This window comes from Carettochelys insculpta, chromosome 22, assembly GCF_033958435.1.
Source record: "Carettochelys insculpta isolate YL-2023 chromosome 22, ASM3395843v1, whole genome shotgun sequence".
In the NCBI taxonomy this organism is placed as follows: domain Eukaryota; kingdom Metazoa; phylum Chordata; order Testudines; family Carettochelyidae; genus Carettochelys; species Carettochelys insculpta.
The window spans coordinates 9,888,053-9,949,000 of NC_134158.1; the positions used below are offsets into that span (position 1 = coordinate 9,888,053).

General features: G+C 60.4%; 2 protein-coding genes across 4 annotated transcripts; one reads left to right on the top strand and one right to left on the bottom strand.

Annotated features, from left to right (window-relative positions):
• Positions 1–27,451: 27,451 nt before the first annotated feature.
• Positions 27,452–50,073, bottom strand: VARS2 (valyl-tRNA synthetase 2, mitochondrial). 3 transcript variants are annotated; one of them, XM_075016775.1, is made up of 30 exons: positions 50,050–50,073; positions 49,007–49,316; positions 47,774–47,855; positions 44,736–44,836; positions 44,188–44,309; positions 44,038–44,104; positions 43,196–43,293; positions 42,902–42,983; positions 42,412–42,531; positions 41,885–41,996; positions 41,346–41,434; positions 40,712–40,802; positions 40,453–40,580; positions 40,263–40,366; positions 40,018–40,099; positions 39,588–39,664; positions 38,938–39,025; positions 38,660–38,765; positions 37,423–37,493; positions 37,203–37,328; positions 36,360–36,464; positions 36,033–36,101; positions 35,871–35,949; positions 35,326–35,453; positions 34,890–35,042; positions 31,761–31,970; positions 30,814–30,925; positions 30,128–30,309; positions 29,178–29,327; positions 27,452–28,053 (listed from the first exon to the last, which is right to left on the bottom strand). In XM_075016775.1, exons 2-30 carry the CDS (start codon positions 49,244–49,246, stop codon positions 27,949–27,951), a joined length of 3,279 nt encoding a protein of 1,092 aa, XP_074872876.1. In that variant the 5' UTR covers positions 49,247–49,316; positions 50,050–50,073; the 3' UTR covers positions 27,452–27,948. The 3 variants fall into 3 exon arrangements, 2 of the variants coding, with proteins under 2 accessions (XP_074872876.1, XP_074872877.1); XM_075016776.1 differs by lacking the exon at positions 50,050–50,073 and adding an exon at positions 50,002–50,009; XR_012648503.1 differs by lacking the exon at positions 50,050–50,073 and having other exon boundaries at positions 31,757–31,970; positions 49,007–49,482.
• Positions 50,074–50,217: 144 nt separating this feature from the next.
• GTF2H4 (general transcription factor IIH subunit 4) lies at positions 50,218–60,490 on the top strand. The gene is made up of 14 exons (XM_075016787.1): positions 50,218–50,263; positions 51,894–52,027; positions 52,493–52,597; positions 53,429–53,560; positions 54,397–54,493; positions 54,949–55,037; positions 55,178–55,289; positions 55,374–55,442; positions 56,701–56,784; positions 57,834–57,966; positions 58,696–58,826; positions 59,075–59,122; positions 59,519–59,597; positions 59,696–60,490. The coding sequence occupies exons 2-14, from the start codon at positions 51,897–51,899 to the stop codon at positions 59,866–59,868; spliced, it is 1,383 nt and encodes a 460-aa protein (XP_074872888.1). The 5' UTR covers positions 50,218–50,263; positions 51,894–51,896; the 3' UTR covers positions 59,869–60,490.
• Positions 60,491–60,948: the final 458 nt, after the last annotated feature.

Consider the following 60,948-nt stretch of genomic DNA (forward strand, 5'->3'; position numbering starts at 1 on the left):
CAGGAAACGTAGGAATTTAGCTGGTGGGATCTGGTGTGCGCTCCGGGGAAAGGGCTGGGGGTGGCTAGCAGGCGAGTTATTGCATCCCCTGGCGTTTCGAAAGGCCCTAAAAAGAACTGAGCAGATTGACTTTCCCTGAAAGCTGGGCTCTTAACTTTTAGATTTGAAAGTCTTGGCTGTTAAGCCCACAGGCGGGTAGGTCAGAGAGGTACTGCCCCGAATGGACAAAAGACAAAACCGATGGAAGGGGGATAATTATCTTCATGGTACAGATAAAATCATAGACCGCTGGAACTAGAAGGAACCTCGAGAAGCTGCAAGTTCTGTCCCCCTGCCCTCACCACCGTCTAGACCATCCCTGACAGGTGTCCATTTAACCTGATCTTCAATAACTCTGGGGATGGAGTTTCCACAACCTCCCCAGGCAATTTATTCCAGCGTTTGACCACTCAGACAGTTAGGAACTTTTTCCTAATGTCCAACCTGAACCTCCCTGGCAAGAATTTAAGCCCATTGTTCCTTGTCCCATTCTCAGAGGCCCCGGAAAACCATTTTTTCTCTCTCCTCCTTGTAATGTTCTTCTAGGTACTTGAAAGCTGTGGTCATAAGGAAAGTGAGACAAAGTTCAGACGGAGGCTTTCACCATGAGACCTTGTTTTTATCTTAGTGCTTCGGGTCTCCTAGGTAGGAAACAGAGCAGAGACTAGGGAGCCAGGACTCCTGGGTTCTACGTTGCTCTATGCCTCAGTTTCCCCCTTTCTAAATGCTCAAATCAAAAACCCTATATAGCCTAAAGTCTCATTACTGGAGCAGATTTGCCTGCTGGTGGAAGTCAGCCAAACTTGAATCGAATCAGGGGGCCAGATCCCCTGCTGGCGTGATTTGTCCATAGCTAACAGGAGATATACTTGAATTGAAGTCAGCCAGGCCTGGACCCCAGTGGGCATAAATCGATATGAGTGGACAATCTGGCTCTCTCTTACAGTAAAAAGTTCAGATTACAAGCTACAGACATTCATACACAGATGCCTGAGGTCCATCCATCACATCCAAAGGCAGGACTTGGTCCCAAACGTGGAGCTTTGGAACAGAGCAGGACAAGAACCACGTGTCGTTCAAATCCAGAGAAGAAAGTGGGGACGACCAGGCCGCACTCCCAGAAAACCCTCCTCCAGCATCGGCCTTCAAGCTCTGCCATGGAACCCGCCAGGAAAACACCAAAGAGGAAGATCTCGGACAATGTGGAGATCTCCTGAGCCTGAAGGACCACCATGGGGGTCCTCCTGGGGTCAACTAGAAGTTTTGTCCCGAGACAGAGTGAAGCAGAGGAGACTTGTGGACAACCTACGCTCCGCGCGGAGTACAAGGATTTCAATCAAGTCAGTCAACGAGTCCTTACCTGTCACGAGCTGAGACAAAACCACGAAACCCAAGAAAAGCCACAAAGGAGCCCTGAGCCCCATCCCTGCAGGACCCATCGTGATGCCGTCGAAAGCGCACTCGATGGCATGGGGGGCAAACCCATGCTTTTTAAAGCCTTTCGGAGGCCCTTATAGACGTCATTAAGGTGATGCTTTCCAGTGGTATGTAATCAGAACACGCCTTTTGGCTGTTTTGCTTTGGTGTTACAATGCTCCTTCCCCTAATACCGTAATGTGTACCTAAGAGGCAGGGCTAGAAGTAGGAATGAGTGTTATTAACATCCCCAGGCCTCTGGGGTGAGGCAGAAAAAAATCCTTATCAGGGACAGGGCGAGGCAGTAGGTAGGATAAGGCTGAAGAGAAGCGGAATAATTTTTTTATTGCCCTACTGGAGTGGCAGAGACCGGGCGTAGCGGGCTGGCTTACAAAAAAGCCAGTGAGATGAATCAGCAGTGTTTGACTATGTGTTTTAGTTAGATACGCAGGGCACGGATAGGAGGACAGTTTGATTCTGTGGTGAAACAGAGAGATGATGGATAGACAAACAGCAAAGTGAAGGCATGCGTGGCTTGGATAACAACCAGGCATGTATTTTTACGTCACCTGCTGCTATTTCTGGGCTGCTTTGAATGATCTGACCTTTATAAATTGCTTCCTTCTGCAACAATTATTCACCAGATAGGTGATTAGTTTTTGGAGAGGTGGACTCTCTTGGCTCTGGACAGCTGCAGACCCAAACCTATTTGGCTCCTGCAAATGTTTTGTGGGCTTTGGTGAATGCAGTGTGGCAGAGGTGGGGGATTGGAATGAACGGCTCCCAGAGTCTAGGAATAGTTTTCCAGGTGACTTGCACAGCTCAGCTAGCTGGTCGTTGGAAATCAAGGGGCCAGATTACAGGACAGGATGCTAATTCGAAACAATCTGGACAAGCTGGAGAGGTAGTCTGAGCCCAAGAGCATGAAGTTCAATAAGGACAACTGCAAAATCTTTCTCTTGGGAAGAAACAGTCGGTTTCACGCATACAGAATGGGAAGGGACCCTCTAGGAAGTAGTCCTGCAGAAAGGGATCTAGCGGTCAAAGTTGACCACAAGCTAAGCAGGAGCCAACAGTGTGAGGCTCTTGCGAAAAAGGCAGACATGATCCTGGGAGGTGTGGACAGGAGTGACGAGACCAAGCCAGAAGTTGTCCTTCTGCACTACTCAGAACCAGTTAGGCCTCAGCTGGAGGCTTGTGTCCAGTGCTGGGCACCACATTTCAAGGAAGCCGTGGAGAAGCTGGAGAAGGTCCAGAGAAGAGCAACAAGGACGCTGAAAGGTCTAGAGAATGTCAGCGATGAGGGACGACTGAAAGAACTGGGCTTGTTTAGCTCAGAAAAGAGAAGACTGAGGGGGGATGTGATAGTGGTTTTCAAGTACCTCAAAGAGGGTTTCAAGGTGGAGGGAGAGAATTTGTTCTCCTGGGCCTCTGAGGACAGGACAAGGAGCAATGGGCTGAAACTGCAGCCAGGGACGTTTAGGTTGGACATTTAGAAAAAGTTCCCAACTGTCCAGGTGGAATTAATTTCCTGGGGAGATTGTGGAATCTCCATCGCTGGAGCTATTTCAGAGCAGGTTAGACAGATACCTATCGGGGTGGTCCAGATGGTGCTTGGTCCTGCTGAGCGGGCAGGGGACTGGATTTGATGACCTCCTGAGGTCCCTTCCAGTTCTAGTGTTCTCTGATTCTGTGATTTCCAAAGGCAGGGAGGCACCTGCTTTGTTGGGGATCGAAATGAGTTTGAAAACGTGCCTTAAATCCAGCCAGGCCGACAGCCACCGGGGCCCCGGGGGAAAGGTGGAAGACGAGCTCAGCTCACAGGGATTCGAGGCCAGATTTTCAAACGTGTTTTGAGCCCTAACTATGCAGAGGGATGCCTCGTAGGAAAGGGCGGGGCCAATATTAGAAGGGGTGGGGCTTGGATCAGAAGCGGGGGGCCTAGGGCAATCAACCTTGGGGTTCCCCTCACACTCCTTCAAAGCCTCGTGTGGAACAGGTGCCACAGCATTTCGATGGGGCCGGTAACCTGGCTGCTGCTGCTGCTGTTTCAGCAGAGGCTGGAGCTGCCGGCCTCTCTGAAATATCGTACGCAGGCCCAGCTCCCCACACATCAGCCAGGCTCGCTCAGATCTCTCAGTTGGGCGTGAAATCTGAAACTGCCCGGGGATTAAACTGAAACTGACGAGAGAGCCCCCGGGGTTCATTCTCTGGCGCTGCTCCGCATTACGTCTGTGTAACTCCATTATCTCCCTGTCCAGCAAGCCACACAGACTCACACGATGGTCACCTCAGCTCGTTGGGTCAGATCCTCAGCAGCAGCGTTTGCCGCCAGCTGAGCGCTGGGGCCCAGGAGAGAGGCAGGTGCGGCTTGGTTGACAAGCAGAGCTCCCCCTCAGCCGGCAGCGTGCGTTTCTATGGGTGGTGCGCTCCACATGGGGATCCGTGCACGCCGTAAAATTTATTCCACACAGATGGGAAGAAATTAGTGGGACTCCTGCTGAGCGGGGGTGAATGAGCAGCATAGACCAATGCTCTTTTCCGCCCACTGCAGAGCTGGATCTGATTGGCTGGGTCTGGGCATTGTCCAGTCTGAATGAAATGCTGGAAACCTTAAAAAGGAGGCTATGAGAACGAATCAATTTTTAATTGTTCTCATTGTAATCCTGGAAGTGATTTAGCTCAGGAAATGCCAGTGAGGTAAAGGTCACTGGACTATAAATAAAAATATGCCTTGAACGACAGGGATTAAGCTTCTCCCTCCGTCAGATTAATTTGTTTTTCGTTGGTTTAGTTTAAGGCTTTCTTCGTTTTTGCATCACTGGCTGCTTTTCCCTTTGTGTTTGATTAATGGGTAATTCCACGCTGCTGTACCTGGGCACCCACAAGGAATTAAAAGGATCGCTTTTCACTGAAAGCCAGACTCCGAACTTTAGATTTAAGAGTCTCCCCGGTCAAACCCACAGCCAAACAAGTAGGAATGCCACGGCAAGCCCCAGCACTCCTTTTTGCCAGACTAAGTCAGCCCGGGAAGAGTTCTGTGGTTTTTGCATTGGCCTTATAAATCAGAGGTTGTGAATTCTAGACTTGGTCGGGCTTCAGGGAAATGTCATCAGAACAGCTTTCAAGTGCCTCGGAACACATTAGATAAACAGCTACCAGAGATTAAGCAAGGGAGAATAGTCTGGGCTGGGGACCAGACCGGATGATCTCTTGAGACCCCTATGAGCCTATTGGGAATAGCTCTGGGGCTGGAGCCTTTTAAAGCCAGGGTTGCAATTTCAGTCCCTGAGGGGGTTCTGTCAAAGTTCTGGGGTAGGTTAAGCTTGGGAAAAAAAAAAAAAAAGAAACCTGTCGGAGATGGGGGTGGTCCTGCCGGACTCAGTGACTTCTTGAGATCCATTCCAGTTCTACGACATGAACCTAGGGTTAAAATCTATGGCAGGGTGTGTAAAGGGGCCTTCCCCAGGGTGTGGGGGTGTGAAATGTCATAAGAGACGGCTGCAGCACGATCAGCTGCCGGGTCTCAGGGTCATCCGCCCCATTAAAAGGGGTGAAATCTGTTATTGGTATGTTTGACGGCGGCCATGCTTGGCCATAACTTCGAAACAGCCATGCTAACGGCCCGACGGAAGAATGCTGATGGTTATCGGCTCAGCTGCTTTCAAGCTGCGCGGGGTCCGTTCGAAAGCGCTACTTCCCAAGCACCGTGGCTGGCAGCGCAGTACTGCTAAGGAGGTGCTGAAAATTCGTTTCTGCGCCTCCTTAGTACTCTTCGATTTGCCTAGCAAGCGTGGCCATTTTGAAGTTTCCTCTGTGTGGTCACACTTCTATTCAAACCGTGAAAGAGGAAGACCTCGGACAACCTGCCGAAGACCTACTGAGCTGGAAGGACGACCACTGGGGTCAGCTAGAAGTTTGTCCGGAAAAACTCCCCTCTTGACGTTCACGACCCCACATTAACCGCCAGTAATGGGTGATTTCCACCCTCATCAGCTCTGGCCCTCCTCTTTACTGAGACCTCCTCTTTAAATCCTCCTCTGAAACTCTCTCACGCGTGCATCTGATGCAGCGGGTCTTTGACCACAAAAGCTGATGCTCCAAAATCTCTGTCTCTAAGGTGCCCCAGGGCTTCTCGTTGTCCGGAGAGAGCGTCAAATGAAACCGACTTGCAGCTGGCCTGTGCCCCACTTGGAAGAGAAGGATTTAAGTCAAGTGAGTCATTCACCTTTATACACTGATTCATCAAATTTTGGCATTCCACAGGCTTATTTTCTCACAGCCATCGAAAGGGTTTTTTGTGGTTTTTTTTTTATGAACTTCACCGAAACGTCCGTTATTTTGGGGGACATTATACAGGCTGGGGGGAGGGAAGGCCCGGCGACCTGCCAAGATGAAAAATGGGCCCCAACATGAACACTTTGCTCACCCCTGGCACAGAGCAATCACCACAAATTACTGCTTGCACATGCGTGTGACTCAAACCAATTCGCAGCTAGCTCTTTCAGCTGCATAGCAACAGGCTAAACAAACGGGCCTGGCACTGGCCGGCGTGGGCTGGACGTGGTGTGTGTGTGTGTGTGTGTGTGTGTGTGTGTGTGTGTGTGTGTGTGTGTGTGTGTGTGTGTGTGTGTGAGAGAGAGCTGAACAAGCCATGACCCCGGCTGCTGCAAATTTAAGCAGGAGAGTAACAAACGGAGGGAAAAGAAACCAAAACCCAGCCAGCTCCTTATCCTAGACCCATCGCTCCCCATTCCTTCTGTCTCAGGGGGAATCAGCTCCTGGCTTCTTGGCCTTGGTCGTGGACAGGGCAGCCCTGTCCCGTTTTCCCATCAGAGGGGGGGAAATCAAACCACATGCCTCAAACTGCCCCCAGACAAATGAGATGGGAGTCTCTCTGGATTTATACTCTCCCCATAAGCTGAGCATTCGGGCAGCGGTCGATTCGGGGGCCGCCCAGCTGATGGGCAGAGCGCCCATGGCCAGCAGCGTGTCTCTCTGCTGGTGGTGCACGTCCCAGAGGCCTCGGTGCATGGAAGAAAATTTATTCCACGCACGCAGAGGGGACCTGCTCGCTGCCCTGACTCGGCTGACAGCAGCAGGATCACTCTGGTTTTGGGTCAGGCTCTGGAAGATGAGAAACCAGCACTGACTCTTTAGCCCAAGGGTCGGCAACCTTTCCAAGGCAGAGGGCCGAGTGCTGGTGTTAGCCTGGAGGGGGCAGGGGGTGGGATTACCTGGTCTTTTGTTAACACACAGGCAGCCTGGCTTGGGGCAAATCTAGGGCAGGAGGGGTGGGGTGGAGCCCAGTATACTGTGACCTGCACAGACCCACAGCGAGAGACAGTCCCTGCCCCGGCTGAGATCAGGGCCCCGTCGGGCCGGGCGCTGCACAGCACACCCCTCCAGAAGCAGATCTTGCTGTCCATAGAGGCAGAACCATTCCTAGCTCACAGCCTTCTCTGCCAAACAAGCCTCTTAGCAGAAACCTGCTACTCTAGTTTAATGTACGTCAATACCTCTCCCCCAGTTGCTCATGCACGCAAGAGAAGTGTTCGTTCAGCTCACGTGTTAGGAATAGAAGAGTGGTCCCAGTGGGGTTACGCAGGTGACCCAGCACATTTTGGGATGGGCCAGGCTCCCCCTCCGCCCCCGCCCCCCCTGACTTTCGTCCGCTTTATCTGGGGTGTGGTTTCCCCACCGCCGGACACTGATCCGAAGCTGAATACACCAGCCTGTGTGTGCCTTGTGTGCTGAGCAGTTCCACCACCTCACCGGCGCGCTGGGTTGGACATTTGATCCCGGCTGCGTGTCTCTCGCAACGAGGCTGCCCTTCACAACCACCTGCCGCAAAGCCACTGGTGTCCCGTAGGCTGGGTCTGATGGGCCCCTTTTTCCATGAGTGGAACGTGCTCCGCAGGGGCTCCCCACAGCACCGCGGATGCATCAAGTCCCCCGGACTCTCCTGCGAGGAAGCGGGTCTTTGCCCATGGAAGCTCGTGCTCCAGAATTCTTGGTTAGGCTCTAAGGTGCCCCGGGACTTCTCGCTGCTTCTGTGGATGCAGACTAATATTTCTACATGGAGACGCTCTGCGAGTTTTGTCAACAAACCCCCAGTTTTGCCGACAATGCCCCCAGTGTAGACGTGACCATAGAGTTCTTGGTCCTCCTGGCGCCAGAGAGGACCAGACTACCCTGCTGATAATCAACTCACCCGTGTAATCCTTCATGTGCAGATAAATTCCTTTTCTCGCGGTTTACAAACACCCAGTTCAGGACGAACCCTGGCAGCTGCCCTGCGAGGTAGGCAAGGCCCATATCTTTTTCACACTTCGTAACCAACGTAAGTGCATGCTTGACGTTAGCCAATAATTGTTTCGCCACAGAACTGGGCAGAGAACGTCAATGTCCTGGCTGCCAGCCTGGTGGCTCTAATACACAAGAGGCTCATGCTCGACAGGTTTAACTTTCTCCCACACACTTGTCTTACATTCCTGTAATTCCTCCAGTTGCTGGCCCGGTAACGATCTCAGTGCTTGAGAAGAGAACAAGGCTGAGATTGTCATAGATGGCCTCAGGGCTTCCGACACACAGTCCCTGGTCATTTTCATTACTCAGACCTGAATATGAGTGTCTGAGCTTTCCAGCACATAGAGGCACAAAACTTCATGCGAAGTGAATACTTGGGTGGCCATACAAAAGAGATTCAGGAGCTGCCTGGCTGCTTAGCCTAGCGCCCACAGCTGGCGGAGTGTGTTTCAATTGGTGCACCTCCAAGCCTGTTTCGGTGCACGGAATAAAATTTATTTCACACATGGGTGGAAAAAGAGGAGGGAACATAGCCCAGGGTGTCTAGAAACATCATCCATTCACTTTTAATCGCTCAGCCTTAATTACCAATCTCTAGCCAATAGACAATTTGACACACAAATGGCTAATATAGAAACCCTAACTTCGAAGGCGGTTGGATGCGCAGCCATTAATTTCAATCCCTAATCTCTACTCCTAGGCTACGTCTACACAGGGGAGTTTTGTAGACAAAGCTCGCGGAGCGTCTACACACAAAATGTGTTTTGTCAATGGAAACTGTCAGCAAAAAAGGCGGGTAGACGCTCTGGGGGCCCTTTTATCGAAAGCGGAGCAAAAGATGGATCCGCTTTGATGTGTAGACGCAATCGGTCGACAGAAGTTTTGTCGGAACATCTCTTCGGACAGTAACGTCTGTAGTCAGACGCTTCTAGTGTAGACTTAGCCAATGGGTTTGACTCTCATCTGGAGATTCAGCCCCTGTCACACCCCGCCCTGCATCTCCTGGTCCTCTCTGGCGCCGGGAGGACCAAGAACTCTATGGCTACATCGACAAAACTGCAGGTTTTGTCGACAAAACTCACTGAGCAGCTACACACAAAATGCATTTTGGCAACTGTCAACAAAAAGCTGTGTAGACGCTCCGGGGGGCCCCTCCTGTCTACAGAGCAGATCAGAAGATGGATCTGCTTTTACGTGTGGATGCGATTTGTCGACAGAAAGTTTGTCGGGACATCTGGAGACAGATGCTTCTAGTGTAGCTGAGGGCGACTCTAGACAACTGATGCCCATAATTTGAATTCTTGATCTCTAAGGAACTGGGCCTCACCTCCACTAATTTCCCTCTTTAAATATCGTTTGAGTGTATAACGCGTTCACGTCAGTTCCTTGTGCCCAAGGGATCTGGCCCCGTAATCCCATTCCTTTTATTCACTCGCCCCTGTTTCCAAGCTGTGAGGAATCTAGACACATGAGACTATTGTTTTAATCCCTAATTTGTAATCCCTAAGCACGTGTGGTCCATTTTACTTTTGAACGCTCAGGGATTTGGATGCATAATGCCCCTTCTTTCTACACCCCAGTCTGGGAGCTCCGACCCACGAGGGTTTTAGACAATAAACTGACTGGTCGGAATGGGTGGCGCGTCTCTTTAAATAGGCTGACCCCCCAGAACTGAAGAAATGAGGCTGTTTGGGAAGTGGGCAAGGATCTCTGAGTAAATTTCTCCTGCGCAGGGGCTGTGGGGGTTTCACACCTTCTCCGACACTGCTTCCTTTCCACCATCCTCTGCTGCGTCTCCACTTCCCTCACGAGCTCTCTAGTTCTATGCCCGAGTCCGTCACCCTGGGTCTGTTGTGCGTGAAGTAGGTGCCTGGCTGGGTGCATCTCCTTAGCGGGCATCCCGGGATCTGAAAGGAGAAGAGCAGAGCCAGTCGGGTAATGGGGCCAGGCTGGGGAAGTGAATGGAATCAGGGCTGGATTCTGGTCTCGGCGATCCTGGTGTGAATCCAGAGTGACTCCACTAATGTTAATGAAATCAGGGCTGGAGTCTGATCTCGGTGATCCTGGTGTAAATCCAGAGTGACTCCACCAATGGGCTGATTTCATGGGGTAAATCAGGAATGATTTCTGGAGTCGGAGCAAATTCTGATCTCAGTAAATCCAGTGTGAACACAGAGGGACTGCAACGAGATGAGAGTATTTACACTGGTGTAACCAAGATCACCATTCCAACCCTGGTCTAGAAACCAGTGATTAAGGGGCATAATCCAGCCCTTACGCCAGCTGTGACACACTCAACTGTAATAGCACCATTGGAGTCAGGGAATTTTGGTGTAACCGAGATAAGATTCCAGCTCAGAGTCCACTGGGTGTCCTGTGAACTTACCCCAGTCTAATGTACATCAGAAGCCAACCTTGACTCCACAGAGTCACTCCGGAGTCACTCCGCTCAGAATCCAGCCCCTGCTCCATTGCCATCCGTGAAGTCACTCTGGATTCGTACAGGTTTACTGAGATCAGAATCCAGTCCTGTCTCCATAGACAATACTGGAGTCACTCTGGATTCACACCGGAGTCACTCAGATTGGAATCTTGGCTGCCCAGGAGTCCCAGTCTAGAGGACAGTCCCCCAGTGGGATTAGCACCCAGGTTAAACATTGCAGCAGTGCGTAGAAATCCCTGCCCCGCTCGCGCCTGACTTGCGCTCGGTGCTATACAAACATCCAGTTTTTGCCCCCAAAGTCATTACAGTAGAGTTCTCCTCCCCCACGCCCCCGTTGCTGCTCGGATACTCACAATGCCCAGGAGACAGAGCAGCACCAGCAGGACAAAGGCAGCCACTAAGCAGATGAGGACGATGGCCCAGGCCGGCAGGCCGCTGGCAGCTGGGGCTGGGGGAACAGAGAGAGAAAGGGCCAGTTCTGAAGAGCAGGGCCAGGGAGCCTTTGCTCTGTCCTCACTGCTCAGCAAGAGGAAAAGGAAGAGGCTGATAAGCTGAGAGTCACGCGGCAACTCACCCGTTCCAGGATAACAGTCCACTACTGCTGCCTGCTCACAGAGGGGCTCCGTTAGCCCCAGCGGCCACGCGGGCCAAGGTTCCACCCCTGCCCGTGATGGGGGCCGGTGGGAGGTGTTGCCAGTTAAAAAGCCAGGACTCATCCATTCTAGGACTGCAGTAGCTTGTGCAGCCAATCCTATTTCTGGACCATTCTCCAAGGATGCTGGAGCATTTCCGCGTAGAGATTCTCCAGCGGCTGGGCCGCGGTTTTGAGGTGTAATTTAAAACCTACCTACCCACTGAAGAGCCGGCTTCTCCCTCTGTTACTCCAGTGCCCACCCAGAGGAACGCTACAGACCTCAGCGGGGTCACGCTGCCGATACTCCGGATACACAGCGGAGCCCCCAAGCTCAGAATCCGGCCCTGACTCCCTGGACGGCAGTCGAGGCGCTGAGCATTTATAGCTGAGTCACGGAAATCAGCATCCAGCCCTGACCGGGCTTCCCCGTAAGAGGAGCAACTCGGTGGCCACCCAGAAGAGATTCAAACACCACCCAGCTGATTAGCAGAGTGCCTCCCTGACTCCGTGGAGCTCTGGCCCAGTCCTACCAGCTAGGGTCTGGCCCATTCCCACCAGCGGGGATCAGGCCCCATTGACTCAATGGAACTATGACCCATTCATACCAGTGGGGATCTAAGCTCATTGACTCAATGGAACTATGACCCATTCCCACCAGCGGGGATCAGGCCCCATTGACTCAATGGAACTATGACCCATTCATACCAGCGGGGATCTAAGCTCATTGACTCAATGGAACTATGACCCATTCATACCAGCGGGGATCTAAGCTCATTGACTCAATGGAACTATGACCCATTCCCGCCAGCTGGGATCAGGCCCCATTGACTCAATGCAGCTGTGGTCCATTCACACCAGCCACTTGGTGAAACTATTTTCGCACACCGCTCCACATGGCCGTCATGGCCATTGCCTCCAGCAGCTCTGGGAGATCTGAGAGGACCTGGGGCCTGTGGGTGAGACCACCAGAGCCACGTGCAAGCAATGGGCTGGGGCCCCGCACCTTAGATAGCGGCGCAGCAGAGAAAGGCTGTGCTCTGTCTCTGTCCTGTCACTGCCTTGGGCACCACACGCCCCGTGGTCACGCCACGGCCACCTACCGGAGCTGGGGGGAGCCCCCATGGGGGCTGTGGCTGTGCTGCTGGCCGGGGGCCTGGGAGCCAAGGGGGTCCAGGAAGTGACTGCAGACACAGTGGTGTGCCAAGTGGTGACAAGCAAGACAGTCAAAGTGGAGTTGGGAGGGGACGTGATGGCTCCAGTCGTGGCTCCCGGCAGGGAGGAGGTGGCGGCTCCGGTCTTGGTGCCCGGCGGGGGGGACGTGGTGGCTCCGGTCTTGGCACCCGGCGGAGGGAACGTGGTGGCTCCGGTCGTGGCACCCGGCAGAGGAGAGGAGGCGGCTCCGGTCGTGGCACCCGGCGGGGGGGAGGTGGCGGCTCCGGTCTTGGCGCCCGGCGGGGGGGAGGAGGCGGCTCCGGTAGTGGCACCCAGCGGGGGGGAGGAGGCGGCTCCGGTCTTGGCGCCCGGCGGAGGGAACGTGGCGGCTCCGGTCTTGGCGCCCGGCGGAGGGAATGTGGCGGCTCCGGTCGTGGCTTCTGGCAGGGAAGAGGTGGCGGCTCTGGTCGTGGCTCCCGGCAGGGAGGAGGTGGCGGCTCCGGTCATGGCGCCTGGCGGAGGGGACGTGATGGCTCCGGTCGTGGCACACGGCGGAGGGGATGTGACGGCTCCGGTCGTGGCGCCCAGCGGGGAGGAGGTGGCGGCTCCGGTCGTGGCGCCCAGCGGGGAGGAGGTGGCGGCTCCGGTCGTGGCGCCCGGCGGGGAGGAGGTGGCGGCTCCGGTCGTGGCGCCCGGCGGGGAGGAGGTGGCGGCTCCGGTCGTGGCACATGGCGGGAGGGATGTGGCGGCTTCGGTCGTGGCACACGGCGGGGGGGAGATGGCGGCTCTGGTCGTGGCGCCCGGCGGAGGGGACGTGATGGCTCCAGTCGTGGCACACGGCGGGGGGGACGTGGCGGCTCCGGTCGTGGCGCCCGGCGGGGGGGAGGAGGCGGCTCCGGTCGTGGCGCCCGGCGGGGGGGAGGAGGCGGCTCTGGTCGTGGCGATTTCAGCAGCAGACGTAACTCCCTGGAGACCTTTGTGGGCCTGTGCTAGTCAGGGAGGTTAACAAGAGCAGCTGCTATAAAATCTGCCCCCTTCTAGTTCTCCTCCCACGGGCCCCCGCCTGCTCCTTCCCCTCCCGGCTCAGTGCCTGCCGGCCCCACTGGGCTCTGCTTTGCCCCTTGGAGCCGGGGGTCCCTTGCAGGGACACTGAAATGCGCCCAGGGCTGGGGAGGAGCTGCGTGCGCAGCTCGGGGCTTTGCCACTCCCCGAGTACATGGGAGAAACCACCGGGTGGTGGTGGGGGGGGCTTCAGTGATTGGAGGTGCAGCCTCTCTGTTTCTGCCCGGAAAGAGGCTTAACAGGGCTCTGCTGGGGCTTTGGGGGTGAGCCCTGCCGGGGCCAGCGCCCCCTACTGGTGCACTGGGGGATTGGGGTCAGGGCATTGGGACAGGAGAAGACAGCGCCCCCTAGGGAGCCCCCCCAACACCCCTCCTCGCCGCACAGCGCCCCCTACTGGTGCACTGGAGGATGGGGGGGGTTGCGAGGCGGGAGTTCTCTTCCCAGCCTCGGATAAACAGGGCTCGCCAGTACCTGCCCCCCTCCCCAGCCCTGTAGGCCCATCGTACACACCCTGGCAGCCCAGGGCCCCGGCCTTGGTGGAGATGGTTCCCGAGGCCTCCTGCCAGCTCCCCGCCCCGAAACCGCATCCTGCCGCAGGAGGCCAATTCCAGCCATAAATCCCTGGCAGGTGAATCACGTGCAGGGCGGGGAGCGCTGGGATGGCCCCTACCACGCTCCGGCCCTGGCCGTCACGCAGCCCCACGAGCTGGTGGGGTGTGAGCCACCGCCTGGTTTGCCGCTTCCCTGGAATAAGGGCCCGGCTGGGTGAGGCTGGAGAGCGCTTATCAGTAAGGCGCTGCTAGGACAGAGGCGAGAGGCGGTTGCTTTCCAGCGCTGGGTGGGGGGGGCTGATGGCGAATCAGGGCACCCCGCTGCGCCCCTGGGTGGAAAATCAAGTTGCGCTCGTATTTCCCAAGCAGCGTCGTGGAAGTTCCAGCGCTGCACAGACAGTGAGAGACAGTCCCTGCCCCAGCTGAGATCAGGGCCCCGTCGCGCCGGGCGCTGCACAGACACACAGCGAGAGACGGTCCCTGCCCCGGCTGAGATCAGGGCCCCGTCGGGCTGGGCGCTGCACAGACACACAGCGAGAGACAGTCCCTGCCCCGGCTGAGATCAGGGCCCCGTCGGGCCGGGTGCTGCACAGACACACAGCGAGAGACAGTCCCTGCCCCGGCTGAGATCAGGGCCCCGTCGCGCCGGGCGCTGCACAGACAGCGAGAGACAGTCCCTGGCCCGGCTGAGATCAGGGCCCCGTCGGGCCGGGCGCCGCACAGACACACAGCGAGAGACAGTCCCTGCCCCGGCTGAGATCAGGACCAAGTGAATTAATATTAACCCCATTTCACAGGCGGGGATGCACACGCCCAAGGGTGAAGCCTCTTGCCCGGTAAGTGCTACCTGCTCACACACAGGTCCCCAGGGCCATTCCTGCATCCTTAGCTCTACCCCCAGGGGGTTGCTGCCTCTCTGGGGGCCAGGAATTTACCCCCACGAGTCTAACACCAAGCCCACTGACCCCCTTCCCTGTGGCTTCATTTCCACCCCATCCCATCTCCCCACGGAGGAGTGACCGCATGGAAAACACCTGCCCTATTTCCTACAGACCCTACCCAAACAAGCCACCCCGCAGAGCAGTTGTCTAGGGCTTCCCTGTACAACCCTCTCTCCCCCTCGCTTGCCAGGCGGGACGGGTGAGCCGTCCGGCTTTCGAGCGGGCAGCTATGAAGAGCCAGAGCTCAGGCGCTCTGCAGGCTCAGGCAGCTGGGCCGGGGGGGCGACGCTCCAGGTTTTCTCCCCCTCCATAACCGGCGGCGTCTGTGTCCGACACGAAAGCTGACGGCTCCGGGAGAGCGGCCGGGAAAGGCTGTGGCAGAGTGGCGCGAAAGCCCCCGCTTACCTGGGAGCCCCAGCGCTAGAAGCAGCACCGAGAGCGTGGCTCGGCACAGGCGCATGGGGGCCATAGCTGGATTGGCAGCTCCTCCAGCGGGGCACGGCTAGGCTGCTGGCTGGGCTGTGCCAGCCTGCCGGGCCCGGCGAGCGATGCTGGGTTATTACAGGGTGAAGCGAGGCAGGAGCATGCTGGACCAACGCCCTCGGACCAGGGTTATTCTTGTCGCCGACTGGGTGGGGGGAGCACCCTGGGACACGGCCTGTCCCGGTGCTCAGGGTGGGTTAGGAAGGAGCTACCGGGGTGGTGGTGGAACGAGGCGGGAGGTGGTGGAGGGGATTACGGGAGAACGTAAGAGCCCACACAGGCTCTGCTCATCTGCCCGGGTGTTGCTCTGCCAAGGTAGCCTCGTGGTTAGAGCAGGGAAGGTGGGACTTGGGCGTCCTGGGGTCTTGTCCTTTCACCAGGAGTGGGGCCTAGTGGTTAGAGCAGGGAAGGTGGGACTCGGGCGTCCTGGGGTCTCGTCCTTTCACCAGGAGTGGGGCCTAGTGGTTAGAGCGGGGGGGGCAAGATTCCTCGGTTCTCCCCCCCCCACCACCCCGGCAGGTCTGGGAGGGGAGTGAGGTGTACTGGTTAGAGCAGGGGGGAGCTGGGCAGGATGCCTGGGTTCTTTCCCAGCTGGGAGAGGAGCAGAGGGGCCCAGTGGTTAGATCAGGGGAGGTGTGGTAGGGTTCCTGGGTTCTCCCCCACCCAGCTCTGGGACGAGAGTGAGGTGTGCTGGTTAAAGCAGGTCTGGGCTCAGTGCACCATGGTGCCCTGGTGGGGGCTGTGCGCTAGAGGGAGCTCAGTTGTGGGGGGGGGGGGGGTCCCCTGGGAAATCAGTGCCGCCTTCTGCCCTGTCACCCCCCCCCCCCCCCCGGCCACACACACACACGTGGTCCCTGAACAGTTAAAGGCTGCTGGCTCCAGGCAGACGCCCTCACTGCTTTAATGACAGGCCAGGAAACCGCTGGCAGGAACTTGCGCCGGGGCCCAGGTGCTTTTTATAATCCTTTGGGATGGCCCTGAACTGGGGTGAGATCTGGCGGCGTCGGGTGCGTTCCGAAAAAGGCGAATGCGGCTGCTTCTGGGGGGTGTGAGAGAGGCTTTAAAACCAGGGCCCTGGGAGGGCCTGGCCCCTGGCCCCAGCTTTCCTCGCCCCCAGGCCGTGGGGTTTAAGCTCTGCCGGGAACCCAGCCAGGGACGGAGGAGTGCCTGTGTGAATCCTACTGCAGGCCCAGCACTGAGCCCAGGCGCTCAGCTGGCCTCACTCGCACCTGCTCTAACCACTAGCTTCCACTCCCCTTCCAGAGCCAGGGAGAATATCGGGCAGGCCTGGCTCCCACCCTGCCTTGCTCTACCCACCAGTCCCCACTCCCCTTCCAGAGCAAAGGGCAGAACCCAGGGGTCCTGACTCCCAGCCCCCACCCCCACTGCCAGGAAGAGAACCCAGCTGTGCCCGTGCCCAGCCCCTCTCCTCTCACCCAGTCCCACCGAGCCTTGTTGTTGGTGTCTCCAGCAAGGCACTGGAAACCCTGGATCCGCTGCTGCGGGGGGCGGGGGGGTCTCAGCCAGTCCCCTTCAGCCCTCACCTGGGCAGGGGAGCTTGGGGCGGCCAGGGGGCTCCCTGTGGGCAGACGACTGACCCTGGTTTCTAACTCCTTCAGCTTGGCAGCCTGGGGCCACCTCTGCTAGAAGCTTTCAGAGACAGAAGCCAGGCGCTTGGAGAGACGGTTTGTATTACGCAAGCAGCAGCCAGCTCCCGGCAGGGTTGTTCTCTAGGGGAGCTGGTCCGGAAAGCTCTGACAAGGAGCAGGTTCGGCTCAAACGTATGACAAAACTGCTCTTCAACCCGCCCGCTGCGGAATTGCGGCTGCTTCTGGGGTGGGACGGCTGCGGAACACAGCGATTTGGCTTCAGGGCGCCGCAGGCGGGAGCTGCCCTCTGGTGGCACAACACAGCAGGGAGGGGGTTGTGCGCTCAGGCAGAGGCTGGATGCAGGACTGGGTCCAAGGGGGGGGCCGTTGTTCTGATCCAGGGGAGGACGGACCCATCGGTCAGCTCCCAGCCGCAGGGGATGAATCGAACCTGGCAGCAGCGGAAGAGGGGACCACGGTACCACCTGGAGTCAGCACTTGTGGTTAGAGGGAGCCATCCCATAGGGGCTCCTCCCTCCAGCTCCTGCCAGCCGGCTGTGCTGCGGTCTTCCCCGGAACAGTGCCCCCGGGAACGCATTCGCTACGCTATTGAAGAGGGAGGGGCTAGCTGAGGAGCTCCCTTCTACACCCATATGGCCACGTCCGAGTCTGAGCCGGCGGACGCCCTTCACGGGAAGAGACTGGCCCCTGGCTCCGCAAAGGGGGCAGCACCGAGGGTAACGACCTTCACGTAGCAGACGACCTGGGAGAGACACAGGGATGTCAGCGTGGTACGGCCTGGCTAACAAAGACAGCAGCTCACAGCCGGCCCAGGGCTGGGGGGAGAACCCAGGAGTCCTGGCTCCCAACCCCTCTGCTCTAACCGCTAAACCCCACTCCCCTCCCAGACCGAAGGGGAGAACCCAGGAGTCCTGGCTCCCAGCCCCTCTGCTCTAAGCCCTAGACCCCACTCCCCTCCCAGAGCTGGGGACAGATCCCAGGAGTCCTGGGCCGGCTGCACGTCGGAGAGCTGGGAACAAACCCTAGCCGGGGGTAAGGGATGGGGTTCCCGAGGGCCGGCTGGCTCCTGCAGTACGGAGCGCCCCAGCAGGGGCCTTACCATGACAATCCCGGTGAGCAGGCCCGCAGCGAGGAAGAGGCAGAGTGCGGCGAGGCACCCCACGGAGCGGGGCGGCCGGGGGCTCCGGGACGCTGCGGAAGGAGGGCGCAGAATGGGTGAAAGGTTCTTCCCCGGCGCAGGGGGAGAGCAGAGACCCCAAGGCTCTGGCCACAGGCTGGGCTGCCCCCCATCTCCTGCATGACCTGTCTACCAGGACAGGCCGCCCTGCTGATTGGCAGAGGCTGCCCAGCCGGCAGCCTGTGCTGACGCACGTAACTCGCACAGCTCTGAGGCAGGGGAGATTGCCTTCCCTCCCTCCCCCCAGGGCAGCCGGTTCGTGGGCTTTGCAGCTCCTTACCCGGGCTGGTGCACTCTCCAGGGGCGCTGGCATCTCCTGGGGCATCGTGGTGCTCGCCAGGGGTGGCCGCCGGCGTGTCGTCTCCAGGGACATCTTCCTCACCATTGCCAACGGCAGCAGCAGTGGTCTCTCCGGGGGTATCGGTGGTATCTCCAGGGCAGTCTGTGGCAGCAGGGATGTCTCCAAGGACTGTTGCATCTCCAGGGCTGTCCAGCATGGCAGTGACGATGGTCTCTCCAGGTCGATCTGAGGCAGTGTCTCCAGGAGCTGTAGCATCGTCACTGGGGGCTGTAGCATCTCTAGCGACTGTTGTGTCCCCAGGAATGGTGGTGACACCACCACCACCTGGAGCGTCTCCAGGGACTATGGTATCTCCAGGGGTGACAGTGGAGGTGTCTCCAGGGACTATGGTATCTCCAGGCATAGTGGTAGTGCTGGTGTCTCCAGACACTACAGTATCTTCAGGGGTGACAGCGGAGGCGTCTCCAGGCACTCTGGTATCTCCAGGGGTGACAGTGGAGGTGTCTCCAGGGACTATGGTATCTCCAGGGGTGACAGTGGAGCTGTCTCCAGGGACTATGGTATCTCCAGGCATAGTGGTAGTGCTGGTGTCTCCAGACACTACGGTATCTTCAGGGGTGACAGCGGAGGCATCTCCAGGCACTCTGGTATCTCCAGGGGTGACAGTGGTGGTGTCTCCAGGGACTACAGTGTCTCTGGGGGTGGGCGTAGTGGTGGTGTCTCCAGGGACTGTAGCACCTTCAGGAGTTGCGGTGGTAGTGAAGGCGTCTGCGGGGGCAGTCCTGGTGGTGGCATTTTGAAAACAAGTGGTGTCTCTAGAGCCTGCTGCATCTCCTGTGTCGACAGTGGTGGCGTCATCTCCAAGGACTGTGGTGCCAGCAGTGGCGGTGTCTTTGGGGACTGCCATGTCTCCAGGAGCGGTGGTGGTATCTACAGGAGTTGCAGTGTCTCCAGGGTGGGTGGTGTCTCCAGGGCCAGCGGGGGTGGTGCTGGTGTCTCCAGAGATTGTAGCATCTCCGGGGTCAGCGGCTGTGATTCTGATGTCTCCAAGGACGGTAGCATCTCCAGGGGCAGTGGTGGCGGTGCCTGCAGAGGCGGGGGAACCTGTGTCTCCACGGGCAGCCGTATCAGTGTCTCCATGGACCTGGGTGTAAGTATCAATGTCTTCGGGCACAGTCGTATCGCTGGGGGTGACAGCAATGTCTCCCGAGCCCTTAGTGGCGTCTCTGGGGGCATTCACCTCATCTCCAGGGTCAAGTGCGATTGTGTTGGCGTCTCCTCCAGGAACGGTGGTATGTCCTTCAGGGGCGGCAGTGCCAGCAGTGTCTCCGGAGATGGTGACGACAGCTGTGGTGTCTCCAGTGGCGGTGGTATCGCCGGGATCTGTGGTGTCTCCAAGGGTGGCAGTGTTGGTGTAGACTACAGGGCCACTGGGGGTAGTTCTGGTGTCTGCAGAGGTTGTAGCATCTTCAGGTGCTCTGGTGTCTCCAGGCGCAACAGGAGTGGGGGTTGTATCTCCAGGGATTGTGGACTCTCCAAAGGGAGCAGGAGTGGCGGTTGTATCTCCAGGGATTGTAGCGTGTCGGGGGTCAGCAGGAGTCATGGTGGCTTCTCCAGGGACTGTAGCATCTTCAAGGACTGTGATATCTCCAGGGGCAGCAAAAGTGGTGGTGGTATTTCCAGGGACTGTAGCATCTCCAGGTGTGGCAGTGTTTCCAGGGGCTGCGGGAGTGGTGGTTGTATCTCCAGGTATCGTAGCATCTTCAAGGGCTCTGGTTTCCCCAGGTACAGCAGGAGGGGTGGTTGTATCTTCAGGGACTGTGTTGTCTCCAGTGGCGGCCGTGGTCTTGTTGTCTCCAGGGGTAGTGGTGGTGGTGGTCCCAGTGTCTCCACCGACTGCAGCGTCCCCAGGGGCAGCGGTGGGCTCTCGAAGGCTGGCGGTTGTGGTGGTATCTCCAGGGGCAGCTGTGGAGGTGCTGGTGCCTCCAGAGGTAGCAATACCGGTGTCTCCGAGGGTAGAGATGGTGACATCTCCGGGGGCGTGGGTGTAGGAACCAGTGTCTTCAGGGTCTTGGGTTGTCTCTCTGACAACCGTGAGGCTCATTGGAGCGTCCCCAGCTGCTGGGGCAGTGTCCTGGCCTGGGGTCTCTGTACCCCCAGAAAGAGGGGTGCTACCAAGAGCCACAGCAGAAGTGGAGGGTTCCCGATGGGTGCCGGGCCACCCCAGAGGGCTGGTCTGTCTGTGAGCCGTTGGCTCGGCCGGGGTGTTGCTGCTCCAGGAGAGGTCGGCCAGGGCAGGGGTGGCTGCCAGGCTGAGGACGTTGCTCCCATTCCTCTCTCCAGGGGCAGGGGTGGCCCCGGGGGGAGAAGAGACGGCATCTCCAGGAGCTGCAGCGTGGGTGAGGACGCCAGTGGCGGTGTTCCTCGCTGCATCACCACCGTCTCCAAGGTCAACGTCTGCGGAGCTGACGTCTCCAGGGATGGTGAGATCGTCGTCATCTCCAGGGGCGAAGGCTGTGTCTCCAAGAGGCGTGGGGGCGTCTCTAAGGGTGAGGGCTGTGTCTCCAGGGGCGAAGGCTGTGTCTCCAGGGGCAGTGGGGGCGTCTCTAAGGGTGAGGGCTGTGTCTCCAGGAACAGCAATGATGTATCCAGGGGCAACAGGGGGATCTCTAGCAGTGATGGTGGCGTCTCCAGAAGCAACAGTGGCATCTCCAGGGGCAATGGTGTCATCTCCAAGGGTGAGAGCAGCGTCTCCGGGGACGAGGGTGACGTCTCCGGGGACGAGGGTGATGTCTCCGGGGATAACTGTGGTGTCTTTTTGGATGGAGATGGAACCATTTTCTCCAAGGACAAGGTGGACGTTTCTGTCGGTCCGGGCGCTGGTCTTGTCACCAGGGGCAACCATGGCATCTCCAGCAGGGATGCTGAAGTCTTCAGCAGTGACGGTGGCATCTTCAGGGGGGGCGGTTCTTTGTCCAGAGGTGACAGATGGGTCTCTGGGAGCAGTGGCAGTTTTCTCAAGGGTGACAGAGTCATCTCCAGGGGTGATGCCTCTTTCCCCAAGAGTGATGGTGACATCCCAAGGGGTGACGGCTGAGTCTCCAGTGGCAATGGCCGTGTCTCCAGGGGTGGTTACAGCATCTCCAGGGGTGACGGCTGTGTCTCCGGGGGCAACGGCCATGTCTCCAGGGGTGGTTACGGCATCTCCAGGGGTGACGGCTGTGTCTCCGGGGGCAACGGCCGTGTCTCCGGGGGTGGTTATGGCATCTCCAGGGATGACGGCTGTGTCTCCGGGGGCAACGGCCGTGTCTCCAGGGGTGGTTACGGCATCTCCAGGGATGACGGCTGTGTCTCCGGGGGCAACGGCCGTGTCTCCAGGGACACCCGTGAAGTCTCCATTGATGGGGCTGATGTCATCATCTCCGGGGATGGGGCTGATGCTTTCATCAGTGCGAACACCGTCTTCATTTCCGAGGGCAACGGCAGCATCTCCATCACCGAGGACAGGGCTGATCTCGCCGTCCCCAAGGACCGAGCCAGCGTCTCCAGGGGCGGGGCTGATGCGTCCCTCTGTGCTGGCGCTGTCCTCATCCCTGGAGGTGACGGAGAGAGCCGAACTGGAAGCATCATTGTCTTCGGGCAGGAGCAGGGCAGCCTCGGCCTCTCCGGGGCTACAGGTACCAGGTCTGACTGTGCCAGCCCCCAGGCCTGGGGGGTCTCCAAGGGCCGCCGTCCCATCAGCCGGGGCATCGTCCCCAAAGCGCATTGCCACCTTCGCTCCGTGAGACAGGCTGCCTCGCCCAGCACGGACGTATCCCTCCAGTCCAGCCGCCGTCTCCATTGTCAGGGCCTCACGCAGCAGCGCCGGGGCTGCAACGGGACAACACACAAATCCAGAAGCCAGGTGACCTTCAATTTTTCCCTCCCCACCCCCGGGGAGGAATAAATTTTGTTCTGCGCACCGACAGCTGTGTGGGAGTGCACCATTCACAAGCAGCAGATGCTGCCCGCTTTGTCTCAGCGGTCGTGGCTAAAAGACTCAGGCTGCCGCAAAGGAAATCCAAAAAGCAGCCATTGCATGCTGGCGCGGAGACCTCTTGAGCTAGGCCACCGTGGGAAAAACAGCCAGAAACACCCGGGAAAGCTTCCCAATCCGTTCACGTCAGAGATCACCAACCCTTGCACATAACAGCGTTGAACGGGCAGCAAACGGCTCACGTGTTAGGAGAAGGGTATGGCCTTTGGGAAATGTAGGTAACGTTCGGTGCATGTCTTTATTTTTAGCTATCTACTTATCTCTCCATCCATCCATCACCTCCTACCCATTTCTATCTGTCCATCCTCACCCACCTTATCTATCCCCACCTGACTGCTCGCTCACTCTACCCATCCGTCCATCCATCACCCCTACCCCGTATCTATCCTCACCCACCTTATCTGTCTGTCCCCACCTGACTGCTCACTCACCCTGTCTGTCCATCCATCCATCACCCCTACCCCGTATCTATCCTCACCCACCTTATCTGTCTGTCCCCACCTGACTGCTCACTCACCCTGTCTGTCCATCCAGCCATCCATTGTCCCCTACCCCTGTATCTATCTATCTACCCCCACCTGACTGCTCACTCACCCTGTCTGTCCATCCATCCATCGCCCCTACCCCGTATCTATTTATCCCCACCTGACTGCTCACTCACCCTGTCTGTCCATCCAGCCATCCATCGTCCCCTACCCCTGTATCTATCTACCCCCACCTGACTGCTCACTCACCCTGTCTGTCCATCCATCCATCCATTGCCCCCTACCCCTGTATCTATCTACCCCCACCTGACTGCTCACTCACCCTGTCTGTCCATCCAGCCATCCATTGTCCCCTACCCCTGTATCTATCTATCTACCCCCCACCTGACTGCTCACTCACCCTGTCTGTCCATCCATCCATCCATCGCCCCACCCCTGTATCTATCTATCTACCCCCACCTGACTGCTCACTCACCCTGTCTGTCCATCCATCGCCCCCTACCCCTGTATCTATCTACCCCCACCTGACTGCTCACTCACCCTGTCTGTCCATCCAGCCATCCATTGTCCCCTACCCCTGTATCTATCTATCTACCCCCACCTGACTGCTCACTCACCCTGTCTGTCCATCCATCGCCCCACCCCTGTATCTATCTATCCTCACCCACCTTATCTATCTACCCCCACCTGACTGCTCGCTCCCTGTCTTTTCATGCATTACCACCTACCTGCTGTATCTATCTACCCATCCATACATCCATCCCTGCCCACCCCTTCTATCTCTCCATCCCCACCCACCTTATCTATCTATCCCCATTTAGCTGTTTGCTCGCTCTATCAGTCCATTGCCCCCTACCCCTGTATCTATCCCTCCCCATCCACCTCCTCTATCTATCCCCACCCACCCTACTTCTATCTATCCATCCCCATCCACCCCATGTCTGTCTGTCTATCTATTCCCATCCACCCCCTTTATCTATCCATCCCCATCCACCCTATCTACCTAGCTAATTGTCCGGGCACTTCCGTACTATTTCAAGCTGAAAGAGGCGTAACAGCGTGTCTCGCCCTGTCGCACTCCGCGGCAGAACTAGGACGATTCCAAACACGCAGCTTATTCTCACTGGGGCTGCACACGCAGAGACCCTGTTATGGGGCAGAACTTTTCCCTTTTCTGGCACTCGCCCGTCCTGCTACTTGAAATAACTGAAATGCGGCGTAAATCGCCTGTTCACCGCACTTGTCTTGCTGGGCTTTTATTTACTTTTCCCTGCTCCTGCTCTTAGATTTCCTTCTGCCGGACTGAGCCCGACCAACCTCGTCCTGTGCTCCGGCTTGGAGGTACCGACTAGATAAATAATAGGAGCTCCCTGCTTCAATCCTGGCATGAAACAGCGTGAGCCAGCTACCCTGCTCATCTTGTCCTGCATTCAGTCCTCCATCTTCGCAGCACTGACGGCTTGAAGTTAGGAGGAGCGGTGGAAACATTTCCTTCCAAAAAGTGTTCCTTGTCTAAAGATTGCACCTTTTCAAACCTAACGGGGCCTGCAACGTCATTAACATGGCTCATTTGTCACTAGCTGGGGCTGGCTGGACATAGAGAGGGTGGTGGGGATAGACACAGACACGGGGTGGATGGGGATAGATAGATATGGGGGGGTGGGGGGGACAGACAGAGAGACAGACAGGGTGGATGGGGACAGACAGACAGACAGAGGGGGGTGGTGGGGACAGACAGACAGATGGGGTGTATGGGGATAGATAGATAACTAGACAGACAGAGGGGGTGGGTGGGGACAGAGACAGACAGACGGGGGGGTGGGGACAGACAGACAGACAGGTGGTGATAGATAGATGGAGGGGTGGGAGGAGATAGAGAGAGAGGGTGGGAAGAGAAAACCGATAGCTAGGAGGGGTGATGGGGCTAGATAGATAGCTGGAGGGTGGTGGGGCTGGGTGGCTAGAGAGAGGGGGTGGTAAGAGAAAGGAAGCGAGGATCTAGGTGGAATGAAAGGCTGGGGACCAGACAGACAGACGTCTATTAAGATCTGAGGGGAGAGACAGACAGACAGACCAGCGTATACTACCAGGGACAGACAACCGGAGACAGTACATTCAGCTCCAGGAGGATCAGAGAAACCAAACCGTATTTGGCTGCAGGCCGATCACCCAGACAGACCAAAACCTGGGGCCAGGCCAGACGGCTGGACAGCGCCTCGGGGTACACAGACGAAGGGACAGAGTGACAGGTAACACGAAGCTCTGGCGGTCACTACCTTGCATTGGCCTCCGGCCGGCGGCCCAGCGGAGCCGGATGTAGGACACGCTCCGAGCTGTGACCCTGGCAGCCAGTCGATTGTGCCTGCCTCGTTACTATTTTAAATCAAACTGGCTCGTCAGGGGGACGTTGAACCAATTATCGCCAGATCCTCGGTTTTTGGCCCAATGGCCCTGTCAAGGACGGAAAAAAAAACCAACCCTCTCCTTTTTGGAGCCAATGAGAGCGGGATGGGCCAGTCCAGCTGGCAGCCTGGGCGGGGGCTGTCGGTCCCTGGCAAGGGGTAAGGTTGGGGTGCGGAGCCGGGACTCCTGGGTTCTAGTCCCAGCTGCGGGAGAGGAGTGGGGACTAGTGGTTAGAGCAGAGACAGCTGGGAGCCAGGACTCCTGGGTTCTTTTCCTGGCTCTGGGAGGGCAGTGAGGTCTGTTGGGTTAGAGGAGGGGGCCTAGGAGCCGGGACTCCTGGGTTCCACCCCCACCCTGCCATGGGGTGTGGTTAGAAGAGGAGGGGGGTGGTGGTGTAAGGGCTGGCCGGGTGGGAGTCTGAGCCCTGTAAATGATCCTGGTAGGAAGCGATTTTCGTTCCAGATCAGTATCGATTCCTGGAGCTGCTCCAGAACAGACGCCCGGGTCAATTTCACCAGTCTGCTGCTCAGCGTTACAAACGCCACCAGGAGCAACCTCACTTCCCGCAGTATTGGCAGACGCTGGCCAGGCCTCATGGCGCTCAGATCTCCCGCTCGAAACCAGGACAGCACCGACGCAGCGAGAGACAGTCCCTGCCCCGGCTGAGATCAGGGCCCCGTCGCGCCGGGCGCTGCACAGACACACAGCGAGAGACAGTCCCTGCCCCAGCTGAGATCAGGGCCCCGTCGGGCCGGGCGCTGCACAGACACACAGCGAGAGACAGTCCCTGCCCCGGCTGAGATCAGGGCCCGTCGCGCCGGGCTCTGCACAGACACACAGCGAGAGACAGTCCCTGCCCCGGCTGAGATCAGGGCCCGTCGCGCCGGGCTCTGCACAGACACACAGCGAGAGACAGTCCCTGCCCCGGCTGAGATCAGGGCCCTGTCGGGCCAGAACGTTGGACATACTAGATCAAATCAAAAGGTCCATCCAGCCGCGTGTCCTGTCTTTTGGCCGGCCAATGCCAGGTGCCCCAGAGGGAATAAACAGAACCGGCAATCACCGAGTAATCCTTCCCGTTGCTTATTCCCAGGTTGCGACAAACAGAGGCGAGGGACACCATTCCTTACCCAGCCTGGCTAATGTCCATTGAAGGACCGTGAATTTATCTGGCTTTCTTCTCACCTGTTATCGTACTGGTCCTTCGCAGCCTCCTGTGGCAGGGAGTTCCACAGGTTAATGGTGTATTGTATGTAAAAAAAATCCCCCCTTTGGTTTCTTTTGAATCTTCTGCCTATTCGTGACCCTGGGTGACCCCTAGTTCTTGTGTTAGGGAAAGGGGTAAATAACTTTTCTTTCCTCATTCCCCCCACCATGATTTTCCAGACCTCTATTCTGCGCCCGCTCACTCTCCTCTTTTGAGATGAATGGTCCCTGTGTGACTCAGCTCTCCTCAGAGGGCGGCCGCTCCCTGACCCCGCATGTCCCCTTTCCGATTGTAAAGCATCTTTTCTGAGATGAGGCCCCCGCATCCGCCCGCAGGGTTCAAGACGGGGGCACAGCACGGGCTTATACGCAGCAATAAAGCCACGGCCTTGCCTAGTAATTCATACCTGTAAGCTAAGGCAGAAGAACTATGCATCAACGCACCCCTGGCCTACAAGAGAGGAGTTTAGCTCTATATATTGGAGCAGAGCCCGGCAGTATAAATTACGAACAGCTCAGGTGGTTCTGCAAGACGGGTGGGTGCAGAGAGATGCTCGGTCGCCGACTCTGGTGCATTGGCCTCTTTCTGCTCCAGGTCTCCCCTTTGAAACCGGACATGCGAAACAGCAATTGGACAGATTCTGGGCCTCAGCCTGGGGCGAGAACCTGCCCCTCCTTGCTCTTTGTAGCGGTCTCTGGCCAGTCACTTAACAGACACGTGCGGTGAGGAATTTTCTCCCTTCCTCTTCTGTCCCATGTACCTGATCTGTCAGGTTTCATGGCAATTTTGTTTGTTTCTATCTCTGTGGTTTATAATCGTCACGCAGCATTTCCAGTCCAGCACGAGCGCCAGATGAAGCGGGTCCTTGCCCATGAAAGCTGACGCTGTAAGTCTCTCGGGTGCCACAGTAGGCGTTTCTGAAGATTTGAAGAAGCGGCTCTGCCCCCATGAAAGCTCGTCACCGAATAAATTATTTGGTTAGTCTTTGAAGTGCTACACGTCTGCTGGTTGTTTCTTCAAGACAGACGAACAGTGCAGTGGAAACTCCTCAGTGGTCTCTATCGCCAATAGTCAGGCCTCAATGGACGTCGTTTCACACGTCGACCATTAAAACTTTGAGGAATGAGACGTAAAAATGTCTTCCCCCCCCCCCACACACACATGCACACACAGACAGAAGCAGCTCAGAAATCCCAGATCAATGTAGTTCCTGCACACTTTTAATGGGAGACTTAACCCACTCTTCCCAGAAGCCCGAGGGGCCCCGCCCCATGGCTCTGAACGCCAGCGCCGACGGAGAGGGACACGTGCTACGTCCGGCCTCTGGGGCGCAGTTGGTTGGAGAAACGGAAGCGAATTCTGGGGTGGAGGCACCTGGAGATGGGATCCCAGGGGGCATTCGAGCTGGACTGGCCCCCTAGGGGTAAGCAAACCCCTGTGCTTAGTGCAAACAAGGGCTCTGATAGACACCCAGCGTTAGAAAGCGGCTGGTTTGTGGGTGACCCTGCTGGCCGCAGGAAAACCACGTCTACTTCCTCCCTGGCCGTCACACGCCCGCCGGTGGCTGGTTCCTGGCAGGCCCTTGGCATTTTGGAGATCTTCAGCCCTGGAGCCCGGCCTGTGGCCCTGCTCGCCTGGGTCCCTTCCACTTCCAAACAGCGCCGGAGGCTCCGGGTGAAAGCACTTCGCCAGAGGCGGTTCATTCTTCAGCAGCGGCTGGAGGCGTTCCCAGCCGGGCTCCCACGTGGCCGAGGCTCTGCAGGGCCTGAGCCAGGTGCGCCAGCTCCGTCCGGATAGCGGAAATCTGTGCAGGGCAGAGGGGGTGTCGCAGGTGATCAGCTTGGCCACGTCCTCCATCACCGGGAGCACCCCCCTTTCAAACTCTGATAACCCACCTGCAAATGCTCCCATCAGTCTACAGCGCCCCCGTGTCCTGCACCGGCCAATTCACCCGGCACGGGGACCCAGCTATAGCCCCCATATCCCCCCCCGCCGCCAATTCACCCGGCACAGGGACCCAGCTACAGCCCCCATATCCCCCCCCACCCGCCAATTCGCCCGGCACGGGGACATCAGCTACAGCCCCCATATCCCCCCCCACCCGCCAATTCGCCCAGCACGGGGACATCAGCTACAGCCCCCATACCCCCCCCCACCCGCCAATTCACCCGGCACGGGGACCCAGCTACAGCCCCCATATCCCCCCCACCCGCCAATTCACCCGGTACAGGGACCCAGCTACAGCCCCCATATCCCCCCCGCCCCGGCACAGGGACCCAGTTACAGCCCCCATATCCCCCCCACCAGCCAATTCGCCCATCATTTGTATGCAGACACATCTCCAAATTTTCTGTCTCTCTCAAGTCGAACCCCCAAGGTGAAAATTGGGATCACACCTGCCCCTCTAGTGCTGGAATGGAAAATATGCGCGCGCGCGCGCGCACACACACACACACACACGATGCCAAAGTGTCTGCCCAAGAAATGTGGAAAAATGGATTTTCTCCCCCTTTTCCAGGCTGCAAGTCGAATTTGCCCATTTCTCACTTCCTAAAAAACCTCTTAAGTCCGTGGGTGTTTTTTTGGAAATCCGGGTGGTTGAAGTGGAGTTAAAAAAAAATCATGGGAAATATTTTAAAACAATTTTTTTTTTCCCCCCAGAAATAGAAGAGCGGTTGTTGGAAACTTGGCCGAAAAACAGAGAGAAGGGAGCTGCTGATTAACCAATGGGAAAGCCAAACTTTGGGGAAAAGCGGTTTGCCTGAAAAGAATTTCTCCCCGGCGCCCGAAAGAGTCAGGAAATAATAAAATCATCATCAAAAGTGAAAAATGTGAAGATGGAAAAGGCCATTTACGCTCCCACCGAGAAACAAACACCACAACCAGCTCGAATCATGGGACCCCCACCACCTCCAGCCTTCACCTCACCTTCTGCTTGTCCTCTGCCTGGGCTCTTGGGGACACCTTCTCCTGATACCCGGACACCTGGGTCCGCGCCAGGAGTTCCGCGATCTGCCCCTCCAGCTTCTTTTTATGGGCCGCCAGCCTGGGAAGCTCCACCTCGGGGTCCACCAGCCCCTGGGATTGGTAAGAAAGCAGGAGGTGTAGGCTCGGGCCAACGTTAAACGTGCGCATTTGTGTCGCCCTCTAGTGGTGACACCGGGTACCACGGCCCACTACGGGCACAGCATGGAGGCGCTCGTGAAAGGTGTGACCATGTCGCCCTCTAGTGGTGACACTGGGTACCACGGCCCCCTATGGGCACAGCATGGAAGTGCTCGTGAAAGGTGTGACCATGTCGCCCTCTAGTGGTGACACCGGGTACCACGGCCCACTACGGGCACAGCATGGAGGCGCTCGTGAATGGGTTGACCATGTCGCCCTCTAGTGGTGACACTGGGTACCACGGCCCCCTATGGGCACAGCATGGAGGTGCTCGTGAATGGGTTGACCATGTCGCCCTCTAGTGGTGACACTGGGTACCACGGCCCCCTATGGGCACAGCATGGAAGTGCTCGTGAAAGGTGTGACCATGTCGCCCTCTAGTGGTGACACCGGGTATCACGGCCCCCTATGGGCACAGCATGGAGGCGCTCGTGAAAGGGGTGACCACGTCGCCCTCTAGAGGGGCCCGTGGGGATTGCAGCCCGCTGCTGGCATGGTTTGCCACGTGGAGGGGGGCGCCCTTTAGATGAGGGGCTCGAGGGAGGGTTTTCGGGCCCCAGGTTCAAGCCCAGGGCGTGCCCCCTTGTGGCAACGCAGCCACGGTTCTGTCTGTAAATCGCCATTTCCCCAGCGGACGCGAGCCAGCCTCGCGCCCAGGGCTTCTTTAAGCCTCTGGACAACGGGAACCGGCTCCAAGTTGTCCCGGCTCTTACCTGCAGGTCCATGTAGACCTCCGTGTGGGCGTTCACGGTCCCCCGCACCCAGCCCACGGGGAGCTCCGCCCCCTTGGAGGAGGGGAGGAGCTCCAGGGAGCCGGCCAGCGACAGGGTTTGCAAAGGCTCCCGGAAGGTCTCGTACGCCCTGCGGGGAGCTGGCTCTGAGCACGCCAAGTAGACTGCAAAGGGGGAGAGAGAGGGGCCATCAGCCAATGGGGTGAGGGAACCCTCCCAGGGCACGCTGGGAATTGTAGTCCTGATGGGCTCTGTCCCTGTTTGGTCCCTCCAACGCGGCAGGGACGGCCAATGGCCTAAGATTGCTCTCCCAGGGCATGCTGGGAAATTGCAGGCTCCCCTGCTGGCGGGGAGGGAAGGTGTATCCAACCCATTTGGGGGCAACCACAAGGTAAGGCCAATGGAATTAGAACTCCCCCTCCCAGAGCATTCTGGGACTTGTAGTCCCACCCAGGCCACACCCATCACCTTGGTGATGGAACCCGGTCGGCAGCCAATGAGGTGAGGCTGCTTTCCCACTGCATGCTGGGTACCGCGGTCCTTGACGGGCTGCCCATCCGTCACATCCAGTAGGGGCAAGGCCATGTAATGCTACCCAGCATTCCCCGGGGCAAGCTCAGCCCGGAGGCCGGGGCCCCCATGGCCACGGAGCCCCCCCCTCAGCTCACCGGGTGGCCGGGCTCGCGTCAGCCGGTAGGTCGTCCTCATGGCACGCACCGCCCGCACGGCTTCCTGCGCCTGCACGAAGTCGGCCTCCAGGGCAGGGCAGCGCCAATGGCTCTGCGGGGAAGAGACGTGAACCCGTCACCCCCACCCAGCCGTCGGCAGCACGACCGAGAGCTGCTCCTCTGGGGTGAGCTGAGCCCAGCCCTGGCTGCTTCCGAGCAACCACAAACCCACCCCGCCCCCGGCCTCCAGAGCGCTCTCTCCTACCCAGGCGTTTGGGTCAACCCTACAATAACAAACGAACAGCGGCTCCTCCTCCTTGCATTTACCGGGCCTGGCAACCTTACAGCACCCACCGATACCAGCAGGGGGTTAGGAGCAACCCTGCAAAAACAAGCCCAATGCCCCCCAACCGCTTTGTGCCTCTCGCTAGCGAAACCGAGGGCGGGTTGTCAAACTTACAGTAGCCACTGCCCCAATTCCCGGCTCGGCTGCTCGCAAAGACCAAGGGTTTAACACCAACATCACAAGGACAAACCACTAACCCCAGCTGAGATCAGGGCCCCGTCGGGCCGGGTGCTGCTCAGACACACAGCGAGAGACAGTCCCTGCCCCGGCTGAGATCAGGGCCCCGTCGGGCCGGGCGCTGCACAGACACACAGCGAGAGACAGTCCCTGCCCCGGCTGAGATCAGGGCCCCGTCGGGCCGGGTGCTGCTCAGACACACAGCGAGAGACAGTCCCTGCCCCAGCTGAGATCAGGGCCCCGTCGGGCCGGGCGCTGCACAGACACACAGCGAGAGAGAGGCCCAGGAAGATTCAGTGACTTGCCCATGACCACAAGGGCAGGCAGTAGCAGAGCAGAGAATCCACCGCAGGCTCTCTGTATCCCAGGCCATCCCGCTCTCCCTGAGCCACCCCTTCCCACTCAGTGCCCAGAGCTCACCCACCAGCTGCCCGGCGCTGGGATAGGTGGCCACGCAGATGCTGGGAGGGGAGCCTGCCTCTGGCTTGGGAAGCCGCTGCCACAGCTCCTCCGTCAGGAAGGGCATGAAGGGCGAGAGGAGGCGCAGGCCCAGGTCGGCGCAGCTCAGCAGCGTCTGGCAGGTCTGCAGGATCCGGGACTCGTCCCCGCTCTGCAACACGGGCTTCACCGACTCCTGCGCAGGGAGGGAGAGGCCACATGCCGGGGTGTGCATGAGAGAGCCGCACAGACACCCAGCTCAGGCGGTGGGCAGGGTTCCCTCTATCGTTTATCACCCCTGTGCGGAATAAATTTTGTCCTATACACCGAGGGATGCGCACCACCCGCCAGCTGCGGGGGCTCAGCTCAGCAGCGGGGCACAACCTGCATCTCTCCTGGGCAGCTGCCCCGGTGCTCAGCTTACCCAACTCACAAGATCTGGCGGAGGGGTGGCTGGGTTGCGTTGGGTTAGGTTAGACAGACCGGGCTCGGTGGAGGTGGATGGGCAGGCTGGGTGGGAGGGGTAAGAGGGATGGACTGGTTCCATGGGCTGTGGGTATGTTGGACAGGCAGAGGGGTCAACGAGTGGTTGGATACTGGGTGGTTGGCTACAACGGGTTGGGTGGATATAGTGAGTTTGAGCGGTGGCTGGGTGGATGTGATGGGTTGGGCTGGGCTGGAAGGAGGGTTGCGATGCACCCAATGGGTTGGAAGGATAGTTATGATGGGTTGGAAGGAGGATTACGATGGGTACGATGGGTTGGAAGGAGGGTTACGGAGGGTTGGATGGGTACGATGGGTTGGAAGGAGGGTTGGATGGATACGATGGGTTGGAAGGAGGGTTACGGAGGGTTGGATGGGTACGATGGGTTGGAAGGAGGGTTACGATGGGTACGATGGGTTGGAAGGAGGGTTACGGAGGGTTGGATGGGTACGATGGGTTGGAAGGAGGGTTGGATGGGTACGATGGGTTGGAAGGAGGATTACGATGGGTACGATGGGTTGGAAGGAGGGTTGGATGGGTACGATGGGTTGGAAGGAGGGTTACGGAGGGTTGGATGGGTACGATGGGTTGGAAGGAGGGTTACGATGGGTACGATGGGTTGGAAGGAGGGTTACGATGGGTACGATGGGTTGGAAGGAGGGTTGGATGGGTACGATGGGTTGGAAGGAGGGTTACGATGGGTTGAAAGGAGGGTTACGGAGGGTTGGATGGGTACGATGGGTTGGAAGGAGGGTTACGATGGGTACGATGGGTTGGAAGGAAGGTTGGATGGGTACGATGGGTTGGAAGGAGGGTTACGATGGGTACGATGGGTTGGAAGGAGGGTTACGATGGGTACGATGGGTTGGAAGGAGGGTTACGGAGGGTTGGATGGGTACGATGGGTTGGAAGGAGGGTTGGATGGGTACGATGGGTTGGAAGGAGGATTACGATGGGTACGATGGGTTGGAAGGAGGGTTGGATGGGTACGATGGGTTGGAAGGAGGGTTGGATGGGTACGATGGGTTGGAAGGAGGGTTACGATGGGTACGATGGGTTGAAAGGAGGGTTGGATGGGTACGATGGGTTGAAAGGAGGGTTACGATGGGTACGATGGGTTGGAAGGAGGGTTGGATGGGTACGATGGGTTGGAAGGAGGGTTACGATGGGTTGAAAGGAGGGTTGGATGGGTACGATGGGTTGAAAGGAGGATTACGATGGGTACGATGGGTTGGAAGGAGGGTTGGATGGGTACGATGGCTTGGAAGGAGGGTTACGATGGCTACGATGGGTTGGAAGGAGGGTTACGGAGGGTTGGATGGGTACGATGGGTTGGAAGGAGGGTTGGATGGGTACGATGGGTTGGAAGGAGGGTTACGATGGGTACGATGGGTTGGAAGGAGGGTTACGGAGGGTTGGATGGGTACGATGGGTTGGAAGGAGGGTTGGATGGGTACGATGGGTTGGAAGGAGGGTTATGATGGGTACGATGGGTTGGAAGGAGGGTTATGATGGGTACGATGGGTTGGAAGGAGGGTTACGGAGGGTTGGATGGGTATGATGGGTTGGAAGGAGGGTTGGATGGGTACGATGGGTTGGAAGGAGGGTTACGATGGGTACGATGGGTTGGAAGGAGGGTTACGATGGCTACGATGGGTTGGAAGGAGGGTTACGATGGGTACGATGGGTTGGAAGGAGGGTTACGGAGGGTTGGATGGGTACGATGGGTTGGAAGGAGGGTTACGATGGGTACGATGGGTTGGAAGGAGGGTTACGGAGGGTTGGATGGGTACGATGGGTTGGAAGGAGGGTTACGATGGGTACGATGGGTTGGAAGGAGGGTTACGATGGGTTGGAAGGAGGGTTACGATGGGTTGGATGGGTACGATGGGTTGGAAGGAGGGTTGGATGGGTACGATGGGTTGGAAGGAGGGTTACGGAGGGTTGGATGGGTACGATGGGTTGGAAGGAGGGTTGGATGGGTACGATGGGTTAGAAGGAGGGTTACGGAGGGTTGGAAGGAGGGTTGGATGGGTACGATGGGTTGGAAGGAGGGTTGGATGGGTACCATGGGTTGGAAGGAGGGTTACGATGGGTACGATGGGTTGGAAGGAGGGTTGGATGGGTACCATGGGTTGGAAGGAGGGTTACGGAGGGTTGGATGGGTACGATGGGTTGGAAGGAGGGTTACGGAGGGTTGGAAGGAGGGTTACGATGGGTTGGAAGGAGGGTTGGATACAATGGATTGGGCTGGGTTAGATGGAAAGGTGATTTTGATGGGTTGGGCTGGGCTGGCCCAGGGTTGGATACGACGGCTTAGCCGGGCGGTTGAATAGCTGGACAAGTAGGGTTAGGCTGCGTTGGACGGATGGATGCGTTGGCTATGGTAGGAAGTCGTCTGGATGGCAGGTCGGGCAGGAAGGTTGAACGGAGAGAGGGAAGGCTCTCCTAGATTGGCCCAGAACACTGGGGCATCTCGTTGGTTTCCCAACTTCTCTCACCCCCAGCTCCACCCGTACTCCTCAGTCCTGGTCTACTGCTTCTTCAAATATCTCGAGGACAGGCCGAGAGTCGGGAAGACTCCGCACCAGGCCGCCCCCGCCCCCAGGACAGCGGAGACCGGCTACCCACCAAGTAGACGTCGCAGAAGTTGTGCAGCCAGAAGTGGTGGATGGCGGCCGTGGCCAAATGCAGCTCGTACTCCCCGAACCGCTGGCCGCAGTCGGCCGCGGTGTGGTAGAGACGGCTGAGGATCCACCGGTCTGTGGGGAAGCTGGGGCAGACCTGGGGGAGGGGAACACAAGAGAGAAGTCTGACTCCAGCCCTAGGGACAGACATCTCTGGGGCTTGGGCACCACACGGACCTAGTATGTCCCCACCTGGTCAGGCACCGCTTCCCCCGTCCCCCCTGCCAGACACATCCAGGTCCACCCGTTAGCCCGTGTGTCCAGCAGGAGGAGACACTGGCACCCAGCGCCCCGTCCTCCCCTGCAGTCCCACCGCGCCCAGCAGAGGGAGCCGGTGACGCTCAGAACTCCTCCCAACCGCGAACTCGCCGTCTCGTTACCTCCTCTGAGGTCCGGGGGGCAAACCGCTCCCCCAGGGCCCCCAGGGTGAACCGGACGGCATTCCACACCTTGTTGCAGAAGTGCCGGGCGCTCAGGACCGCGGCCACGTCCAGGCTGATGTCGTCCCCTGGGGGCAACGCAGAGAAGTGGGAAATGGCCCCGATCCCAGCCCCTGAGCCAGCTCGGTCCCTGCCTGGGGCCGGACCAGAGCCAGCGCCCCCTAGAGGGGAAGGTCCCTTCCACATGCCCCTCCCCCGGAGCCAGCCAATCCCTGCCCAGATCAGAGCCGGCGCCCCCTAGAGGGGAAGGTCCCTTCCACACACCCCCCGGAGCCAGCCAATCCCTGCCTGGACCGGAGCCGGCGCCCCCTAGAGGGGAAGGTCCCTTCCACACACCCCGCCCCCGGGAGCCAGCCAATCCCTGCCCAGATCAGAGCCGGCGCCCCCTAGAGGGGAAGGTCCCTTCCACACACCCCCTGGAGCCAGCCAATCCCTGCCCGGATAAAAGCCGGCGCCCCCTGGAGGGGAACGGCCGCTGCCCTCACCTTGGACGCGATGGGAGCACAGCGCGAACCTCAGGGCGTCGGTGCCGCACTCGGGGATCCCCCGGGGGAACTCCCGCCTCTGGAACAGAAGGGGGGTGAGGCTGCAGGGGCAGGAGCTCGGGGGAGAGGGGCGGGAGGACGGGGGGGAAGGGAAAGACCCACCTGTCCCTCGGCAGCGATGGCCACCTCGTGAGGATCCAGGTTCCCGGCTCCCAGCCGCCCCTGCAGCTCCTGAAACCGGTGGGAAGTGTGAGGGGGAGGAGCGTGTTTGGGTAGGGTCTGTGGTGGGGGCAGGCCAGGCTGTTACTGTAGGGTCTCTGGGGGCCAGGGAGGCAGTGCAAGGCGCTGTACGTCCGTGCTGGGCCTCCCCGGCGCTGGGAGGCAGAGTCCCGTTGGTTACTGAAGGTGGGGAGAGATGCGGGGGCTTGTCTCTCTCGCCGAGGCCCGTCTGTTGTCGTAAGGGCACCCAGGCAGGGAGGGAGGCGGTACCTGCAGGGTGGCCCCACGGATGACATCCAGGGGGTCCACCACGTTCCCCAGCGATTTACTCATCTTGCGGCTGTGGGCGTCGCGCACCAGGGAGTGCAGGAAAACCTGGGAGGGGAAAGGACATCAGGCTGCCCCTCGCTGCCCACCGGTTATAGAATCGCAGAACCCCAGGGCTGGAAGGGACCTCAGGAGGTTACCGAGTCCAGCCCACAGCAGGATCAACCCCGACTAAATCATCCCAGCCAGGACCTTGTCAAGCCAGGACTTAAAAACCTCCAGGGATGGGGAACCCACCACCTCTCTAGGCAACACATCCCAGCGCTTCACCACCCGCCTGGGGAAAGAGTTTTTCCTAATATCCAACCGACACCTCCAACTCTGTGACTTCAGCCCATTGCTCCTTGTTCTGCCGTCCGCCACCACTGAGAACAGCCTCTCTAGAGCCCCCCTGCAGGAAGTTGAAGGCTGCTATTAAATCCCCCCTCAGTCTTCTCTCCTGCAAGCTAAATAACCCCAAATCCTTCAGCCTCTCCTCACGGGTCGTGTGCTCCAGCCCCTGAATCGTTTTCGTTGCCCTTCGCTGAACCTGCTCCAGCACATCCACATCCTGATTATACTGGGGGGGCCCAGAACTGAACCCAATATTCCAGATGTGGCCTCTGTCAGCGTCCTGCTCTCCTGACCCACGGCCCGCCCATGATTCCAGCCCTTGGTTCCCCCAGCTCTGCTGGTGCCCCTCACTTCTGACCCACAGCCCCTGCTAGCCCAGCCCTGGGCTCCTGCAACCCAGCTGGTGCTCTGCACACCCAACCCACCGCTCCGGGCTCCCCCGCCCTCACACACCTGGGAGAAGGGCAGCTCTCCGGTCAGCTGTTTTCCCAGCATCACCATCCGAGCCACCCAGAAGAAAAGCAGGTCGCTGCCCGTCTCCAAGAGGCTGTTGGGATAAAATTCCCGGAGATCTCCAGCCTGCAGGCGGGGGAAGGAAGGAGTGAATCCCACGGGAGCACAGCCCATCTACCCTGGTAACCCACCTCATCCCATTGCTCTATCGGTCACTCACCTCATGGGGCCATCCCAGTGCAGCGAAGGGGAAGAGAGCGGATGAGAACCACGTATCTAGCACATCGGCGTCTGGAGATGCAAACAGGGTATCAGCTGACAGATGGCCTGGTAAGTGCCTCAGCTGAGGCAGCATGCTGGGAGCCCTACAATAACCAGGGACTTCTACGTGGTATTGGGGTCTCGTCTGTCTTCTTTAGGGGAAGGCCCTGCCTCAGTTTCCCCAGGTCCAAAATAAGTTGGGGTCACTACAGGAGACAATCTGAAGCACCTCCAAAATTACAGGATGTTCCTCCCCCCATACCAGAATGGAAACCCCACCTGCCCCAAAGGCCTTCTCTGGAGCAAGCCAAACATTCTGGAGAACTGCCTATGCAAATGGGTGAAATAGTGTGTATCCCACTGCTCACACCAAAAGTCCATACAAATTTTAGAATGGCCAGACCAAAGGTCCATCTAGCCCAGTGTCCTATCTTCCGACAGGCTGATGCCTTATGCCCCAGAGGGAGTGAACAGAACAAGGAATCATCAAGTGATGATTGGATATTAGGCTGGAGATTGTAAGGTCGTATATTGGGAAAATCTATTTCCCCAGGTGGGTGGTGAAGCACTGGAATGTGTTACCTAGAAAGGTGGTGGAATCTCCATCCCCAGAGGTTTTCAAGTCCCAGCTTGACATAGCCCTGGCTGGGATGATTTAGTTGGGGCTGATCCTGCTTTAGGCAGGGGGCTGGACTAGATGACCTCCTGAGCTCCCTTCCAGCCCTAGGACTCCATGAAGCGATCCCTCCCGTCATCCATCTCCAGCCCCTGACAGACAGAGCCAGGGACACCATCCCTGCCTGTCCTGGCTAACAGCCGTTGACGGACCGAACCTCCATCAATTTATCTAGCTCTTTTCTGAACCTTGCTCAAGTTCTGCCCTTCACAACCTCCTCCGGCCAGGAGTTCCCCCGGTTAACTTCCTTTTGGTGACCCCGAGTCCTTATGCCACGGGAACCAGTCGATAACTTTTCCTTCTTTATTCTCTCCGCATCCGTCGTGACTTTATAGACCTCCGTGCAGCCAGTCCAAACCCTCACCGCATTTGGGTGCCCTTCTCTGCGCTTTTTCCGGCCGAGGTTCCGAAGCAGACAGGCGTGCAAAGCGAGTGCCGGGCAGGTGGGGCGAACTCAGTGGCTTTTACACTTACGGCTCTACCGCCCCGTGACTGTCATCCGGAAGTCACTTCTTTGTACCTCTCGTGAGCTCCACTTCCTCAGCCGGTTTCCTCAAGATCTCGGAGGCTTTCCTGCGCGCTTCCGCCTCCGTCCTGCCTGCTACCCACAATGCATCACTCCCGCCCTGTGAAGAGAGAGGGCACTAAGTTAGCTCGGGCCCCCTGCTGGGCGTGGCCGGGAACGCCCCTCAACAGCCGGCGCTCCAAGGAGCGCCCCCTGCTGGACCAATCTGGGGCTGGACCAGCCGGGAGTGCCCAGGCACGGCCAATGACACGTAAGACAAGCGCGTCTCTCACCCGGCTTAAGTCAGATGACCCAGAGGCCGTGACCCGATAGGCTGGAATCTGATGGCCCCACCACAGCTGTCGGGATATGCACCAATCACTGCAACGAAGCCAAGGAAATCGTTTTAATGCCCGTTGCTCAGCTGGCCGCAAGGGAGCCGCTCCATTGAGCGAAAGAGCCAGCTGGTTGTTGTAGGGTAGCTCGCAAACAAGACCGAGGGAGATCGTTGCTCCAGAAGGTGGGGGGGCGGGGGGGCGGGGCAGAGCCTGGGAGTCAGGACTCCTGGGTTCCCTCCCTGCTCTGGGAGAGAAGTGAGCTTTCGGGTTACAGCAGAGCTGGGAGCCAGGACATCTGGATTAGGGGCTGCAGAAACAATTGCTGCGGCCTCGGACTACGGCTGGCCGCTCGGACGAATTTCCCTTAATTAGCCGGAGGACAAACCGATAGGCACGCACAGAGCCGTGTGCCGACCGTTGCCGTTTGTTTACGTTGGGCTCTGCTGACATTTTTGCAGACTGAGCAATAAAAACCTACAGCTGTATTTTGGCGATCCTGGCCCAGCTGCCTCCCTCAGAACCCCCATCACCCCGAGCCCCCTTCTGCAGCCTCTCCGGAGGGGGAAGAGGGTCTAATGGTTAGAGTATGGCAGAACTCCCCTCACCTGACGTTGGACAGCCACGTCCTCCAGTTCTTCTCGTGAAATTTCGGGGTGAGTTTCAGACGCCCTAACTCTACAGCCTGAGAGGCGAGACAGAGACAGATGAGCTAACCTGGCTGGCCCAGCCGCACCTCTGAGAGGACAGACAAACCAGGCAGCGCGACTCCCCGCAGAATGAGGGACATTCTCAGAAGCAAACTCCTGTATCCCACTGCTGACACCAACCATAATACAGACAGATTCCCTGAAGTCCCATCTGGAGCTCAATTTTCCCTTACAGCCTATGCCTCAGGGGTCTGTGCTGTCCCATACGGAGGGCCCCTCCATGGCTTCAAGCAGGGTCATGCAAACTAGTGGTTAGAGCAGGGGAGGGCTGGGGGTTGGGAGCGTGGAGTGGTAGGCACGCAAGCATGGCTGCTACGCGACCACCCACCTCCAGCGCTCTCTGGGCCATTTCCTCACATCGCAGAAACCACTGGCTCTTCAGCAGGTTCTCAACCACGTCCCCGGAGCGACTGGGGGAGGGGGAAAAAGAAACACAATCGTTTGTAATATCCCGCAAATTCCAACCGGCTCCCTCCAGCACTGCGCCCCCTAGCGCCGCACCGGGGCCAGCCCTGGCAGTGAGGGGAGAGGACTCCTGATGGAGCCCCCTCTACCGACAGCACCGTGCTTTACCTGCAGAGCGGCAATGGCATGGCGTGGTCCTTCACGCCCCGGTACAGGCCTCTCTCCTTCAAGGCCGACACCACTTTCTCTCGAGCCACGAAGCGATTCTGGCCCTAGACAGGAACAGAGCAGTAGGCGTAAAACAGAGGCGGGCCGCAAGCTGCGCAAGCGGAGCGGGTGAAGGGAGGGGTGCGATTACCTGGAGCCAGTCTCCACACTCAGCAGTCATGACCCCGTCCTCCCCGATCACAGAGACCAGGGGCAGCCCGTGCTGCTTGCCCAGCTCGTAGTCGGCGTGGCTGTGTGCCGGCGTCACCTTCACGGCTCCTGCAGGGGGCGCAGGGGAGCGGAGAGAACGTCTGAGACTCGGATCCCACCGCTGCCACCAACGGCTCCAGCGCCAACATAGCCAGTGCTCAACTCGGAGACCTCACAGGGCTGAGGGGCCTGGTGCTTACCTGTGCCCATGTCTCGCACCACCAGGGGGTCCGTGATGACGGGTAGGAGGCGCCCAGTGAACGGGTGGCGGAGCCGCTTGCCGTGCAGGGGCTGCCAAAAGAGAGAGAGAGAGAATCAAAGCCTTGGTCCATTGTGTCCTGACTCTTCCCATGATCTCCCGTTGAACATCACACTGACCCTGCCTGCCATCTCCTAGGGGAGGAGGCTCCTGTATCTCCCCAAAAGAGACCACCCCCTCTCCATGGCAACAACTCCGCCTTCTCCTCCAAAAGGCCTGTCTCAGCCCCCAAAACGGCAGTCTCCGTGACGATGGGCTTCATCCCCACGGAGATGACTCCCTCTTCCTCCCCTGCAGACCACGCCCCCTTCTCCATAGTGATGCCCCGCCCCCTTCTCGTCCCAGAGAGACCTTGTCCTGGCTCTCAGGAGATGCCAGTCTGTCTCCACGGAGATGACTTTTCAGCTCCCTGCCCCATGGGAACCAATCTCTGTTGCCGCGGAGAAGACCCCCCCCCCCAAACCCCACCCCCTTCTCCAAGAAGACAACCTAGTCTACCCTGCATCCATGGAGATGACCTCTCACTGTGTGACACCCTGCCCCCTCCCCGCCAGAGTCACCCCTCCCCCCCTTACCATGAACCGTGGGTCATCGGGGTGGACGGCCACAGCCACGTCCCCCAGCATCGTCTCAGGGCGGGTGGTGGCCACGGAGAGCTCCTCGTCTTCCCCGACACAGAAGCATGGGAAGAAGGAGGGTGACGTTATGGGGCTGGAAAAGCTCAGCCACCTCTGGGGTGGGATAGCTGGGGAACAGCCGCATAGTAACACGGCACAGGGACTGCACTCCCAGTGCAGAAATGCAGCTGCCTCTGGGGGGAGCAACCGGGGATCAGCCGCGCAGTAACATGCCACAAGTACTGGACACCCAGCCCTGAAATGCAGCCACCTCTGGGGTGGAGACAGCCACTGGGAACCAGCCACACAGCGATATAGCACAGGAATCACTCATCCAGCCCTGAAATGCAGCCACCTCTGGGGCGGAGCAGCTGGGAAACAGCCACACAACAACACCGCATAGGGACTGTGCACCCAGCCCTGAAATGCAGCCACCTCTGGGGTGTGGCACCTGAGGGAGAGCTGCTATCCTCACCCTGCCAAGCTTGGGAACTCACCCTCCTGTCTGTCCACTTTGTAGACAAAGGTGAACAGCAGTCCAAAAGCCACCGGCACTGGGCAGCCGGGCACACGGAGAACAGTCCGACCCTGGAGCTGCTGGGTTTCCACCTACCAGGGAAAGGTTCCCTCATGGGATCCAGGAAGGGGATATATCAGACCTCTCCCGCCGAACTATCGCCCTCCAAGATTTCACCAGAGCTCTGCGCTGATACACAATCAGCTTCCACGTTCCCGCCCGCCTCTGGAAAACTGATCCCTGGCAGTCCCCACGTTTGCAGCGCTCTAGATCAGGCTTCACGCTAATTTTAGGCCTCCAGGGCGGAATAAATTTTGTGGTTGGCACCGAGGTGTGTGCGGATGGGCACCACCCGGGGATGCACAGGCTGCTGTTTGTGGGCGCTCCGCCAATCAGCTGGAGGCACCCGAATCGCTCCTGGACAGCCGCCCAAGCGCTCAGGTACGGGGAACTCTGGCTGTCACCCACCCGCTCCTCCCGGCGTTGTTCCCCCGGCCTCCCGCTCACCTCCATGTCAGAGATGGCAGAGCGCAGGGCGCATGACCAGTTCACCAGGCGCTGCGCACGGTACACCAGGCCGTCCTCGTGCAGTCGCACAAAGGCCTCCGTCACAGCCGCTGAGAAACCCTGTGGCGGGGAACGGCGTTGGGAACGGCAGGTCCCAGGACCAACCAGGGAGACCTTGGACCTCTCCCTGAGCTGGGGAGGGAACCCAGGAGTCCTGACACCCCCCCAGCCACGCCCCTGCTCTAACCACGAGACCCCTCCCCCCTCCCAGAGCTGGGGAGAGAACCCAAGAGCCCTGACCCCCACAGCCACTCCCCTGCTCTAACCACTAGACCCCTCGCCCCTCCCAGAGCCAGGAGAGAACCCAGGCATCCTGCCTCCCATCCCCACCCCCCTGCTCTAACCACTGAGCCCCACTCCCCTCCCAGAGCCGGGGAGAGAACCCAGGCGTCCTGGATCACGAGCGGCCGCGTCTTTGCGAGTCACTCACCACGTCCATGGTGAAGCGGAGCCGGTCCCAGTCCAGCGAGGCCCCCAGAGCCTTGAGCTGCCGGAAAATCTCGTCCCCTTTCCTGACGGGAGAAAGGGACGCGGATTCAGAACACGGCCGGGCCGGGGACAGCGCCCCCTGCTGAGCCCTTGTGGCGCCCCCTCGTGCCGCACTGGGGCCAGTCCTGACGGCCGGGGGCAGCGCCCCCGCCAAGCCCCTGGCTCACCCTCTGAAGCCCAGCACCCCCTCTGGTCCCTGCCTAGCCCAGGCCAGGGACACCACAGTGTCACTCACTCCTCTTTCCACTTCCAGACCTCGGCCAGGAATGCCCCTCGTGTCAGGTCCTGGCGCCGGATGCCCCGCTCCGTCCAGAGCCTGCGCTCCACCACCACCTGCCGGGCCGAGGGAGAAGGGAGGGTGACCAGAGAGAGGGGGATGGACAGGTGGGTGCACACGCAGCAGGAGACCCAGCTGCCCCACTCCAGAGGCAGCTGCATTTCAGCGCCACGAGAGCCAGCCCCACATGGCGTTGCTGGGGGCTGTTCCCCCCAGCCGCCTCACCCCAGAGGTGGCTGCATTTCAGCACCACGAGAGCCAGCCCCACATGGCATTGCTGGGGGCTGTTCCCCCCAGCCGCCTCACCCCAGAGGTGGCTGCATTTCAGCACCACGAGAGCCAGCCCCACATGGCATTGCTGGGGGCTGCTCCCCCCAGCTGCCTCACCCCAGAGGTGGCTGCATTTCAGCGCCATGAGAGCTACCCCTGCATGGCGTTGTTGGAGCCTGTTTCCTCCCAGCCGCCTCACCCCAGAGCTGGCTGCATTTCAGTGCCGTGAGAGCTACCCCTGCATGGCGTTGTTGGAAGCTGTTTCCCCCAGCTGCCCCACCCCGGAGGCGGCTGCATTTCAGCACCATGAGAGCAATTCTTGAGTGGCGTTGCTGTGAACCGTTCCCCCCATCCGCCTCACCCCAGAGGTGGCTGCATTTCAGTGCCGATTCCCTCCAGCCACCACCCAACACAGCCTGACCGACACTTCGAATTTCGGCTGACCCGCCTCACTCCGGGGTGTGAAAACCCCCCACCCCCCTGGAGCCAGCAGCGCAGACACGCCCGGTCCATTTCTAACCCGGTCTCACCTGAGTGGCGATCCCGGCATGATCCGATCCCGGCACCCACAGCACCCGGCAGCCCTGCATCCGGCGCCTGCAACACAAGAGAGCTACCAGCCAGCTCCAGGACGCCACACCCCGGTCCCCCGGCCCTGCAGCCCCGTAGCCCCTACTCACCACCGCACCAGCGCGTCCTCGATGGCGACGGTGAGGGCGTGGCCCAGGTGCAGGGCTCCGGTGACGTTGGGCGGGGGGATGCAGAGGGAGAAGGTTTCCGGTTTCCTATGGGGCTGTTGGCTCTGAGACAGAGGGATTTATCGGCACGGCGCCCCCGAGGGCTGGGCCGGAGCCGGCACGGACAGGTAGCACAGCGCCCCCTACTGGGCCCAGCCCCCCCCACAGCACAGCGCCCCCTACTGGGCCCTGCCCTGCTCGCCCCCCGCAGCACAGCGCCCCCTACTGGGCCCTGCCCTGCCTGCCCCCCGCAGCACAGCGCCCCCTAGTGGGACCAGCACTGACTGCCAGAAGACAGCGCCCCCTACCACGTCCCACCCATCTCCCTGCAGCCCAGCACCCCCTACAGCCAGGCGGGGGTATTGCAGCCAGCCCTGACTGCCAGGGAGCAGCGGCCCCTTACTGAGTCCCCCATCCTGCTCCCGCGCCCCCTAGAGCCCCTTTGAGCCCCGCCACAGCCCCCAGCCGCTTCCCGGGGCTGCCGGCGTTACCTGGTACTCCGGTTTGAAGAACCCTTCCTTTTCCCACCACTCATACCAGGCGGCTTCCACGTAGCGGGGGCTGTAGGAGGCTGGCAGGGGCACTGAGGTGTCTAGGGAGAGACCCGGCGGACCGTCAGCCCCGGACCGAGAGGCCCCTCACGGAGTCTCTACAGGGCGGGAGCAGAGCCAATCCAGGGACCGCACAGACACAGCAAGGCTGCTGCAGGACAGAGGGACCCTGCCCAGAACGCTCTCCGATCAGCTGCGGGGCAGAGGAGTCCCGAAGAGCGGCCAAAGCTAAGGTCCATCCAGCCCAGAGCCCTGTCTGCTGACAGTGCCAGGTACCCCAGAGGGAGTGACCGGAACAGGGAAACCTCCACGATCCCTCCCCGGTTGCCTGGTCCCAGATTCTGACAAGCAAGAAGTCAGCTAAGAAGTCGAAAAGCCCGGGAGTCGTTGGGGCAGGGAAAAAGGCAAACAGAAAGCTAGGAACCATTAACCAAGGGGATCGAGAACACCAGGCAGAATCTCTTCCAGCCTCCGGACAAACCCTTGGCGCGCCCGTGGTAGGATAAATTAGGATTTAGAAATCAAGTTCTGGTGTAATATGCACCATTAAGGGCGAACCAGCCCCCATACTGTAACCAAGGATGCATTTTGATCCCGCGCTCCATTTGGTGAAGCCCTGTTGAAACCAAAACTCGACCTAAGTTGCGTGCTTAGGGTGTGAATTGTGTTAGAGGTGTGAATGGGGTGTGTGTGATTGACCCTCACACCAGCCCGTCCTGAGGATCAGACCCCAGGGGCTGAAGAGAGCAGACGACTCCCCGAAGCTGAGCAGAAGATCCACCCCGAAGAGAAAAGATGGACAAGATGAAAGTCGTGAGGCAGCCTGACCCGGCAGGACCCCCAGGCTGACGTCTCACGTGAAGCCTGTAAAAGACGGGGTGAGCAGGGCAGACCTCCGGGCACCGTTCTGCTTGCAACACCAAGGAGCAGCGGTTCGCGCCCGACAGACCCGGCTCTTTCTCCCGCCCGGCTTTCCTGGCCACGAAGCCACCACAAGCTGCAAACTCGAGCTACGGACCCCAGCCGCGATCAGGCCTGGTAACTATCTAGCAGCTGCAGAGCACTTGGGGTATGTTTGCGTGTATGTATCGGTATTAGGCATTAGATATTGGTTATATTCTTATAATAAACGTGGCAAACTGCCTCGTCCCCCGCAAAGATCCTGTGTACTTTATCCACATAACACCGCCTCTTGAATCCCGCGCGCCGACCTCCTCTCAGAGAGAGAGATCCCAGCGCTGGCAAAGGCTCAGAAAAGGGCAACAAAAACCTATGGGGAGTTTGGACCGGCGGTCATGGGACGAGAGATTAGAGGGACGGGGACTTGTCGGCTTAGAAGGGAGGAGATGAATCGGGCAGAGGAGCGAGGTGTATAAATTCCCGAGTGGCGTGGAGGAAGGGAACAAGGAAAAGTGATCGATTTGTTCCCATAAGGGCAGAATTAGGAGTCACCACGTGGGCAGGGGGTTGAAAACTAACCAGAGGAACAACAAGAAGTCTTGTGGCACCTTATAGACTAACAGATATTTTGGAGCATCAGCTTTCATGGGCAAAGACCCGCTGCGTCAGATGCAAGAGTTGGGGGGGTGGTTTCAGAGGGGTATTTAAAGAGTGGGGTCCCAGTGAGAGGGAGGGCCAGAGCTGACCAGGTCTATTCAGCAAGGTGGAAATGGCCCAGGATCAACAGCACTTATCGAAAGAGGAAAAAAGAAGTCAGCTCAGACAGGGGGATGTGAGCCATTGTCAGAGTCTAATGGGGAGATATTAACACCCAGGGCAGAGGAGCCGCCTTTGTAACCTGCGAGCCGCTCCCAGTCTCTGTTTAATCCTTGGTTAACGGAGTCAAATTTGCAAATAAATTGCAGCTCAGAGATCTCAGTCCCCATTTGATTTCTGAAATGTCTTTGTTTCAGGACTGTCACCCTTAAATCTGCCACTGAGTGTCCGGGAGATTCAAGTGCCACAAGGCTTCTTGTTGTTCTCGAAGCTACAGACTCACACAGCTCCCTCTCCGAGGCTTGTAACCAAAGGAAGTTTCCCCTTCAGGCAGCGCACAATTAATCTGCAGAGCTCCAGCCCAGAGGAGGGTGTGAACACCAGGGCGTGAACAGGGTCCGAAAAACAGCTCGGTAAGTTCATGGTGGTTGGGCCCATCAAAGGCTAGCAGCCAGGCTGGGTGAGAACGGCAGCCCTGGCCTCTGCTGGTCAGGGGTTGGAAATGGATCTCAGCAGAAGGATCGCTCAACAGTCCCTGTTCTGTTCACTCCCGCTGGAGCACCCGGCCTTGGCCTCTGTCGGCAGACAGGCCACCGGGCTAGATGGACCTCTGGTCTGACCACGTCTGGCGGTTCTAAGAGTTTTAAGTCAGAGGCTACCTCTTGCCCATCCCAGCTAGTGACGGACCTCACCTCCATGAATCTATCTAGACCTTTTGTCAACCCTGTTCAAGTCCGGGCGTTCACAACCTCCTCTGGCCAGGAGTTCCACAGGCCGACCACGAAGAAAAACTTGGGTGAAGAAAATCCTCCTTCTGTTGGCTTTAAACCTGTTCCCCGTTCATTTCATCGGGTCACCCCCTAGCTCTTACGTTACGGGAACAAGTCAATAACCTTCCCTTATTCGTTTTCCCACACTGGTTGTGATTTTCTCACCTCCCTGCTTTAGTCATCGTTTTTCCAAGCTGAGAAGTCCCGGTCTCAATAATCTCGCCTGATTCGGCCCCCGTTCCCAACCCCCCAGGGTTTTTCTGAACTTTTTCCAACGCCCAGAGATGATCTTTGAGAGGAGGCCACCACATCCGTGCGCAGCATTCAAGAGGTGGGCGCACCATGGACTTATTCAGGGACAATGTGATACTCTCTGTCTTATTTGCTACCTCTTTCTTAATGATCCTGATATCCCGCTTGCTTTGAGTACCGCAGCCGAGCATGGAGCGGATGCTTTCAGAGAACGTGAGCGGTTACGTCTTCCCAGTGTACCTTTCTTTTGTCCAGCGGCCGTTGGGATCTCGTACAGAACCACCTCCTTCGGCGTCCACTTCTTAGCCCCGTCCTGAGATACCTGGGGGAAAAACCAAGCACACCTTGGAGCAGGCGGGGTCTGCAACCTCTCCCAGGCCGAAATTGGACCTTTTGACTTCTAAGGATGGAGCCCCGATGTCGAGAGCACCCTCCTTCCCAGATTTCTTCCCTCAGCCTTAGGGACTTTTGGGCAGGAGGGCGCTTTCAGAATCCGGGCTCCCTTCTGAAGGAACCCCGGCTACACAGCTATTTCTAGTTCAAAAGCAGCACCTGGGTGGCTGCTGTTATAAAACGAGGCGCTGAACACTCCTATCAGCGCCTCATTTGCATTTGCAAACAGCCATAATTTACACGCCCCTTCCAAAGGGGAGACCGCTTCGGAGACCGATTGACAGCAGCTTCATTCATAAATCAACGAAGAGGCCGAGCTGTGCCGGGGAGGTGGTGGGCCGTAGCGTGAGTGGGCCTCTTGTTAATCCACCGGCTTTGAGCAAGCTCCCAGCTGCATGGAGCAGGAGGGGCGAGGCGAGGCTCCCTCCGTCCTTGGCACCCGCACCGGGGGATGCTGACGGCGGCCCGAAAGGAGGCTGGGAAATGAACCAGGTTCCGTACTGGGGACGATTACATAGACAGGGCTTTGTCGTGCTACCCAACAACAAGATATTTAACCCGTCGCAATTCTTATAGAGAAGATTTGTACACAGGTCACTTTGAGCTGAAATGCAGCCACCTCTGGGGTGGGGCAGCTGGGGAACAGCCTGCAGTAACGCCGCCCAGAGATTGCTCTGAGGGCGCTGAAACGCAGCCACCTCTGGGGTGGGGCAGCTGGGGAACAGCCTGCAGTAACGCCGCCCAGAGATTGCTCTGAGGGCGCTGAAACGCAGCCATCTCTGGGGTGAGGCAGCTGGAGAACAGCCTGCAGTAACGCCGCCCAGAGATTGCTCTGAGGGCGCTGAAATGCAGCCACCTCTGGGGTGAGGCAGCTGGAGAACAGCCTGCAGTAACGCCGCCCAGAGATTGCTCTGAGGGCGCTGAAATGCAGCCACCTCTGGGGTGAGGCACAGCTGCATAAAACCCACACGCAAACTCCGCAAAGCAGGGGCACCAACCCTTAAACCAACGGCCCCTCTTGGAGTGATCCGGGGCGGGGGGTCTGGATTCACTGGAGGCCGAGCATTACCCGCCCCTCACCTCCTGCCTTTGGACCACTCTGGTTTCAATGGCCTCCATTCTCTCCTGCTGCCTCCGCCGCTTGGCCGCCTTGTTCTGCAGCTGGGTCATCCTCCGCTCCAGCCCCTCGGGGCCGGATTTACTGGTCTGGGAGGAGGATCTCCGTCCGCAGGGGGCGGCGCGGGGCCCAGACCGGAGCAGCAGGCGGCGGAAGGAGCTCACAGTCCGACCGGCGGGGGAGCTGAGCCAGCTGGGGGCCATGGCCGGGTGGGTAGAGGGGGGCGCCCCGGCTCCTGGCAGCTCACCCCCACACCGGGGCTGGGGAGGGCACCTGGTGGGCAAAAGTCAAGGGACAGGATTTGAGACACAAGTATTCACGCTGTCAGTCTTCAGGGCCCTGGGGTCACCTCCTGCAGCTGGGGAGAGAGCCCAGGCGTCCTGGCTCCCCGTCCTCCACCCCCCTAAACTCTGGGGAGAGAACCCAGGCGTCCTGGCTCCCCGTCCCCCACCCCCCTAAACTCTGGGGAGAGAACCCAGGCGTCCTGGCTCCCCGTCCCCCACCCCCCTAAACTCTGGGGAGAGAACCCAGGCGTCCTGGCTCCCCGTCCCCCACCCCCCTAAACTCTGGGGAGAGAACCCAGGCGTCCTGGCTCCCCGTCCCCCACCCCCCTAAACTCTGGGGAGAGAGCCCAGGCGTCCTGGCGCCTAAGTCCCCTCGGCCCGCGCGGGGAGAGAACCGAGGAGTCCTGGCTCCCTGTCCCCCACCCCCCCAACCTCTGGGGAGAGAACCCAGGCGTCCTGGCGCCTAAGTCCCCTCGCCCGCGCAGGGAGAGAACCCAGGCGTCCTGGCTCCCTGTACCCCCCCAACCTCTGGGGAGAGAACCCAGGAGTCCTGGCGCCTAAGTCCCCTCGGCCCGCGCGGGGAGAGAACCCAGGAGTCCCGGCTCCCTACTCCCCAACCTGTGGGGAGAGAACCCAGGAGTCCTGGTTCCCAAACCCCCTCGCCGGGAGAGAACCCAGGCGTCCCGGCGCCTAAACCCCCTCGGCCCGCGCGTGGATCGAACCCGGGCGTCCCGGCTCCCACCGCTCCTTCCTTCCCCCCGCCCCCGGGCACTGTGACCTCACGACCCCGCCGGCCAATCAGCGCCCGCTGCGCTCATTTCCTCCCCGCCCCGCCCCCCGCGCTGGAGGTGGGGGTCGCAGTGCATGACGGGATGGGGAAATTTGTGGGGCGGGTGGGGGGCGCCGGCCGGGGCGGGTGCACGCGGACAGCGAGAGGTGGGTCCCCCCAGGGCTCGGGGGGTGGCACCTAGGGGTGTAATGGGGGGCAGAGGGGGTGGGGGTCTGGGAGAAGGGGTCAGGGCAGAGCTTGGGGTGCAATGGGGCAGAGGGCGGAGCTGGCAGGGGGGTGGGAGAAAGGGGTCAGGGCAGAGCTTGGGGTGCAATGGGGCGGAGGGTGGAGCTGGCGGGGGGGCGGGAGAAATGGGGCAGGGCAGAGCTTGGGGTGCAATGGGGCAGAGGGTGGAGCTGGCAGGGGGGTGGGGAGAAAGGGGTCAGGGCAGAGATGGGGTGCAGTGGGGCAGAGGGTGGAGCTGGCAGGGGGGTGGGAAGAAAGGGGTCAGGGCAGAGCTTGGGGTGCAATGGGGCAGAGAGGAGAGCTGGCGGGGGGGTGGGAGAAAGGGGTCAGGGCAGAGCTTGGGGTGCAGTGGGGCAGAGGGTGGAGCTGGCAGGGGGTGGGAGAAAGGGGTCAGGGCAGAGCTAGGGGTGCAATGGGGCAGAGGGTGGAGCTGGCTGGGGGTGGGAGAAAGGGGTCAGGGCAGAGCTTGGGGTGCAATGGGGCGGAGGGTGGAGCTGGCGGGGGGGTGGGAAGAAAGGGGTCAGGGCAGAGATGGGGTGCAGTGGGGCAGAGGGTGGAGCTGGCAGGGGGTGGGAAGAAAGGGGTCAGGGCAGAGCTTGGGGTGCAATGGGGCAGAGGGTGGAGCTGGCAGGGCGGGGGAGAAAGGGGTCAGGGCAGAGATGGGGTGCAGTGGGGCAGAGGGTGGAGCTGGCAGGGGGGGGGAGAAAGGGGTCAGGGCAGAGATGGGGTGCAATGGGGCAGAGGGTGGAGCTGGCTGGGGGGGCGGGAGAAATGGGGCAGGGCAGAGCTTGGGGTGCAGTGGGGCAGAGGGTGGAGCTGGCTGGGGGGGGCAGGAGAAATGGGGCAGGGCAGAGCTAGGGGTGCAATGGGGCAGAGGGTGGAGCTGGCGGGGGGGGGAGAAAGGGGTCAGGGCAGAGATGGGGTGCAGTGGGGCAGAGGGTGGAGCTGGAAGGGGGGTGGGGAGAAGGGTCAGGGCAGAGCTGGGGTGCAATGGGGCAGAGAGGAGAGCTGGCAGGGGCTGGGAGAAGGGGGCAGGGCAGAGAGGGCAGCTGGCGGGGTGGGGAGAAAGGGGTCAGGGCAGAGCTTGGGGTGCAATGGAGCAGAGAGGAGAGCTGGCAAGGGGGGGTGGGAGAAATGGGGAAGGGCAGAGCCAGGGTGTACCTGGGGCAGAGGGGGCCCCGGGAGCGGGAGGGCAGTGCCTGGGGGTATAGGTGTGGGGCAGACGGGCGCGAGGCGCGAGCTCCCTCGACCTCGGGGTGCGGAGCAGCGGGGCTGGGCCGAGCTCTCCTGGAAGAGCTGTTTCCCACGGTGCAGCCGGGCAGCGCGTTGGGAAGTCGGCCCCACGGCGGGAGGGCGCGTGCGTCCGACGGGAGACGCGGGCGGTGGGCGCTTGGGTTTTTCACCAGACGGGGAAAGGGCTGAGTCTCAGTAACGGCGCCGGCAGAGGCGGTGGCTCTCGGCTGTGCCGTGCCGTGCCGCGCCGCGCCGTGCCGAGCCGTGCCGTGCCGTGCCGTGCCGTGCCGTGCCGCGATCTCCCCTGCTGCCTTCCAGGCGATGGACTCGGTGGGGAAGCTGCAGCGTGTCCAGCTGAGATGCAAGAACCTGCACGAGTTCCTGCGGGGGCTGAGCCCCGGGATCCTGGACAAGCTGTACAATCACCCCGCCACCTGCCTGGCCGTCTTCCGGTGTGTGGGGCGCCCCCAGCCCAGGGGCCCATCTACGCCGGCGTCCTGCCTGCCCCCCAGCCCGGCCCAGGGGCCCATCTGCCCCGGCATCCCGCCTGCTCCCTGCCTGCTCCCGCCCACCCCAGGGGCCCATCTACCCCAGCATCCCGCCTGCCCCTCAGCTCAGCCCAGCCCAGGGGCCCATCTACCCCGGCGTCCCGCCTGCCCCCCAGCCCAGGGGCCCATCTACCCTGGTGTCCCGCCTGCTCCCGCCCACCCCAGGGGCCCATGTACCCCGGTGTCCCGCCTGCTCCCGCCCACCCCAGGGGCCCATCTACCCTGGTGTCCTGCCTGCTCCTGCCCACCCCAGGGGCCCATCTACCCTGGCGTCCCGCCTCCCTGCCTGGCCTGGGAGGTCTCGCCTGGGCGGAGCCAAGTGGAGCCGCCCAATCGAGCGCCCCTGAGGCCTGGATTTGTGTTTCCCAGCGAGCTGCCGGGATTGGCTAAGACCTACGTGATGCGGATGCTCTTCCTGGAGCAGCCCCTCCCCCGGGCGGCTGTGGCCTTGTGGGTAAAGAAGGACTACGCCAAGTAAGTCCAGGGACGGGGGTCGGGGACCTCGGATACTGAGCGGGGGGTACAGTGCCCCCCCGCCCCTCTGAGCCAGTATGTTCCCCTGACCCTGGATTGGGGAGGGTGCCCTGAAGAAGGGGACGGTCCTGGGCCCCCTTTCCCGCCACCCCGAGCCAGCCAATCCGTGCCCGGATCACAACCGGCGCCCCATTTCCCGCCGCCCGAGCCAGCCAATCCCTGCCCGGATCACAACCGGCGCCCCGTTTCCCGCCGCCCGAGCCAGCCAATCCCTGCCTGGATCACAGCCCCTAGAGGGGAAAGTTCCATTTCACACACCCCCAGAGCCAGCCAATCCCAGGCTGGATCAGAGCTGGCACCCCCCCCCAGATGGGGCCCTGGGCCCCATTTCCTGCCACCCTGAGCCAGCCAATCCCTGCCCAGATCACAGCTGGTGCCCCGTTTCCCGCCGCCCAAGCCAGCCAATCCCTGCCCAGGTCACAACCGGCTCCCCCCCTTTCCCGCTGCCCAAGCCAACCAATCCCTGCCCAGATCACAGCTGGCGCCCCGTTTCCCGCCACCCGAGCCAGCCAATCCCTGCCCAGATCACAGCCGGCGCCCCCCCTTTCCCGCTGCCCAAGCCAGCCAATCCCAGGCCGGATCAGAGCCGGCGCCCCGCAGCGGGGAACGACCCCGTATCCCCTGGGTTCATCCAGCCCCCCAGCGCCAGTGGGAGACATGACCCTCCCAGTGCTAAATCCCTTCCTGCCCCCTGGCTGGGGCCCAGCCGCTGCCCTGCGCCCTGGGGGCTGCTGGGGGCGCGTAGCTGACGGGGGTGGGCTGTCGCCCCAGGGAGCAGGAGGAGAGCTCCGACGTCCTGCTGGGCCTGCGGCTCTGGCACACCCAGCTGCTCCCGGGGGGCCTGCAGGGGCTGGTCCTGAACCCCATCTTCAAGGAGAACCTGCGCATCGCCTTGCTGGGCGGGTGAGTGCCTGGGGCGGGGGCGGCCGTGGGGCAGCGAGTGTGCGACGGTGGGGGGCTGGAGGTTGTGCAGAGACTGGCCCCTTGGGCAGCCAGCTGCCTGAATTGTTTCGGTTCCTCTGGCACCCCCACGGGGCTGTCGCGAGCCTCCCTGCCTGGAGTGGGAAACTGAGGCACAGGGAGGGGGCGGGATCGGCTGTGATGAAAGCGGTCGTTCTCAGGCCTGGGAGTGGAACCCAGGAGTCCTGGCTCCCGGCCCCCCCCCCGGCTCTAACTAGATCCCACACCCCTCCCAGAGCCGAGATCAGAACTGGACCTGGTCTCTGGGCCAAACAGAGTCATTTCATAGGGCAGCCCAGTGGGTGGGGGGGAACCAGCACTGCTGGGTTCTGTGTGGGGCAGTGGGTTAGAACAAAGGGCGGGGCTGGGGAGCCAGGACTCCTGGGTTCTATGTGGGGCAGTGGGTTAGAACAGATGGGGGGCTGGGGAACCAGGACTCCTGGGTTCTATGCGGGGCAGTGGGTTAGAACAGATGGGGGGCTGGGGAACCAGGACTCCTGGGTTCTATGCGGGGCGGTGGGTTAGAACAGATGGGGGGCTGGGGAACCAGGACTCCTGGGTTCTATGCAGGGCGATGGGTTAGAACAGATGGGGGGCTGGGGAACCAGGACTCCTGGGTTCTATGCGGGGCGGTGGGTTAGAACAAAGGGGGGGCTGGGGAACTAGGACTCCTGGGTTCTCTCCTCAGCTGTCCCCTGGCCTTGGGCACGTTGCCCTGTTAGAGGCACCTGCAGGTCACCCCCGTGTCCACCCCGGTGAACCTGTTTTGTGTCTCGTAGGGGCAAGGCCTGGTCGGACGACACCAGCCAGCTGGGCCCAGACAAGCACGCCCGGGACGTCCCCTCGCTGGATAAATATGCCGAAGAGCGGTGGGAGGTGAGTTCTGGGAACACCCTGGGCTGACCCCAAGGGGATCCAGGAGTCCTGCCTCCCAGCCCCCCTTGCTCTAACCACTAGACCCCACTGCCTTCCTGGAGCTGCAGATGGAACCCAGCCGTCCTGGCTGCCGAACAGTGACGCAGCGCAGCGCTCACTCCCCCAGCACTGAGATGCGCCCACCTCTGGGGTGAGGCGGCCGGGGAACAGCCCGACAGTGACACGACTCAGGGCTCACTCCGCCAGCGCTGAGATGTGCCCACCTCTGGGGTGGGGAACAGTGACACGGCTCAGGACTCACTCCCCCAGCGCTGAGATGCGCCCACCTCTGGGGTGGGGAACAGCCCGACAGTGACACGGCTTAGGACTCACTCCCCCAGCGCTGAGATGCGCCCACCTCTGGGGTGGGGAACAGCCCAACAGCAACAATGACCTCTCTGTGTCCTGCTGCCCAGGTGATCCTGCATTTCATGGTGGGCTCCCCCAGCGCCGCGGTCAGCCAGGATCTCGCCCAGCTGCTCACCCAGGCCGGGCTGATGAAGAGGTGAGTGGGGACACGGGGCTAGGCAGGCTGTGGGACACCCCCGACCCCAGCTCCCCTCCGGCCCCTAGTGGCTGTGGTGACCCAGCCCCCCAGTCCCAGGGGTGCTGAGTCCTGACCCCCATCTCTCCCCCACCCGCTAGCAGCGAACCCGGAGAGCCCCCCTGCATCACCTCGGCCGGCTTCCAGTTCCTGCTGCTGGACACGGCCTCCCAGCTCTGGTACTTCATGCTGCAGTATCTGCAGTCTGCCGAGGTGAGATCTCGCCCCTCCCCCCTTGGTCGCTCCCCACTGCCCCCCCCCAGCTGTTTTAACCCCTCGGCTTCACCCCCCCCACAGACCCGAGGCATGGACCTTGTGGAGATCCTCTCCTTCCTCTTCCAGCTCAGCTTCTCCACCCTGGGCAAGGTAAGGCTGGCGCAACACCAGCCCCCACCGCTCTAACCACTGGACACCGCCGCCCGCCCAGAGCTGGGGACAGGATCCAGGAGTCCTGGCTCCCATCTCCCCTGCTCTAAAAGACACCACTGCCCTCCCCGGCCCAGGGATAGAACCCAGGAGTCCTGGCTCCCAGCTCCCCCCACCTGTCTCTGCTGGGGTTTGGATCAGCTCTGCAAGGTCAGAAGGAGGACAGAGAGGCCGGTCCACCCCGATGTTCTCCACAGGAGACCGGCCGGCAGTTCACTTGACGATCCCCATTGTAGCGGCTGAGAGGCTGGCAGGAAAGATTACCACGACCGGCTGTTCCCTGTCCATGGGCAGAGATTCCAAAGCCCACAGCCGGGGGTTTTATTCCTCCTGGCGGTGCACTTCGGCTCATGCCGCGGTGCACAGAGCCAAATCTGCCCCACCCACGGATAGGAAAACACCCACGTGGGGCTGGCGAAGACAAGCGGGATTCCACACCGCGCCGTTCGTGCAGCTGGGGAAACTGAGGCACTGCGCGACCCAGCGGCTTGCTCGGGGCGACACGAGTTTGGCCCCGATCTCCCGACTTCCAGCCCTGACCGGCGTTGGCTCGGGCGGCCGCCCTGGAGAAATTACGGCGACGTCCGCGCCGCGGAAAGAAGTCGATTTCAGACCAGAATCGTCGTAATACCGTCGACTTCTTTCCCGGGCGTAGGCTGAGCCTCCGTCCCACACGCTGAGCCCAGAGGGGGCTGTTTGTCCTGCGTCTTCACCAGACGCGCCAAATCCAGCTCTGGAAGACGGACCTCAGCGGGTCGATCTTCCAGGACGTCTAGCCAAGCCCTCAGGTGCCGCCCAGCTGAGGAGCCGGACGCCCCCGTCCGGAGATCAGCCCTAAAACGCCGTCTCCGTCACGGACACCCTGAGCAAGCCGCTGTGTTTCTCCTGGTGCTGCACGTCGGCTTGTGCCGAAACCTGGGACTGACCCACTAGCACTCCCATCCCTCCGCTAACCACCTGCCCTGGGGAAAACATGGGTCGGGTCAGGTCCGCTGAGGGCAGCCCAGAGAAGGGAAGGGTGTGAAATTAACCAGGCTGGTCAGTTTCGTGCTGTGGGGCCAGAGAATGCAGGTGGGTGACGGGTGTTGGGCCAGAGCAAGGTCCCTCACCGTGGGGCAGAGCTAGGGGAGCGATCCTGGTTACACGGGAGCCTCACAGCGGCGTCCCTGTGTCTTGGCTCCCCCTTCCCCGCCCGCAGGATTACTCGGTGGAGGGGATGAGCGACTCACTGCTCAGTTTTCTTCAGCACCTTCGGGAATTTGGTCTGGTCTTCCAGAGGAAGGTACGTGGGGATGGACTGAGGGGCACCGGCAGGGCTGGGGGGAGCCCTGGGCTGGGACGCAGGGGGCTGTGGGTCGGGAGTGAGGGGCAGCAGCAGAGCTGGGGGTGAGGGGCGCTGGCAGGGATGGGGGAGCCCAGAGCCGGGCAGAGCTGGGGGTGGGAGTGAGGGGCGCTGGCAGGGCTGGGGGAGCCTGGGGCTGGGCAGAGCTGGGGGTCAGGAGCGAGGGGCACCGGCAGGGTCAGGCAGAGCTGGGGGCCGGGTGTGAGGGGCACCGGCAGGGCTGGGGGCGCCTGGGTCCGGGCTGGGAGTGTGGGGCACTGGCAGGGCTGGGCAGAGCTGGGGGTCGGGAGTGAGGGGAACCAGCAGGGCTGGAGGAGTCTGTGGCTGAGCAGGGCTGGGGGTGCCCAGGTCTGGGCAGGGCTGGGGCTGGGAGTGAGGGGCCCCGGCAGGGCTGGGGGCGCCCAGGTCTGGGCAGGGCTGGGGCTGGGAGTGAGGGGCCCCGGCAGGGCTGGAGGAGCCCGGGGCTGGGAGTGAGGGGCCCCGGCAGGGCTGGGGGCGCCCAGGTCTGGGCAGGGCTGGGGCTGGGAGTGAGGGGCCCCGGCAGGGCTGGGGGCGCCCGGGGCTGGGAGTGAGGGGCCCCGGCAGGGCTGGGGGTGCCCAGGTCTGGGCAGGGCTGGGGCTGGGAGTGAGGGGCCCCGGCAGGGTCAGGCAGAGCTGGGGGCCGGGAGTGAGGGGCCCCGGCAGGGCTGGGGGTGCCCGGGGCCGGGCAGGGCCGGGGCTGGGAGTGAGGGGCCCCGGCAGGGCTGGGGGCGCCCGGGGCTGGGAGTGAGGGGCCCCGGCAGGGCTGGGGGTGCCCAGGTCTGGGCAGGGCTGGGGCTGGGAGTGAGGGGCCCCGGCAGGGCTGGGGGTGCCCAGGTCTGGGCAGGGCCGGGGCTGGGAGTGAGGGGCCCCGGCAGGGCTGGGGGCGCCCGGGGCTGGGAGTGAGGGGCCCCGGCAGGGCTGCGCATGGCACACGAGTCTCCGCAGACACCCCCGTTCCCTCCCGGCAGCGGAAGTCGCGGCGCTATTACCCCACCCGCCTGGCCATTAACCTGTCCTCGGGCATCTCCGGCACCACCACAGACACCCACAACCAGGGCTTCATCGTGGTGGAGACCAACTACAGGATCTACGCCTACACAGGTCGGGGTCCTGGCCTGGGGCCGCCCCCCACATCCCTCCCTCCCGGCGGCCTCCTTCCGGAGCCTGTGGCTGTCCCGTGGGAGGGGTGGGGGGACGGAGAGAAGCCCCTGCCTCCTACAGTACAGTGAGGCGGGACTGGGAGCCAGGCGGGCTGGGCTGTGCCCCAGCTCTGGGAGGGGAGCGTGGCCTAGTGGTGGGGCGGGGGGGGCGCGAAGAGCCAAGACCCCCAGGTTCTATCCAGCATTGCGTTTGTCTGTGGGTGCGTGGGAACGACTCCTGTGTCCGCCGCTACGGAGGGGAAGTGCGACACCTTTACCCCCATCTCGAGGCCGGTAACAAACCTCGCCCCATCCCTGGACAGCGTGGGGCTGAGGGGCTCAGGGCAGGGCTGCAGGGGGTGAGCGCTCCGGCTGGGGGAGAGCACAGACCCGGGGCTGGACAGCCGGCCGTGCAGCGGGGAGAGAAGCCAGGCGCCGAGACAGCGTTCCCGTTCGTCTTTTCTGCCCAGGCGCGGAATAATTTTATGGGCGCACCGGGCCAGGCGCACCACCAGGAGAAAGACACAACGCAGCGGTGGGCACGCTGTTAATCACCTGGGAGGCGCTGGAATCTCTCCTGGACTCCTGGGTTCCTTTGCCAGGTCTCTGGGACTTTCGGGGCCTCGTGCCTCATTTCCCACTCCCCTCCCCGCCCACCCTGACCGTGTCTCCTCCCCTTCCGCCGCCCCAGACTCGGAGTTGCAGATTGCCCTCATCGCGCTCTTCTCCGAGATGCAGTACCGCTTCCCCAACCTGGTGGTGGCCCAGGTGACCCGCGAGAGCGTCCAGCAGGCCATTGCCAACGGCATCACGGCCGAGCAGGTGAGGGGCAGACGGTCGGGGCGGTGGGGGGAAGGTTCTGGGATCCTTCCCCAGCTGTCCCAAGCTCCGGGAAAGCAGTGGGGCCTAGTGGTTGGGATGCGGGGGGGTGTTGGGGAGCCCGTCTCCAGCCCTAGTGCTCACCCCAGCAAGGGGGCGATCTGATTACGGGAAAGGATCAGCCAAGACTTTTGTGGGGGGAAGGAGAGGCTGTGGGGGGCCAGCGATAACCCTGTCTCCTCTGCCTGCAGATCATCCACTTCCTACGGACCAGAGCGCACCCCGTGATGCTGAGACAGGTGAGGTGGTGGGGGCTGGGAGCCAGGACTCCTGGGTCCCACCCTGGCTCTGGGAAGCGATTGAGGTCTCCTGGTTAGAGCAGTGGGGGGCTGGGAGCCAGGACTCCTGGGTTCCATCTGTGGCTCTGGGAGGGCAGTGGGGTCGAGGGGGGTTAGGAACCAGGATTCCTGGGTCCCCAGCCTGTGTCTCCCTAACTCTGAAGGGCTGGAAGGGACTTGCCCTGGCAGAGGCGAAAGGAGCTGGGGTAACGTGGCTGATCCTTGAGCCAGCGAGAGGTGAAGGAGAAGTGGGGGTAGAAACAGGCGAGGGCCCAGGGACTGGGCAGGGGACAGATCCCTAGTGACCAGGGCCCTGTGGGTGGCAGCTGAACGACCCCTCCCCTGTTCCCTCTGCAGACCCCGGTGCTGCCCCCGACCATCACGGATCAGATCCGGCTCTGGGAGCTGGAGCGCGACCGGCTGCGCTTCTCCGAGGGTAAGTGCCTCGCGGGCCGGGCTGGGCGCCGGCAGCGGGGAAGGGGCGCTGTCCTGGCGGCATCTGATGGCTGTCTCTTCCCTTCTCTCCCCGCGCAGGTGTGCTGTACAACCAGTTCCTGTCCCAGGTGGACTTCGAGCTGCTGCGCAACCACGCCCGGGACCTGGGGGTGCTGATCTTCGAGAACCCGGCCAAGCGCCTCATGGTGGTGACCCCCGCCGGCCACTCCGACGTCAAGCGGTTCTGGAAGAGGCAGAAGCAGAGCTCCTAAGGGGACCCGGGGCCTGGCCCTGCCCCACCGGCCGAGGGAGACGCCACTGGACGTCTGGGGGAACCCAGGGGCTTCAGCAACGGTTAAATCGCAGCATTTTCTATTCCCACTCGTCATCCCCTAACCTGGGTGGATCTCTGTGCCCCTGCCTTGCCCGCAGCTGGGGCATTACGTGCTGGAGTAGCCCCCTTTCTGCCCCTCACGGGGCAGGGGCTAACTGTGGGGTGCTACTTCGCCGACCAGGCCGGAGCCCCTGGGTTTGCAGGAGGGGATGCACCTTCCAAGGCATGGCTTAGGGCTGCGGTCGCATTAGACGTGGGGGTGGCATGTCTGCCCCCGGACATCTGTGGGGTGACCCAGGTTCCCTCTCCCCCGGTGTAAAGCAGGAGTAGCTCAATTGAAGTCACACCCAATTTGCACCAGCGGTGACTGGAGTGACCCGATTCACCCTGGCCCAGCGACGGCAGAGCTGGATTGATTCCCTGCTGGCTCCGCAGGGGGGTCTCTGGATTTACACGCGGGGGCCGAGCCGAGCCAGGAGAATCCAGCCCATCACTTGTAAATAGGATTATTTTGTTTAGCAGTTGAAGAATAGACTGAATAAAGCTCCCATTTGAAAGCTGCTGTGCTCGCCGTTGGCTCGGGAGGTGGCAGTGTCCCAGGCTGAGCTGGGACGGCCCTCGCTGGCAGGTGTGTTGAAGCTGGGGGAGCCCTGCCTCGAATTTTCCTGCACGTAGCAGGGTAGCAACCAGCCTAGGCTGTTGGCTACTTAACAGGGCACCCCAGTTGGGTCGCAGAAAAGCCACCGGGGAACATAAAACTCCCCGACATCTCAGCTGGGGGAGCCTGTCCTTAGTCCATCTGTCCTGGAGCACTCGCCACAAAAGAGGGACTTCTGTGGCTGGGGAAAGGAGGAGGTTTCAGCCAGCGAGGGGTGGGAACTGGTGTCTCCTGTAAGCTGAGCACGTGGGTGGCCGCCCAAGAGAGATTCAGGTGCCACTTGGATCAGCAGAGCACCCCCAGCCATCTGTGGTGACAGTGTGTTTCTCGTGGGGGTGCTCACCCGCACATGCCTGGGTG

What these genes read in the sequence shown, in the direction of transcription:
- VARS2 (XM_075016775.1), bottom strand. Translation starts at nt 49,246, where the DNA reads ATGGCCCCCAGCTGGCTCAGCTCCCCCGCCGGTCGGACTGTGAGCTCC. An exon ending in TCTTCAAACCGGAGTACCAG is followed by an intron (nt 44,310 to 44,735) that starts GTAACGCCGGCA and finishes CCTCTGTCTCAG; the next exon opens with AGCCAACAGCCCCATAGGAA. An exon ending in GTGCTCCCATCGCGTCCAAG is followed by an intron (nt 35,454 to 35,870) that starts GTGAGGGCAGCG and finishes CGTTGCCCCCAG; the next exon opens with GGGACGACATCAGCCTGGAC.
- GTF2H4 (XM_075016787.1), top strand. Translation starts at nt 51,897, where the DNA reads ATGGACTCGGTGGGGAAGCTGCAGCGTGTCCAGCTGAGATGCAAGAAC. An exon ending in ATGCCGAAGAGCGGTGGGAG is followed by an intron (nt 54,494 to 54,948) that starts GTGAGTTCTGGG and finishes CCTGCTGCCCAG; the next exon opens with GTGATCCTGCATTTCATGGT. An exon ending in CCGGCTGCGCTTCTCCGAGG is followed by an intron (nt 59,598 to 59,695) that starts GTAAGTGCCTCG and finishes CTCCCCGCGCAG; the next exon opens with GTGTGCTGTACAACCAGTTC.